The sequence below is a fragment of the Xiphias gladius genome, chromosome 22 (assembly GCF_016859285.1).
Source record: "Xiphias gladius isolate SHS-SW01 ecotype Sanya breed wild chromosome 22, ASM1685928v1, whole genome shotgun sequence".
NCBI classification, from domain to species: Eukaryota; Metazoa; Chordata; class Actinopteri; order Istiophoriformes; family Xiphiidae; genus Xiphias; species Xiphias gladius.
The window spans coordinates 22,896,960-22,949,913 of record NC_053421.1 but is presented as its reverse complement, the minus strand read 5'-3'; the positions used below and the strand labels follow the sequence as shown (position 1 = coordinate 22,949,913).

At 40.6% G+C, this 52,954-nt stretch overlaps 4 protein-coding genes across 10 annotated transcripts; 2 read left to right on the top strand and 2 right to left on the bottom strand.

Annotated features, from left to right (window-relative positions):
- Positions 1 to 2,261: 2,261 nt before the first annotated feature.
- On the top strand, positions 2,262 to 6,988 carry LOC120783587 (signal-regulatory protein beta-1-like). 2 transcript variants are annotated; one of them, XM_040116652.1, is made up of 6 exons: positions 2,262 to 2,482; positions 3,358 to 3,672; positions 4,730 to 5,161; positions 6,194 to 6,280; positions 6,375 to 6,413; positions 6,592 to 6,988. In XM_040116652.1, exons 1-5 carry the CDS (start codon positions 2,428 to 2,430, stop codon positions 6,401 to 6,403), a joined length of 918 nt encoding a protein of 305 aa, XP_039972586.1. In that variant the 5' UTR covers positions 2,262 to 2,427; the 3' UTR covers positions 6,404 to 6,413; positions 6,592 to 6,988. The 2 variants fall into 2 exon arrangements, with proteins under 2 accessions (XP_039972586.1, XP_039972585.1); XM_040116651.1 differs by having other exon boundaries at positions 6,372 to 6,413.
- Positions 6,989 to 7,306: 318 nt separating this feature from the next.
- Positions 7,307 to 10,625, bottom strand: LOC120783586 (free fatty acid receptor 2). 2 transcript variants are annotated; one of them, XM_040116649.1, is made up of 2 exons: positions 10,567 to 10,625; positions 7,307 to 9,944 (listed from the first exon to the last, which is right to left on the bottom strand). In XM_040116649.1, exon 2 carries the CDS (start codon positions 9,699 to 9,701, stop codon positions 8,688 to 8,690), a length of 1,014 nt encoding a protein of 337 aa, XP_039972583.1. In that variant the 5' UTR covers positions 9,702 to 9,944; positions 10,567 to 10,625; the 3' UTR covers positions 7,307 to 8,687. The 2 variants fall into 2 exon arrangements, with proteins under 2 accessions (XP_039972583.1, XP_039972584.1); XM_040116650.1 differs by having other exon boundaries at positions 7,307 to 9,947; positions 10,567 to 10,607.
- An 11,334-nt stretch (positions 10,626 to 21,959) lies between these two features.
- Positions 21,960 to 47,097, top strand: si:dkeyp-97a10.2. 4 transcript variants are annotated; one of them, XM_040117991.1, is made up of 6 exons: positions 21,960 to 22,024; positions 40,734 to 40,793; positions 42,422 to 42,787; positions 44,312 to 44,551; positions 46,084 to 46,180; positions 46,500 to 47,097. In XM_040117991.1, the coding sequence occupies exons 2-6, from the start codon at positions 40,742 to 40,744 to the stop codon at positions 46,558 to 46,560; spliced, it is 816 nt and encodes a 271-aa protein (XP_039973925.1). In that variant the 5' UTR covers positions 21,960 to 22,024; positions 40,734 to 40,741; the 3' UTR covers positions 46,561 to 47,097. The 4 variants fall into 4 exon arrangements, with proteins under 4 accessions (XP_039973925.1, XP_039973924.1, XP_039973923.1 ...); XM_040117990.1 differs by lacking the exon at positions 21,960 to 22,024 and adding an exon at positions 39,957 to 40,227 and having other exon boundaries at positions 40,737 to 40,793; XM_040117989.1 differs by lacking the exon at positions 21,960 to 22,024 and adding an exon at positions 39,957 to 40,227.
- Positions 24,601 to 37,753, bottom strand: si:dkeyp-97a10.3 (dual specificity protein kinase splA). 2 transcript variants are annotated; one of them, XM_040117987.1, is made up of 9 exons: positions 37,639 to 37,753; positions 37,354 to 37,411; positions 33,973 to 34,323; positions 32,523 to 32,789; positions 30,837 to 31,124; positions 30,340 to 30,453; positions 30,085 to 30,146; positions 27,953 to 29,923; positions 24,601 to 27,498 (listed from the first exon to the last, which is right to left on the bottom strand). In XM_040117987.1, exons 2-9 carry the CDS (start codon positions 37,391 to 37,393, stop codon positions 27,469 to 27,471), a joined length of 3,123 nt encoding a protein of 1,040 aa, XP_039973921.1. In that variant the 5' UTR covers positions 37,394 to 37,411; positions 37,639 to 37,753; the 3' UTR covers positions 24,601 to 27,468. The 2 variants fall into 2 exon arrangements, with proteins under 2 accessions (XP_039973921.1, XP_039973922.1); XM_040117988.1 differs by lacking the exon at positions 37,354 to 37,411 and having other exon boundaries at positions 37,639 to 37,747.
- Positions 47,098 to 52,954: the final 5,857 nt, after the last annotated feature.

Genomic DNA, 52,954 nt, shown 5'->3' with positions numbered 1-52,954 from the left:
CACACACACACACACACACACAACCCACATTTAGTTTCCTTCATTCTTCCTGTCCTCCATTTCTGTTTGTGTGGAGATGACCTGTAAAGAAGTTCTCCCCTCCCAACCCTTAGTACTCCAGGTTTGCCCACTCTGCCATCGCTGATATAAACGGTGTGCTTGTATGTGTGTGAGTGTGTGTGTGTGTGTGTGTATGAGTTAGTGTACCAGTGCATCTATGTGCAAGTATGTATCGAGCTCCGCAAAGATCACGAGTAATTCAAGGAGCTTCTCATGCGAGCAATTTAGTGGTATGTTTGCATCTGTATTGTCTGATCTGCACAGGGCAGGCATGTTTGGTTTTTTCATAACACAGACCTGGAATTACAGGCGTTTGTTTCATTTGTCAAGATCTCATCAATGTGAAAACACAAGACAGAAAAAAAAAACAATGAAAGGAACAAAACATTTGTCTTCCACACTGACAGATGTTCAGTGTTGTGAAGCGATGATTGTACTTCTTTTTTATTTGTTTTACTTGCTACTTGTCTTCTTTGACTTTTTTTTTTTTTCGGAGTGTGTCTCCTTTTTTTTTTTCAAAATCCATCTAGTGGAGTTTAAAATGATATCAAATGGAGGGAGACAAAAAAATAAAAATCAGTTTTGTTTTTAACAGAACTCACCTTGTGTGCTTTGTTGCTGGAAGTGGGACTCGCTGTTGGCCCCTGTGGTTAGAAAGCAGGTGAGGTCAGGCGAGTTGCTTCAGCTTGCTTTTTCCATCTGCTGAGTAAAAAGTCTCTGCTTTTGTTGTGTAGGCAGGTTTGTCTCACAGTTGTTTTTTCTCTATTAAAATGTCTGAATGTTTGGTTTGATGAGACACTGTCAGAATAAATTTCTTATATCAAATTACAAATGACATCAATGTTAATAGTGGGTGATAAATTCATAATAGAATTGCTCTGTAGTCATAACCAATCATTATTATGCAAATGAGTCATTCTTAACAAGTTTATCAGGGTCCGTTTTGGTTAAAACAGGCTGTTGTCATGTTTTTAGTGTTAATTTCTAGCTGAGGTGTAGCTACAAATTAGAGACCTTATACACAGGAGGACTCTCTCCACTTGACAAACATCTGTGTCTGCTCATTTCCAAATTCAACACACCTGCACATATTTAGTCATTAATTATCAAACAAACTGATAATGGCTTTGGGGAGCTAATCTATTATAATAATTTATTTTAATAACAAAATGTCTAGGGTGACTTTATTTAACTGTCAAGTTGTATTCTATTCCAATTTCTGAGAAATAACGTATAAAATAACAATAGTTTCTGCATAATATTTTTAACAAAAGTTTCAATCGCGCCATAAAAAAGAAGGAAATATGAAATAGGAGTGTTACATATTTTATAGTACATGTTCTGTATAGACACTTTGGGTGTCCTAGGGATTCAATACCACTTGACTTTGCGTTAGCCCATGCAGGTACTTTAAATGTGTTAAGTGGGTCGTTTCACCAGATATGTAGATATAACTTTCTGAGTGACGCTCTCTTATTTGGAATAGTTATCTGTTGCAAAAAAATATAACTTTATTGATTTGACCTGGCCAAGTCAGGTCACATCTGTCGTTCTCAAAATAAGAAAAAAACAGAACAGGATTACAGAGTGGATTCTCTGTAGTTTTCAATTTAGTGACAAGTTTTAGTTTTTTTTTTTTCCTCAAATTGAACTCACAGTTTTAAACTTGTGTTTTCTTGTTTTGACAACGATGACTACACCCACCGTCATCTAAATGCGTTATACTGTAGCTTATTAGGTCACTAAGGAAATTCATGTGTGCAGCTATTACTCAGAAAAACTCCAGAAGCCAAAATAAAACAGTTTCGGAATATGTCAACACATTCAGCGACATGCTGCAAAATAAGAAGAAAGAATGTGTTACTTCTGAGTTCTTTTTTAATGTTCATCACTTTTACTTGTATCAAGGTTTATTTGTGTTTTTCAGTAACACTCAGATAACTGTCTGTAAATATAAACTTCAAGTGGCCTAAGGCTTTTTGCAAAAACATTACATTCATTCCTCGGGTAATAAGTAATTCCTTGTAATTGAAACAGAGCTTCAGAACTACTATGGAGGGAATCTGAAACGTGAAGAAAAGCTGCGGGGTGTTTACTGTTGCACTGTGGTTTCAGTCAGCATGCAGAAGGAGTGCCTCTTTGTTTGCCAAGGCACTGACATATGTAGTTTTTTCACCCCAACAGCCTCTGAGATTCAGGTTTCTGTTGAAGCATGACCTATTAATGGGCCATAACCTGTAACTATAGAGTGCAACGAGAAAAAAAAAAGCTGACACCATCTGATTTTTAAGGACAGCAAGCTTCAAACTTAAGAGAGACTGAGAAATTATTTCACCACTCAAACTTGAAGTGTGGAGCAATAGCAGCATGGCAAAACTGCCTCACCTGTGTTTTCTTCTTTTGTTGGCAGGTCAAGCCTCAGGTCAGTGTGAATACAAGTCAGTCATGATAGAAAATATCTTTTCGTTGTATAAACTGTCACCCAAAATTCAATTATTAGTATTTAATGATATCTGTGAAGCCTATCTTCTCCGTCATTTCTATGAGTATTCAATTCAAATGTTTCAATATTACATTTTGGAATTAAATAACATTTGTCCAAATATATATATTCACATTGTGACTCCTTAAAATGTACCACCTGTGACAATAATCAGTGTTTCTGCAATGAGTCACAACAGTAAGTGAGTACAACAGTACTGCAAAGGATGAAAAGATGATTGAAGAAGTCTTGCCTCTGCTCTTCTTTTAATGAAGTAAAGTAAAAGTAGAAGGTAGAGAGATGCAACCGGTTTTTGGACTATCACTTTTGGGTTTGCTGATCTTCTCTGTCATCTGCACTCAAACTCTGAGCGACTGAGTGTTTTGCGTATCTTATCTGCAGGATTTCATCATCACAGTTAATAACCACTTCATCACACTTAGCTATATTAAGCAGTCGCTACAATCAACCGGCTATTCTAAGGCTGTTGAAATTCGAGTATAAAAGGGAGACTTGGTTGAAAAAAAAAAGAGTTTTAGAAAAACAACGCTTGCCATTAGGTGAAGTTGATCACATTGGGCGCCATTCAATATGTGTTATGTGCATTGCAAAACTGGACTAAATTTAGTCCAATTTTTTTCTTCTGGCTGTTAGATTTTTCTGTCTGATCATCTTTGTCTGGCAATCTTTGCTCCCAGCTGTCACCTAGGTATACTAAACACACATTTAAAGCATTTGTAGTTGACCTGCAGGTCTGTTCTGCACTTTTTAAAAGTTCCCTGTGTGACACATTGTATTAATGTCTCTGTCTTTAGCCCTGACAGCGACCCCAGAGGGACTGATGGTTAGACAGTATCCTCCCTCTCTCAGTGTGATGCGAGGTGAAACGGCAACCCTGTCCTGTCATTTCAAAGTTGGGTCCCTCAAGTATGGGGTTCAGTGGTTCAAAGTGAAGCCGGAAAAACAGCTCATCCCAAAGTCATCCAGGCTGATTGCTGTGGAAAAGAATCAAACCTCCACCCTGGAGATTACTGGGGTAGCACTGGAGGATTCTGGGTGGTATTACTGCCAGGTGAACGTCCTGCAGAAAGACCCAGAGTGGGGAAACGGCACTGAGCTGATCGTCTTGGGTGAGAATCAAATAGGTGGTTTCAGAAATGAACATATCTTTAGTTCATGAGCGCTGCCGTGCTTTGGTGATGTTGCCACGCTAGTAACTATATCTCCGTTGTATCTTTCGTGCACCGCAGCCACAGTGTTTAGAGCGGGGCAGTTCGGTAAAAGCGCCGGTGTGGACCACGCATCACCATAAAAAGAACGGCCGGGCCCAGTCTGAAAAAATTCGAGTCATGTGAAATGCCCTCAGAGTTCATCTTTTTGCCTGAGTAGTTTCATGACAGAGCTAGAAATAATCACCACAGCACCATGCGCAGGGCCTTGTATCGATCTTGCCCAGGGAATTGAAACTCACCAGAAAACAAGGCAGGGAGGGATGGCTAAATCATTATGTGGAAATCCTCCATGCGGAAGAGAAGCCTCCTTTTGAATTTCTGTGGATGCACTGTTGCCTTCACCAAATAACAATTGATATTGCAAGCTCCATTCCTTTTTTATTCTTGTTTAATTTTTTTATTCAGGAGTTACTCTGTTTAATATCTATTTTAAAGTATATGATATATGTATAAATTATTTTATATTAATACCTTATTTTATTCGTTGTAGTTTAAGTATCTTGTAACTGTCTTAAATGATATACAGTGCAAATGGAAATCATAGATAGTAGCAGTAGCAGTAGTCATGGAAGTGGAAGGAGAAATAGTTGTAGTGATACTAATAGCAGGTTGATTCAGAGTAGTAATTTAGTGGAAGTCACTTATGTTATGCACGGTTTTTTGCTTCTCATTATGAAATTTCTTTTCACGTCTCAGAACGTTCTATCGATGCATTGATTTTGTGCAGCAGGCTTACAGACTGGATTTTTACCCATGCCATCTTTTAGCCTTTTCTTTTTATTCCTCCTCATTTAGATGGCTGCATTATGACTAATACCACCACACTACCCTTTTCATATTTCTGTCCTATTTTCCCTCGCTGTATATGATTATTTAGTGCTGCAATGGCAAGATTTTACAATGTGAATCTCATCTGATGTGTCTACTTTGTTCCTTACCCCTTCTCCACGACTAGCGCCACCCCCTGCTCCCAAAATTTACCTTCAGATTCCCCCAGACCCACAGACTGGTCAGTGGGCTCTCCTCTGTCTCACCGGGGGATTCCACCCCAGCAAGCTCACCCTCACCTGGACCTACCAGAGCACAGCAGCCAATATCGATAACCTGTCAGTCACCAATTGCACCCTTCCTGCCGTCAACCCTCACATGAATCTGTCGCAACACCTTGCCGATGGAGCCTTGCTGTCCTCCGATTGGTTGGTGAACTCCAAGCTGCCGCAGCAGCCGGAGTGTTTCCAGTTGATGGACAACCACAGCCAGGAAGTGTACCTCTTCAGTGTGTTTTTTCTCCCACTGAAACAGTCTTTGGCCACAGGGATAACCTTCACCTGTGATGTGCAGGACCACCCTGCCATGACCACTGCTCTGACTGCCTCCTTCACTTGGGGTAAATAAAAGGAGAATCAATTCGGAGCCACTGGTTGTAGAATAATTTTTTTTTTTTCCTGTTTAATTCCCATTTGGAAGTTTTCTATTAGTGCTATTCTAAATGTTCCTCAACATAAGAAAAAAACGTTGTTATGCCCATCACTTTAAATTATTTGTACTTTGTTGCTGAGAAATCTTTTGTCAGTTTGATATGACTGACGGTTGTAAATCTTGCAATTTCAACTTTTTATAATGAGAGAAGAAGACTGTCAGAGGTATGAATCACTGCTGTGGCAAATTTAGAACACAGGTCCTTGCAATTTGGGAAAAAAACTAACAAAACAAAAAAAAAAATCCGCACTTTTTTTGACCCAAAATCGTAAAAGTAGCCTGATTTGAACTGCTGAAGGCATTATCAGATTTCTACAGAGCATACCCTTTTGTCTCGGCGTGCCGTTAACCTGCAGGCATAAAAAGAAGGCCTCTGGAGAGTGTCACTACAGATGACCCCTTTCACATTACACATAGACATCTGAACCATTGTTAATATGAAAACATTGAGAGAGCAGATTTTGCATTAATCTACAGGCTTGTATCTTTGATCAAAAAACCAGATATTTCACTTGCTCAAATCTCACACTGACGATTCATGCCCACATTTTCATGCCTCGGAAGTGCTCCAACTCTTAGTCACCTAACCTTATCTATGCAGAAAATGAACTGGGTCCCCAAAACAACCTCCTACCACATTTCCAGTCTAAATAAATAGCACAGTCTGCACTGACACAGAGTTCAGACACGACAGGTCCTCATATACCACAAGTGTTTGCTCAGTGTTTGGCCTACTTGACTGTTAATGTGGGTCAGACATCAACCATTCCAAGGCAACAGATTTCCTGCAATATTACATACTTGAACAAATTAATGATTTTTCCAATCAATGTTTAAACACCTCTCGTCCCAGGGAGGGGGTGACTGTCCATCAACCAAAGTGAGTTCAACCTTGCTGATTTCAGTGTTGTCCTTTTTTTTTTTTTGCTCCATTTTCCAGATGCCTCCCCTAACGAGCTGATGGTACACTTGAATATTCTCAAGATGTGTTTCCTTTCTGCGATGACCGTTGTGTTTTTCTTGGAAGGTGATTGAATAAACCTCCTAGCCAGAATTACAGGAAATTCTTAAAAAACAAACAAACCTATATTTAATTTATGTGTTCTTGCTCCTGACAGCAGTCAAACATTTCAGCGTGAAGGGAAAATGATGTCTGCCATGTGAGTACAATATTCTGCTCTGCCTTTGGCAAACACATCACGTACACACACACACACACACACACACACACACGCGCTCACACTGGGCTGTTTTTTCTTATTGCCTTATCCCAGTAACCTATCACACATTGTTAGCAAAAAGTCAACACTGACGCAGCAACCATTTATTGTCTTCCAGGAATCACAAAATGAAATAGGAGAGAAAACAAAAACAGGTCCGCTGGATGTTCGGTGCGGCTCATCTCAGCAAACCAACTTTTGACAAACAACATCACAAAGAATTCAAGTCCAGAGTCATGACAGCAAACGAGAGTTAATTCTGAATTAACAGTTAATTCTGCACTATGAAAATATGTGTATCCCCCTTTCTCTCATATTTGAAAGTGTCTCCCAGCTTCAAGCCACATGCTGTGCATTCTGTTTTGCTTGTATATAATGTGTATATAAACATTGATGCATCGCTGATTCCTTTCTTCACATCAAAGCTATTTATCTCTGTAACCCGTTACCGCTGTGACGTGCTGAGTAGCGTGTTTTTGGATTTTCTCATTGTGTCAGTGGCTGGTAGCCCGCACATCTTAGTCATTCACTCCGGTCTGTGTGTCAAAATGAATGATTCATGCATGATCCACCCGTCGAACAGATACAGTGATCAGCTCAACCTCCGCGCAGGCCTAATCCTCACAAAACAGGATTACAGTCAATGCCAACGCTTGCTTGTGTGATAGCATTGTTTATGTTTGCAGTGTGTGGGGTGAGATCTTGATTCACGTGTTGGAAAGAAGTTCATTGTAAATTTAGGCCTGCCTACACTGCCAAGAGCACCATATACTGCTAGTAATAATGACCATTAAATTGAGAGCAAGATGATGTATCTGCAGTACAGCCAGATTGGTGATGTCAATTGCAATAAATTTGCTATTGCTCATACCTAATCCTTATTTTTTTATTCTCAACTACTTTTATACATGTCATTATACTGTATATAAAAAAGGTGTACAACATTACTGGTTATCTGGGGGTCATGTCTAAGTTCGTATGATGCAGTGGATATTTACATGCAATATTTACATTCATCACTCACTCTTACAAAAGAGAAATAAGTCCTTATCTGTCTTCTTTAATGCACAAACACAAGGAAACACAGTCACCTTGTACCGGACTACTGCTCATGCAAAACCATCTAATAGTCATAAATTATGTAAATGAATCAATACATGATATGTTTTTGCATGGTTTGTCTTTACATCTCTTCTCTCATGCACACTCACTCATGTATGGACAAAGAAGCACAAAAGAAAAACCTGACTTACATCTTAACAAAAGGGTCGATGAATTTGATTATGTAAAATATATTTGTTTATAAGATTTGAAAATAGTGTGTTTATATTTTGTCTTATGTAATTACAACCCCTGTCATATAGCTTTAAGACATATTACATGAACTCATACATATATTCACACAATAATGCCCATTTAGTACCACATATGGTTTAAACATGGCCATGTATGGCGTTCGACAAAATGCTTCTAAACAAAATATAGCATATATTTAATATTATGTAAACTAGAATCTGCATGAGAATGTCCATAATCATGTAAGAAAAAGTATAAAATTCTCAAATATATTGTCTGTTCACATAAAAAACAAACTGTATAATGGCTGCATATACGTTCTTTTTTAGCATTGTACAAAGCCCTGTCATTTTCAACATGCTTGAATCTTCTTTCAGATCCCGCACTAAAGGTCTCTGTTTTTACCAGAACACCTGACACATAATGAACATGTTGTTAAAAACAGATGACACACCCCGTTCACGCTTGAGGCTGGTAGGAGACCTTTATCTCTTTTTGCCTGGAGATGACGTCAAAAAAAAGCTGTTGCTTAGATATTCATTTTGTTGGCGTCTCTACCGCAGTGCAGCACAATACCTGACTGCATAAATGGAGATCTTATGAAATCTTGCTGCTGTGTAAGAAATATTTTTCATTTGAATGTGACAGTTCAAAGTGGCCTGTCCCTGTGGCTTTACACATCACACTGCATAAAAATTGCTGTGGCCAGCTCAGACAGACAGAAGGTGTCCTCTCTTGTCTCGTTTCCACATAGGAAGTTAATCAAAGAGTCAAACACAGACACGCCGGTCTGTATACAGTATGTCAAGTAATTTTCTCACGTTCAAAAACACAAACATCGCATTAATTTCCTGCTTCCAGGGATGAAGAAATAACAAATTAGCGAAGGCAGCTGCCCTGAGCTCCCTTTCAGTCAGCTCAGATAGCATTGATCTCCTCTTGTGTGTGTTCCTTATCTTTTGCAGTCTTGTTATTTCCCCCCAACAATCCCTGTAGCATGTGACAGGACATGCACCTGTTTAAGCGACGTTTAACCCCTTCTATCACACTACCCACAGTCCCTCTTACAGCAGAGGAGGAGAAGTAGAAAATAAGCGGGTCCAGACAGGCATTAAAGGTGCTGCACAGCAGGGCCTTGTCTCTCCAGTCGGGACTTTTCCATGTAATAAAACCCACAATGTGTGAGACGTTGTAGGGGCCAAAACATAAAGCGAACACCAACAGTGTTCCTAAAGCCATGCCAATGGCCCGGAGGCGCCGGCGCCTGTCAATGTGCTGCAGCTTGGACAAAATCCTGATGAAGTTGATGTAGCAGAAACTGCATATCAGGAAAGGGATGCAGAATAGTACCAGACAGAGCTCCAGACGCACAGGCAGGAGGACATTCAACTGAACCTCCGAGAAGTTCTCATAACACACGTTGCTACCATTGCTAGAGCTATTTGTGGCATTTTGGCCTGAGGTGTTATTCTGGGACATTTCAGAGCGGATAAAGGGCACGATGAACACAATGCTCAGGTGGAAAATGGAAAAAAACCAGAAGAAGATGCTGGCAGCAACAGCATACATAGGTCGCCGCCTCAAGGAGTGCTGGATGGGGAAAGCCACGCCCAGGTAACGCTCCATGCTGACCGCAGTGAGGAATAAGGTGCTGTTGTAGATGGTCATGTAGAAGATGAAGCCAGACAGCGGGCATAGGGCGTAGGGCATGTCCCACATCATGTTATTCATCACTTCCTGCATCTTAAAGGGCAGGAAGAGGAGAAAGAGGAGGTCAGAGATGGTCAGGTTGAGGAGCAGGATGTCAATCGGTGTGGGTTTTTGCCTCACTTTCTTGCAGAAAGTGTAGAAAGCAAGGCTGTTGGCCGGGAAGCCCAGCACAAAGGTGATGATGTAGACAGACAGACACAGCCCACTGTGACACTCCTGCATGTTGGCCCCAGTGTAAGTTAGTCAGCCAGTCAGGGATCGACGTATCACATTATGTCCTTGACTCCGGAAGATGGGTTGGGTGGTTTGGGGAGGGAGGGGGGGGGGCGTACACTTCAGCACAGGGAGGTTTGATCTGTCAGGCAGTCAGAACCACAGGAGATGAAGGTTTCTTATGGGGTCGGCGTAGTTTTCCTGTCTCCACCAGTAAACCAACGGTCATCGTTTCCTCGAGGGCTATGAGCTCTGCTGATAAGAGAGAATAGAAAGAGATTACCACACTGCACAGCACAGTATTTCGACCTATTGTCCATTTGACACTAGGTTTAAGAGTGGACTGCTATACTTTTTATACATCAAATTTGAGCCTACAAGCTGAAAGACCACAGCAAAAGAAGAGAGATAAACTGTAGTTCTTTTTTTCATATTCCTCCCTGATTTCTCTCCATATCGTAGCTTCAGCATTTGTGTAGCCAAATTGTCTCTTAATGAGGAACCAGTGTTTTGGTCTGGCACATGGTTTTGTATACAAACCATAATACTGTCTTATTGCTTCCTCCGTGTTGTAAATACAGTAGAATGATTCCCCTCTTCTCACTCTATGCACAAATACTGGACATGTTGTGAAAAAGATTACGCTCATAAACATAATGACTTAACTACACCAGGGAAATATGTGTCTCAGAGATTTAGCTGGTATGGCTTCACAACACTTTTGTCATCAAAAACAATATCTTTATCTAATTCCTGCAGCTTCATTTTAAAGGAAATACAAAATTAAGATGGATGGAAATTCGTACAATCTTTAAAACAAATACTAAGAAAACATTTTTTCAAGGAGTTATTTTAAGAGAAGCTATCTTCTTACCCTTTGTGTAATGAGCTGCGTTTCTTAGAAGTGCTCATGTGTGACCAAAGCTCAACTCTTATAGACAAAGCAGAGGGAATTTTTTTTACTTCAGAGGAATGTGATGAAACCAAAGAAGTGACACCACATTAAGCAACTTGAGGACTTCCTCCTTATCTGCAGTGGTGAGCTGTCAGTTCACACATTTTCTTTACACCTCAACAAGCTTCCTGTTTTAATATTTTTGAAAAAAACTAACTGCGGCTTACCTTATTCTTCTGCTGTGTTTCTTTGGACATAGACGTGGTGATTGCTCAACTGTTTTATTTGATCTCCTCTTTCACCAGCCGTCAGCTCCTACCTTCTGTCACCTGGCACGTCCCCCTATTTACATGATAATCTAAACCTCCAGCGCAGATAATAGAAATTATTAGGGAGATACTACTGCAATTTATCACCCATGCTCGCCAAACATGGTTTCCGTGGTAACAACTGGCCTTTTTGCAGTATGAGTGGTGCAGACGGTCTTTGCAAGCCTGTGTAATCGTAGGGTTATTAAATCACATTTAGTTATACATGCTCACTGCTTCTCCAAGGACCCTCTTTATTATGAGAGGGAGGGAAAAGGCATCTGACAAAAGAGATGACCTGTTGTCACAGTGGTTCCTCCCTCCGCAACATGTGGTGAGGGCAGCAGGGCCAGCTATATGGTTGTCCAAACAGAGGCTTGATGTGTGGATAGCCAAACACTGCACACAATAATAAAAAACCACGAGGGCTATTCATAGAAGACGTTCGAAGCTCCCCATTGTGAGATATTTCTGTATTCTGCAGCCCACCGCAGCAGAAAAACCTAAGAGGTCGGTGGCCCCTTTCGGACTAACCGGGTTAATATCTCAACAGCCGCTTCAGGTTTCTCTTGAACAGGTAGAGCATGAAGCACAAGTAGTTGTTGTTAATTTCGCAAAGTAAGAGAAACAGGCTTTTGAAGTAATGATGACTCAGAGGTGTACAAAGAGTCCTTTTGATGTCACTTAATGTATGTAAATCACTCTGAAGCACTTTCACTCGAGCTTAGTCCTTAAACGCTTTATTCCCATGTGTAAGTTTTGGGTATTTTGTTTCCATGTGACCTAACTCCTTATTAGATATTGTTCCCCTTTACCATGTCTGTCACTTCTTGCCCCCGCTATTGATCTCATTTAAAAACCTTCTTTCAATTTCTTACATACTTCTGCACCCCAGAGAGGCCACCAAAGAGAAAATGTTTGAGTTTCAGGCACTGTGCTCCTGTCTGAAATCATCACATTTGTATTCCACACATAAATTTCACACCATGACATTGTATTATGCAAGCTGGAGTGTTCCTCTTTGAGAGCTGATTATACAGAATGACATCAAGGAATTTCTAAGTCACTGTTTGAGCACAAACTTCCATGTCGGGCTTGATGAAATTTCATCACTGGAGGACAACCCGCTTTAGCAATTAGCCAGAGACAATTCACCCTCTTGGCAAGAAACAAAGGAGCAAATCTAAAGAGAAATGTAGACAGGGTCCTATTTTGCACTTTCACATTACATATTGTACTTTTTCTTATCTTCTAAAAGTATATCAGAGGCGGAATAATATTTTTCACATTAGTCTATTACAGTTGTCCCCACTGACATAGCGCTGAATGCTTAATATAAATCAGGAAATGTTGGCTCATTGTACATTTCTTCATTTAGTTAATAGCTTTCACTGCAAGGATTATTGATATCATTATAAGCAGGAAGAGGTGGAGCAGGACTGTAACCAAGATTTTTGAAATACTGAAGATCCCCTATACTCAAAGTTGGGTTTCTCGTATTGTTCAGTTACTGTTCCGTAAAATTTAAACTGTTCAGCTGTATTTTCTGTACATTTTGTTCCTCAACGTGAAGGACTTGTAGTTTTGAATCCACACCGCAAGACATACAATTCTGGTGGGGAAATACGGAATGCTTTTCTTATTTTGTCATTCGCATAAAAGTAGTTAAATGTAATTCATAACATGTAAATATAAATTGTAGTAACAGGTAAAGTAAAGTAACAGGGGACTGTCCTCCCAAGAAGAATGACAGCATCGGTCTCAGCAAATGCTCCAAACAATGCATGTTTATGTGCAACTGACAAAGCCCTCTAGCATCCGTAGTAATTATGACTGAGGCAACAAAGGATTTCACTCTTTGACTTTACTCTATTTTTACTCTTTAGATTAGGAATTTTTAATAAATGGAGGTTTTATATTGGTAAAACTTACCCAGAGCCCAAGCAGGTTTTATTTTTGTCACGTCATCCCAATGTAAAGTCTAAGGGTCGAGCAGGCGAGGCCAGCGGGGGAAGCACATGTGCACGCGGAAGCAAACCTGGAAGCTAGAAAATGTTCTTGGCTTATGTGCCAGGCGAGCAAATTGCATTCAAGTGAGGGGGCGTCATTTTTAAGTCAGGTATCCAGTTCTTATCATACATCCACGGTTTGGGTGCATGGATGTGTCAACAATATGTGATAATTATTGTAATCATGTAAACAAAGCTCCCCAAACCTTAACAAAGTAGTCTTTTTAATGCAAAAGCACAATGTTTTTCTAACTTTGATTAAGTACTTATTTTAAACAAAATCATTATCTTCCCCTAAACCTAACCAAGTCTCTTTTGTGCCTAAACTTATTCAAACCTTCACCGTAGTGTTCTCATAACAAAAAACTGATTAATTTTTCAACAGTTTAGGAAAGACCAGGTACTTGTTGTGCTGTCATGGTATGGAAAAAAACACAAAAAATTTTTTGTTTATTTTGGAGGACTTGTTGAGTAAATGTGCTGCACATTTTTTTTTAGCGGAGATATTGTAAAATGCTGTAAAGCACTTGTAGCAGCAATAGCAGAAGTAATAGCAGAAGCAGGCCACTGCAGGGGCCATTGATGGTTGGGGAAATAAACATAGCTTATTCATTCTTTTAGGGGTGTTGTGTGTGATTCTAAATGCACAAAATAGACAAAGCTGGGGGTTCCAGGCAGGTGCTGCAGGTATGTGTGTAAAAGGGAAATAAGGGATTTTCCCAGCAGCACTGGACAGTTTAAGTTGTGTGAAAACAGGTTGTGAATTGCAGCAGCACACTCACAATCCTGAGGTGATTCTCAGAACTTGTGATGCTTGGAATGTAATCATCTATGACAGAGCCGTTGCAACACGATGATATTTGTGACAAAGCACACAAATCACAACAAGGACATGGCTGAGACGTGCAGTGTAGAAGTACAGAGAAAGAAGAGTAGCAGTCTGTCTGGTTACTGAAGCAGCAGGAATAAAATCACACATTATATAAGCGAGGAGTACAAGGATTTATTGGTTTGCCAGGGTAACAGGCTCGAAATATCAAAAACCAAATGACGGCGATTTCTCCCTCCACAGCAAAATATCAGCAAAAGCATCAGTATTTGCTTTTGTTTTTCAACTGTTTTCAACTAAATTAATAATTTATTTTACCAAAAAAAATATAATTTATGGGCCTCACTGAGTTTTTTTTTTTTAATCTTAAGTATTCCATAGGTTAAATAGAGAGGGTGAGTAATAATGCTTAGTGGAGCTGCTAATTATAAAGGAATTACATTAGTGAGGATTTTAAATGAGTTTTCTAGGGTCCCATGGAGTCTCTGAATATTTCACCAAGAATAAAATGTAGGGAAAACAGCAAATCACCTTTTTGTAATTTAATAACAAACTAATAGTATTTATTAATTGAAAAATATTGGATATGAAAATTAATGTCAGCCTTCAGAAACCCGCTTGATGCTCAGTATGAGCCACCTTGGCATGATGCTGTCCAGAAAAATAAACTTACAATCACTGTTTGCCTCTGCAATTTGCTCAGTGAGTAAGGCCGCTTTGAAATTCACTTGACATGGCTGTTATGAGCAATGCGTCAGAGCGCTTGTGTTTTGAAAGAGCACAAACATGGGCAGAGTAGACAAGAGCTGGGGAGGACGCTGGAGATGACTGAGTGGTGGAATAAAGAAGACGTGACTCTGCGCATTACCTTTTTCATTTACTGTAAATGGTGCAAATACAAATAAACTGTCAACTTCCTAAAATCTAATAAGAAAGAGGAAGTAACTAAAAAAAAAAAAAGGTTTCTATAGAGGTAACTGACAACATATGCAACACCTTATACATCCCTTTTTTGAAGTGACAAACACAGAACCTCAATGTATTTCATCATCTGCTTCACTCTTCTGCTGTCCTGTTAAAGATACACTCTGAGCTCTTAGCTGGGATATTTCCTTTATGAGTTTGTCTTTTCCTTTTTCGTCAACAGTACTTGAGTAATTGCACTGCCACATGTTATAAAGAATATTTAGCTAGTCTCATCTCACCGTTGCATTCCACTGATCTGAGGTCCTATAGGCTGTAGAAATTACAGTACGTTGTTAACAATCAGCTGCGCGTATATCACACTATTTTCAGATCCCTGCCTCAAACTGTTAATTCCTCCAGTTTCACAGATTATCTGACCATCATCTCTCAGTGACACACTCAGCTGCTCCTTCAGTGAATTTGCTTTGGTCCAGATCAGAAGAGACTTAGCGTTGTCTCACACCGGAGTGTGCCCAGCCTCAACAGGTTAGGTGCAACACATAAAGAGTGGTTGCTAGTGAAATCCGCCACCATCTTGCCTCTGTAAGACATCAGTGTATTTGAAATAAACAGTTAATTGTGTTACATCAAGTAGATATCTCAACAATGAAGAGATTGCGGCTTTGTGCTTTACGGACTTGAGCGTCCCAGAAGCCTCCTTGCTAATCCCTCTGTTAATACCCACAGCATGAACCTATAAGCTTCCTTATATTTGTGGCCGGGGAAAAAAATAACAACATAATTCTCTCATCCTGACAGAAGAGTTCAGTGGCTGCTAAGCCACCATATTGTTATTTGAAGAGTGACTCTGCTTCCAATATAGCTGGACTAATTTTATTCCCAGTGATACATTCATAAAATAAAGCTAGCTGTGTTGAAAAGATAATCTTGTACATTTGACTGGTTTGCCTTATCAAGTGTGACCTGAGTCCAAAGAGCGACTGTTGGAGGATGGAAATCTGTGAGAGAAAGACACGACACTGTAAAAGCCAGGGAAGCAAAATAGATTTCCAGCCACTGGCTCTCCACCCATACCAACTAATCAGTTTTATAATGATCACATCAATTCCGTTTACACATAAATACCAAATGGAAATTCTCCTGTAGTCCTATTTCAAAGTGCTGTGCAGATTACTCTCATTGCCTGCTTTTGCAATTAATATTTCAGCCAACAACATGTGGTGATAAACTCCTTTGTGTAAGTCTTGTAAACATAGAAACCAAGATTAAGTTACAGTGTAACTTTAGAGCTCATGATTGGTGCGCACCTTTTTCAAACTTCTCCCATTACCGGGAACTAGGCCAAGTCACACACCTGTACAATGGACCCAGTACCGGGTGTTTATTGGGGTGGTATTGCTGGGAGCTCACAAAGTGGCTGTAAAAGCAACGCTGATATCGAGGCTGCTGGATGTATGGATGTGCTTTGAAAGTGGTCAGAGATCAGCGTCGCGTGCAGCGCTAATGTTTGAGGTTTCTAAGCAATAATGCTCTCCCGTCAGCAGCCCGTCATTATGAGCCTGAAAATGATGAATATGCACAAGAGGAAAAGGCTTGCTGCTTGTTTACAGGGCTTGTTGAACTGCTCTCCACGCTCACCGATCTATTATCTCGTCTTTATTTGGAACCTGGCCTCCATTATTTGACTGCTTTTTATTTACAGTACAATTAGATCCTTGATTACCAATATTTTGTAGGGATGTGACTGGCAAAGTAAAAAAAAAAACCCTTCTTTATCTCTCATTCCAATTGCCATCAAACTGATATTAGTATATTTATTATATGAATATAAAGTAATGAAACCGCTTCGCTATTTATTGATTTAAAGATAAAATAACATAAACTGTGCCATGGCCCTCTCCTGCTCCAAGCCTCGTCTGAATGGTCACACTCCACTCACCTAACATACCTGCTGCTGCTGTGAGAGAGCAGGGACGACAATTACGCACTGTAAAAGCCCAAAATGCTAATAGAGCAGGAACGGGAGGGTGAAAGAACTCACTGAGAAAGGAACACTGTAGGCGAATTACCTGATTATGCTAAGCGAATTATTTAAACAGCATCTGTAAATGAATGATTCTGTCCCAAGCTTTTTGAGCCATATAAGCGGTTGATCATCATAACTGTTATCAATATAAGCAGTTTCCACTGTATATTCCCATCAACCTGTTCATGTGAGATTTAATGAACATTTAATTTTCACAAAAAGACACCGGACCGAATACATGTATCAGCCAGGACTTCAAATTCCTTACAGACACTGACCGTCTTGGCTATAGCGTTGCTTTCTAGGCACATTAAATTATTGACAGTCACTAACCTCAGATAAAACATAAAACTTCACATTTGGGATTTTATTTTGTTATTGGTATTACACCTGAAAACGCAACTCTTCCCCATTACCATTACTGGGGATCTGTCGATATGTGGCTCAACTGCTACTTAGCTGCTAACGCTAGGTAACATTTCCCCGCAGAATTCTATGGTTGTGCCCAGCTGTAACCATTGACATGAAATTCATACAAAATGTGCTAGAACTCTTCACATAAGAGGACTTGAAAAGCAGCCATTCACACAGCCATGTGTTGCCTGTGGCTATCAGCTGAAGAGCTTCTTAATTTAGCAGGGTAAGTTTGCAGATATGCAAACATTAGTAATTTAGCTATCTAAAAACAGTGAAATAACATGCAAAAAAGGCAAGCCATGGGACCCTGCGATAAGTGAAAATCAATCAATAAGTGATCATCTGATTGATCAATCGACCACAAAGTCAAAGTGGACCTGCATCTTAGACATATATATTTGACATATCACAAGGAATAATCTTGACATACCTCAATTTTCCAATCCAAAACGGCAGTCTTCTTGTCAATTGACGCATGAGCACAACAGGGCTACGCAGCAGGTGGGAATGTTGAGCATGTTGAGCTCGAGTTCAAGCTCACCCCATTCCTAATTTTTTGTTCTGGCTTTCACACAAAACCTCTCTCAATTAATCAGGTATGATTCAAGGTCTGGAAAACAATATTCCCACTAAATACTCTAGCGAGTTCAGTGCCATTAAAGCGAGTTAAGTTTCATTGCACAGCTGCAGAGAGCGATAGATATACTGAGCTGAACTCATGGAAGGCCTAGATGTTAAAAAGCTGCTGATCCTCAGACCAGGAGCTTGGATCAGTGAGATAAAAATGTCTTGAGAGATCAAAAAGCGTAGCACTTAAAATGCATCTCATTACAGCAGCAAAAGAGAGTTGAATCAATGGTTTTGTCAAACAGCAGGTGATTGGCAAGATAAAAAGGAGCCCCGGATTGGAGCGGAGCCATGAGACGGAGGCATCACACTCATTCTTGGAGGTCGATGAGACTTGAAAGTCAGTACTCTTCTGATTAGACTGTGAAATTGCTCAATAATGTACAGAATACATCTCTCTAATATCTTAACAGTGTTGTAGGATAGAGAGCGGGAAAGCAACTGTGCCTCCATTTTTAGGTGAAATGAAATTTTAATGATTTCCATGGGGAACATTTGCTAACATTTGTGAACATTTAGATGAGAAGTCAGCCGCTGTTGACCTCACACCAATACTCTTCTGTAAAATAAATACTACTAACAGTAATTGCTCTTGCAGATTTCTTTTCTTACAGGAAATTACAAAGAGGTGAGTGGATTGAATAACAAAATCTTAAGTAGAAAATAATTTGGTATATAATTAAAATTAAGGAACGCCTTCTTCAGCGTCCTTTTGTTGTAAGCGGCTCCACATTAAAAGGGTCCAATAAAGTTAAAACAATCAGCATCACAATATGTTTCACTTTATTTGAACACAAATTTAGCCATAAATAATTTCAAAAATATATTCAAACATTCATGGGGGGAGAACATAGTGTCATGCTGATGACACCAAATGGTTGAATAGACTGTGTACCTTCTGTTAGTGCAGTATTAAGCTTGTTGTCCTCGTTAAACTGCACAAGCGTGAAAATTTGTCCTGTATCAAAGTGCTTTAAGTTGAATTTTTTATTTGTCAGAAAAAACATGAATAATTTAGAAGTTACCTTCACTTTAAGTTGTTCATTGCTCTTAAAACCAGCAACAATAATAATAATAATAAACGGTGAGGATATGATTCGTATAAAATTATAAACAGAAATGTCAGATTACATACAAGCATCATTCCCTGTGAATCTCTTGTGCATATTACAGAATTCACATACCCTGAATGGCTATTGCTGAAAAAATATCAATTATAAAAAAATAGGGCTTGATTTTAGGAAAATCTTAAGGATTATTACTTTAAAGCCTCTGAAAACTTGGTCTCAAGTGTTACATATTTCACTGCAACATTAAATATTCAGGACAAAATGAGCAACAATCAAGTTGTAATAACAGGTATTAAAACATCCTTTGTTTATTGATTCAGTGTTTAACACCGAAAAACTGTGCTGAAGCTGACCTGCTTCATCAGGACTGCGTGCGTGTGGTTTGATCAGATTTGACTGACGGTTTGGCAACCTCATCTGACAACCACATATTGATTCAAATGTTTCTAAACTCAGCATCACATTTTTCCACCTGAGGCCCCCCCCCACCTCAAAATGGTGAGAAGACAAAAGCACAAATACAGAAATCTCTCATGTGAAAACTGTTTCAACTTAAACGGAAAGTTGTGTGTTCATACGGGACCCCCAATGGTGATAGTAAGAAGCTAATAGAGAAAATAGGCTCCTAGAGCCTTTGATGTAAAAATATAGTAGTACCGGCTATACTAATTACATACGCAATTTCATGTCTTATAGCAATTGCATAGTGCCTATTAAAACTTTAGGCTTTTAGGATTCTGTATATAATGTGAATTTTTAAAACCTTACCACTGCAGAATATAAAGATGAATAAAAAATAATGTATATTACAGTGTTTCCAGCTCTGAATTGCTATTGCTTACTCAGCTTATTCTTTGAAGGCATGTTAAATGCTAATAGGACAAACTGCACTTCTTCAGGTCAGCAAAAATGTCATTTCCTAAAGACCTTCAAAGTCCCTTAGAAAATGTTGTCCTTATCAAAATGTGTTCAAAAATATATGAAGGTGATAGCGATTTTATATAAGTGAACCCCGCCAAAAACTGTTGTAAATGTCACTGTTAACTACCCCAAAGGCCTGCTTAACATGGGGTCACATGGCACAGCGGTGGCATTTGGAAGGGCAGAGATATTCCAAGACTCTCAGGGCAACATTTTGCACCATAAAGAGGAGTAAAAAAAAAAAATAAGCAGGAACATGTAGGTACTCATAAGGTCTGCAACCATTTTTTATTTTCATTATCAAATGCTTTGTCTGATTAATTGGTTAGTTTTAAATGGCCAAAATAATAGCAAGAGCACAACACAGGTTAGTTGAGTCTAAATTGAAGTTTACAAATGACTTACTAATTAATAACTTGACAAATGAAAATGAAAACCAACAAAGGCTCGGTAGTTTTTTTTTTATGTATGGAGCAGTGAATGGAATCACCCAGAACTGGACTCCACACCCACTTAGTTTGATTTTGGGGCCAGTTCTTTTGATTTGATCTTTTGACTTGATCTGTGACTGGGTAGTAGACCAAGGCACCATTGATGTCCATTCAACAGATGTGCTCATGGTGACCTCGATGATGATGACAATGACAGCAGTGACTAAATGAATGATTGTGGCGCTAGATGTCAGCCCCAATATTCACATGTCTGCTTAGTTTCTGTTACATTTTGTTATCAACATTATGTCTACTTAGATCATTTCTTTTTTAATTTTTTTTTAATGTTATTTGTTTTTTGTTGGTAACACTTTATTTTAACTTTCCTTTTTTAGCATTCACAAGCAGCATATAAACACAATAAACAATAAATGGTATATAACACACTATGATATAGTTGTACGCAGACTTCATCTGTGTAACCTCTATAATTGGTTTTTAAACTGTTGATGAGGATTGACAGTGCGACACTGCGAACATATTTAATGGTATTTGATTACACATGAACTAATCCTTACAGCATGTCATAAAACATTTATATACTGTTATACACGTGCACAAATCGTTCACAGGTTGGTCCAAAACCATTTAGAAATTTGTTCAAAAACATGTTGTGTTTCAAGTTTCAGTTTAATTTGAAAAAGGTTATATAATACAGCTCATATATTTAATCAAGTCAACAAATTTGACTTGATTTGATACTGCAATCAGAAATGTTTAATGAGCTGCTAAAACGGAGACAAATGTATTACAGTCGACTAGTCTGTCAATCAAAACAATTCTCAAGTTCCACTGTGGGCATAAAAGATATACAGTATTTAGAATATAAAAGTAGTCAGGCTGAGCTACTGAGTCCAAATAAGTATAGGGCGACACATCCATATCAAATAACATACATTCACACACTGGGCCCACATAACGTACGTTAACAAGGATGCAGCGATGTAAACAAGAGCCTGACCATTACTACCGGCTGAAAGAGGGATATCTGTACTAGCATGGATGGTGGCTGAAAATACATACAGTGCATAGTGCAGCAGGAGCACTTAGTGTGTTCAGCAGGCTCCACAGTTTATAGTAGTCCGCAGCACATGAGTTCGCAGAGCAGCAGATCACAGCTGTGCAGTTACACAGTAGTTCAGCTTTACAACACCCTGCCTTCAGTACATACCCTGTATATTTGTCATTACTCTTTGATAAGCAAATCTAAAGGATGTTTCTGTATTAGTTGGGCTATCATAAACCCCTACAGAGGGAAAGGTTCTCCAGATTTACCCTAATTCCTTCATGGACTATAATGAAGAATTTTTATTTATTTATTTTTATTCTTTTTATTCTCTGCTCTGCTTTTCAGTCACAAGAAAGTAGGCTGGAGCAGAAACCAGTCAAGCAGTGAATGAAATCTATCCAGCCGGAGTCATGCAAATATAAGTCGAGCTAATAACAGAGTCTAGCCTCTGTGCTGCGGGGTATTTAAAGCTCCACTGAAAGCCTTATGGTAAAAGGTATGTGGCGCTTCATTCCAGACATGGCATGGCCAGGACAGGAAGCCGCCTGCTTGTTTAATCATACTGTATGTACAGAACTCTACTTGACCCCGACAAGGTGGGTGGGGTAGGCTAAAATTATATAGAAAGCAAACACTCTCACTTCTCTCTTTTTCACCATCCCCTCCCAGAATTATCCGCACAACTTGCTGGACACTACACAGAAAGACACACCCAGTTTCCCGAAACTCCCGTGAGCAGTTTGTCATGCACCGTGGCTGCAGCTTTGCTCCTGGAATCATCTGATCTTGGTCACCTCCAGGTGGTATGTTGTGATATGTGAACCGCTTGTCTACTTTACAGTCTGTGGGTTGTTTAACTGGCCTGTATTGATGTTTGGTGTAGTGTATAGCCCGAACAAGGCTCTGTAACATACTGCAGTGTGTTTTGCATGCATTTCCTAGCCTTAAAGCCGCCCTCCGTAACTTATGAAAGAAGAAGTGACACATTTTTCTTCTATTGAATGAAAAGTTGAACTTGACAGCAATTAAGAACCCTCTTTTTCAAGGTATCACACCCATGGGCTTTGCTGCAACAGCCTTTCATTGTCTGGTATGATAGACAATAATGTGTAACTGACTTTACTGAATTACTGCACTAACTTTAAGTCTACTTTCTACTTGTGCTGCTGTTAAATAATTTTAGCATTTACCTTTGGCCGGTAAGTGTTACTTGTGGCCATAGTTGCTGCTATTCAGTTACACTTTATCACTTCAAATGAAGGTCTAACAGAACTGTAGCATCCAGCAACTTTTTTTTTCACAGAGGAATCTTCACAGTGACTACCCTAATTCCTCCTAGAGGTGTTATATGCTTACAATATGTTAAGCCTTCATAAGAGTCATAAAACTAACTTCTTCATGTCACAAGAAAACAAGTAGAAAGACAGAACTGAAGTAGAAAGAAAGTGAACCAAAAAGCACGGAAAAGCACTAAATGGAATGGATTTTATTTGTTGAAACTCACTGTGTATTTTAAGTGACTCTCTCATCTTCTCTGTTTTGTGCAATTATCTTCCTTTTTTTCTGCTGACGTCCGATTTTTGCTGGAACACATGGCTTAATAATGGAAATTCAAAGAAACTGCGCTTTCTTTGAACATCTAAAAGAGGATCTCTGTGCGATGTCATCTGGTAGCGTCTGTGGTTTCGGCCTGTGAACCGCGAACCTTTGTTTCCTGGAAAAGTACATGGTAGATGTTAAATTCAGTGACCTCACAGTTCTCGTGATGTCTTTTTTTATTTCAGTCCTATTTTCACTACAGTCCACTATGCTAAGCAGCTATGATGCGGCTAAAAATACTTTTGTGGTTAATCTAAAATGCGCGATCATTTCCAAATTTTGCTTCTTGACCACTGAAAACATCTGTGAATGTGTACCTACAATCAATGACAAATTGATTTTTCATCGTTGTTATTTTAATGCCACAAATTAAATCTATTGGAATGGCTTTAAAACATTAAATTTCCACAAGAACTCTGATTTCATATATCAGTAAAAGAACCTGCCTTTATTTGAATGAGAAAAGCATGGTGAAAATATGAAACACAACATGATATGCTCAATTGAATCAACAAAAGATTTTGATAAAACCCAAAACTCTTTGAAGTCATTGTGTTTTATATGTATCCCTTAAGGCAGCAGTTCACCTTTAAGCATCTATAAACAAGCATGTGACAACTGAGGATTTCCTTGTAGCTGCACAGTATTTGGTTTATTATACCTTGTTTTTTTTTGTTTTTTTTTTCTTATCTGTGCTGGACTATAGACAAGAAAAACTTTGCCTGTGGCTTCTTTTTTAATTTCTGCACCCACCATCAAAGTTGCACAGATGGTGAGGGCCTTGAGGGGGAACAAATGGTGGAAAATGATCAACAGATCACATGGCTCCCCCTTGTGGGATGAGGAGGCACGGAGTCCCTGGCTGCCACAGAGCAGTTTCAGCTTATGATTTACATTTTAGACACTCCCATCTAGAGCGATTTACAGTTAGTGAACTGTTGGGGATTCACTGCCCTGCTCAAGGACATTTTGACTGGATAGATGGCTGTGGCACAGACTGAGGCTATAAATCCAGGGTCATGCTGTCACACCCAAAAATGTTTCGTTTTTTTTGTTCAGCTGCCCTGGTGTGTAAAGTTTAATCATAAATTTGTTTCATTTCATACCCCTTTGAGACTCATATTCATGTGCCATTTCACTAAAGGGGGGGTAGTGCACCGTGGCCGGGGGCTCAGTGTCTTGCTCAAGGACACTTTGACGGGGATGGACGCATGGATCTCAAAAGGACTTACCAGTTGATTTTAGTGATGATATGGTCTTATGAGGACTACCATGCGTCATAAGACCATATCATCACCATATCATCACCATACCATGCCTCTTTTTCCCTGGTGGTGGAGGAAAATGTGGACATCACTGCAGTGAGCTAAAGTGGCATGAAAGATGGTGATCTGATCTTTTGATGATGATCTTTTATTCAACTGGACATATTTGTTAATTGGACTAAATTCCGCCTGGGCCTTATGACACCTCCTACGTTATTTCAATATGCATAGAATGCCATCAAATCTATAAAAAAAATATGTGTGCCTGCTGAGCTGGACTGAATTTAAATTAAAAATCAGTTTGGATTATACTGGCTATAATGTTGTGATATGAAGTTTTTCTGTGCAAATCTACTGCAGTCTCCTGAGTAAAATCAACACCTCCACATTTGAGTCAGGAAAGCTCGCTGATGCAATTTGACAAACACCCAAACGAGCATTCATCAATACAAAGAAAAATGACCTATTTGCATACACAGCACTTGAGTGATGTTTGCCTTTAATTTATGCTTCCAAAGGGATACGTAAACAATTACAATTACTTGTGGCAGTCACAGTAAATCAGACTACTAAAACAACACGAGCAGATTTCCAAGCAAATTGGCCAAGGGAAGGTGGCCACATCAGTGTTTGAGGTTTACTGTGTTGTGTGTTTCTACAAAGAGTGTCTTGTCATTTCAGCTGTGTAGCCCATAAAGAACACACTTCACTCCAAAGACAAAGTATAGTGTACAAGGTGGTGCATTTGTAAAACTGCTCCAAACTTTTCGTAAATCACAGCTTTCACCTGGAACTGGTAGGCAATGCCCTAACCTTTTCTAGTGCAGATACTCAATTGCACTCCATCTCCACTCATTACAATGCTAGGCTACCATCAAGTGTCCCCAATAGTGAGCAGCAGGACTGTTCATCAGAGGTGACGTACAAGTGGGAGCGGGGGATTGGGAGACTGATGGAGCTGTGATCTAAACACACGCTCTGCCCCTCCACAACAAGCCGTAGGAACAGATTTATCTGAGGAGAATCAACAAACAGCACCAGGTGTACACAAGCGCCATGCATAATTAGCACTATAGACACAGTGAGCAGAAATATGCTAAGACTGCAAACAGCACTGTGATTCAGAGGAACACCTGAATAAATAGGTTATTTTGTGGTCTGAGTTACTGTCAACATGTGCCGGTAGGTATTTTGCACGGAAAACCTAAAGGTCATCATGTTTGGAAGAATGTGTTCATTTTGAAAGTAAAATAACGTCCTGATTGTGCCTTCTGCTTTGAAAAGCCTAGACAAGTTTCTTCCTCTGTGATGGAAATAACAAGACAATGTGCCATGATTTTTTTCAAAAGTAGACTTCGCCCAGCTTAAGTGCAAACACACGTAACAAAGTAATAGTTCTTTATTATTACTGATAAAATAAGATCTAGGAACGATTCATAAAGCCCAAACAATGTAAAAATCCTTCCTGAGAAGCAAAGATAAATAATGTGCTTTTGGCATTTCACATGGATATTCAACATCTGTATCAATTATTTACAAGCATTAATTTTTCAAAAGCGGCACAATTTTTTAAGGCAGTAAAGTAAATCTCATGTTCCAGATGTCTGGTTTGAGCCACCAGATGTGCTGTGAATTTGTTCATGTTTGTTTTGTTCATTATCCTCTCTTTTTTTTTTTTTTTAAATTGTCAACAAGTCCCACAAGACAAAAACCAGCCATGCATTAGTCCGTCTCTCAATACTTCCGACTTTCCTACCCTGTTTGCTCTCAGCGCCAGGTCTTTATTTCTACTGAAGACCTAAATCTTCAGAAAAAGGTCATAAATATATAGTTATGTTTTCAAAAAGGGCTAAATAATTTCCTGAAACAGTTGAGCACTGCAGCTTTTACCAAATGTGACTCACACAGCATTAAAAAGTGCACTTGTTGGGGACTATTTTAAGCGGGAGATTAATACACATTTGGTGCCCTAGTGAGTAGTTATAGTAGCATGATGATGAATGTGTGATTAGCTCAAACAAAACTGCAGCAACCACGTTTATCGTAATGATGGACAGTGTCACCCTGTGCTAACAGTGTGGCTGATTAATTTGGCTACACAGACTATACTTATTAGTAGGATCAGTTCATGGTTTGTTTTAGACTTGTCGTGGGATTTGTTGACAAGAGGAAAAATTATATCAGCAGTCTTGTCCTTGAAAGTCCAGATGAATTTGGTCACACTTAGTGATAAGTAATGATATTGTAATAAATTGCTGCAACCTAAATAATCAATTTCCACAAGTACACCCCTGAGTTTAAAAAAACACAAACATTATAATCAATAAATACATAATCTGTAAAAGTAATAATGACATCCCATCATTTTTAAGTGCTGTCCATGACCCAGTACAGACAGTAAATTGCAACATTGTGCTTTTTCAGCAGAGAGCGTGGAAGCTCAGGTCTTTGTGCAGACCTCATTCATGCACGGGTGTGATTATTTTCCAAGTCATTTAAGTCACATAAAAGCATTTAATTAATACCCATCCATTTGTGGGATCCCCGTTATAGTTAGCTGAGCATTACTTCTGAGCGCCACTGAGGCGAATCCCCTTAATTGAGAAGTGAAGTAAGAGGCATCTGTAAACAGAAGGCGAAAAATAAAGAGTTTCATGTTGATTAAGACCTCCCCTACAGCTAATTTCTTCTTTCATAATTGTCACGGTTCCCAGGGTGTGAGTCCATCTTGTGCAGGGTCCCCTTCTCATTTACATTAGTCTGTCCATTGTTACCATTAGATCTCCATAAGATACTGTATTCATAGAAAGCCCCTCAAGCGCATTTTGTCAAGGTGGTGTTTTGATGATGAATGGATGAGTGGATGGGAGCTTTGGATCACTGAGCTTGTCTTCTCTTAGCAGGCTCTTGGCAAAGTCTGATGCTTGACCAGTGATTCAGAAATCAAAATAGTACAATACATGTGTGTGTGTGCGTGTGCGCGTGTGTGTGTGTGTGTGTGTGTGTGTGTGTCTGGAGAAAGGGGTTGTTGATGGGGGAACATTTTATATGAAAATCCTTCAGTATCATTTAGCGTATTTAATTTAATAAATTTTTTGAAAAAAGTGGCAGATCAAGCCTGTAGCTTAGGGATAATTTGTCATTTCTTTTTAAGAAAGCAGGACTGTATTCAAAAAAGTTACATCCCCATGGGAGACATGTTCATTTCTTTTACAAAAAAAACTGACTTTAATACTGCGATACCAGGGTATGACAGCTTTTTTGAGTGCAGAACCTTGTGCAGTCAATCTTGGGTGGTGGTATATTGGATTATGTCTGTCAGCTGTTTGTTTGTGTCCATGGATGTGGGACAGTTGTAGAGTGTAGTCTGTTGACATCTGTCATCATCTTGGTCTCCCTCTATGAGCTTGTTGCTGGAAAGACACAACAACCCTTTCATTGCCAATATGTCATGCAGAAGAAGAAGCAGAAGCTCTGACACACGTTACTTTTTAAAAACTGCCACATTGTCACAAACACTCAAGACAAAATTCATTTTTATGGCAACGAGAAGAAGACTCAAAGCAAAAAAAAAACAAAAAAAAAGTTAAAGGCTGTCAAAACAAGCAATGCATAATGCATACTGCAGACAAAAGCAAGAACTGTTGAGGAGACAGTACACAGGGTAGTGGTAATATAACACAGTGCAAAGTAAACAGGAAAAAGGCCATGATGATATGACATGACATAATATAAGTGCATATCATATAGAGAACCATGAAAAAAAAAAAATAAAAAAAAAAAAAAAAAAAAAAAATAAATATATATATATAAACATATGGCATCCGTTGGCCACAGTTTCAAACTCTCTTGCTGTGTTTCACTCACCTGTCGTTGGTTGGTGAAGTGGGCAGGGTGCCCATTGCCACGGGCATGGGCACGGGAATGGGCATGGGCATGGGCATGGGCATGGGCATGGGCATGGGCATGGGCATGGGCATGCCTGTGTGCACTGACATGCATGTGTCCATTTCCAGGATGGTGATGACGGTTGGCAGACATGGTGGCAGGATGGCGCTGCACATTGGGCCGCTGTTGTACTTGTAAGTTTCGTTGAGCCACTGGTATGTTGACTGGAGGCCTGGGGGGCTGAGGACCTCTAGTTGGGGATTTGTGCTGAGTGTGTTCCTTGGGGAGGGTCTGGAACCGTGCGAGGGGTATAACAGGAGGAGGAGTTGGTGGATGCTGAGCCCCAGCAGCAGGAGCTCGAGCCTGTGGACCGGGATGACGCAGGGCAGCCCAGGTCTGTTGTTTCTGATTCTGAAATGTTTGAGCTCTCTCAGTGTGGGCTTTAACTGCAGCCTGGGTTAGGTTACTGGGATTAGGCTGGGCCGAAGGGTACAGGATTGGAGCAGTGCCTCCTTGGCGAGGGTGATTGGCACCATGTATGACAGGCTGTGTCTGCATGGCCAGGCCTTGTGGTGGTGTTTGGATTGTTGCTGTTCTATGTTGCTGGGCCATGTGTGCCTGTGAAAGGTGATTAGGGTCAGCCAAAGCTCTTGTATCTGCACCCTGTGGTGCAGTCAGTCCTTGTTGTGTTGTGAGTCCGTGTGACATGGCAGAGTGTCCTACAGTAACCTGCTGGCTCATGAGAGGCAGTGCCTGGGGGTTATTGCTGTGTGTGGCTTCCTGCCTGGGGGCAGTCTGGCTACCAGGCAGACCTCTGATGTCTCGCTGATCATTCTCCCTTTGTGTGCGGGGGCTTCTCTGTGTGTGGTGTGTAGCCTGAAGCTGCGTTACACTGCGAGTGTTCTGGCCTCGAGGATCGGTTGAACGGCTCCGCGTCTGTCTGTCCACTGATGGTGCATCTTGTCTGGTCGGAACTCTGCTCCGTGAAGTGGTTTGGGGCTGAGATCTGTTTGGCGTTCTTGCGTCTCTTATGGGAGGATGGGTAGTGTAGTCTGTAGTGTCGGAGTTGAACTCAGGTGATAGCTGTCTTCTTTGAAGCATATCGCTGGGATACGAAGGTGTCCCTCGGAGGCGATCCCATGGCATCTGTTGACGGGAGGAGCTGGGAGTGGCATCGTGTCTTTCTGAGTTTCTATCAGACCGTCTATGATGCGCTGTGTCTGGCTGGTAGGTCTGTGTGTCTGCATTTTGCTGGGAAATGTTAAAATGTGTGTAACCAGTTGGTATAAGTCCAGGCTGAGCTTGATTACCTGCGTCTATGGGAAGATTCAGTTGGGGGTCACTAGGATACGACTGCCCACTTTGCATTCTGGGATTTGACTGCCCTGTATGGGAGAGGTTCTGTTGGGTTTGTAAAGCGTTATTATTAGCTGTGTTGGAAGGAGAAAATGAATGGTCTTGCTGAGTCTGTTGGCCGTTGGTTGAGTATGAGTTAAGATTGACATGAATGGTAGGCATTTGTGCGTTGTTATGCTGGGCAGTTTGTGGCAGTGTGTTGAGGCTGACGTGGACAGCTGGTGGCTGGTTGCCGCCCTGGGCAGTGCCAGCCTGTATGAGAATGTTAGAATTTTGCTGCTGTGTGTTTGGGAGTGTGTTTGCATTCTGAGCATCAGTGTGTGTGAAAGCCGGGTTGTCAATGCCATTGTGTGGGTATGAATTAGTGTTCTGAATAGCATTGTGTAGGAGTCCATTTGTGTGAGTACGACCATTGTGTTGGTGTGTGTCAGTGTTATGCAGGCCATTCAGCGGCAGTGTCTGTGGGTTGCCACGGCTTTCGTGCAGGGCTGTGTATAAGCGTTCAGGGTGGAGTGTGTGTGTGTTCACGTGATAGTGGGGGGGCTGGGGACCTTGGCCCAATTCCCTTGCACCATTAGGTTGTGGATCTGGAGGCTTAATGGGAGCAGATGAAAAATGAGGGAGGATGAGAGGAGACAGCAAAAGAAAGAGGGAATAAGGGGGTTAATTTGTGAAAAGCCCTTAAGCACCATCACATGGACAAGATAAAGACAAAATCAATAGTGAATCATATGTAAACTGTTATAGTGGCTTACTATAGGCCTTGGATTTGGGTTGGTCTTCTGAACAACCACAGTATCTCTTTGTCTCAACTGTTCTGTAGTAATAGAAATACCAACGAAATAAGACATTACTGCAAGAAAATGTGCCTGAGCTACTTTGGAAAGTTTAAACAGACATATAGATCATCAAAAACACTTTTACAGCCTTTAAGTGTTTGACTCAACATAATATACAATGAAAAGAAAAGTAGACAAACAAAATGTCCGTGATTGCAAAAACAGACTTACCCCTCTTCCTTCGCTCAAGAAAAACAATGAGCACAATGAGGAGCACGATGATTATGATCAGCAGCAAACCTCCAATCACAATCCCCACCACTTCCCCTACATTTAGGCATGTGTCTGAAATAGAAAGAATTGTGTCAAAGGGGGATAATTAATAAAGATAATGAGTGTGGAGCTCAGACAGACAAGAGGAGGAAAAGAAGAAAAAAAAGGATAGAGGAGAGAAGGGGAGAATTCTAAAAAAGGATGATAAAGTATAGCAGAGAGAGAGACAGGGAGTGAAAGAAATGAAAATAAAGGGAGGAGAGAGTGTGGGTGTGTGTGAGAGTGTGTGAGTGTGTGTGAAAGTCCCTGAATGACTTTGACCACATTCCCACCAGATCAATCTCCCAGGATACTTTCTGTCCCTCTCCTGTCGTGAAGACAGATAAAGGGACAGAGTCCAAAACTAACTGTCATCATTATCAGTCACAGAGAGGTCAGCATCCACCATAACTCACCTACGATGGCCAAGACTGTCCCCTGCTCCGTCGTGCCTCCGGTGATGCTGTTTCTAGCCGTGCAGACGTACCGGCCGCTCTCATTGGTTGAGAAAGTCTGAAGGCTGAGGACCCCGCTGTCTGGCTGGCCCGATGCAACAGTCTGTCCGTCACGTTGCCATGAGAAGAGGGCAGGGGGCAGCGAGTCAGACACGCAGGTGAGACGCACCGTCTGTCCCAGCAACACATCCCCTTCCCCGACACACTCTTTTGGGGTGTCCTTGGTCAGCACAGGGGTGTCAGGGCCATCTGGTTTGGTGACGATCAGAGGACATCATTATCACCATCAAAAACATTTGGTTCTCAAGTACAACACGGAAAATTTGGATTCTAAAAAAGCTGACTCTAATACACACATTATACACATGAACAGCCTTCAACACAGTTTGGTGTAAGAGTAGAATTTACATACCACCCTTTTAAAAAAGACTTATTTTAAGCTATATATGGCTATATAAAGTAAAACAGGTCACTAAAAGGAATAGTTCAACATTTGGGAAAGACACTTATTCGCTGACTACGGCACCTGGAGTTTCCGCTGGTTGCCTGGCAACAAGTCAATGTGCTCACCCAAAAAAAATAGTCCAGCACATGACCCTGTGTAAAACCACAACCTGCTATATTTACGCTTCAGTTTTTGGACCGATTAATCATACAAAATATCACATAATCACTTCTGAGCTTTACAGTTGCATTAAGAAGGCTCTTGTTACCTCTGGATAAAACCAGGCTAGCTGTTCCCCCTGTTTCCAGTCTTTAGGCTAAAATAAGCGAACCAGCTGCTGGCTCCAGCTTCACATTTAACAGACCAGGTAACCAAGTAAGCATATTTCCCAAAACGTCGAGCTTTATCGGTAAACAAAATATTACTGATCGTCATTTAATTCATTTAAAATTTATTTTATTATTAAATCATTTATCAAGCTAAAAACACCAAATATTTGTTTGTTATTTCTTTTTTCTGTCTCATATTGTATTTTAAATGTCTTTGAGTATTGGACGGCTGATTAGACCAAACGTGCTATTTCAAGATGTTGCCTTAGCCTCTGGCAAAGCGTGAGGGGCATTTTTTTTTACTATTTTCTGATCATTAGTAGACTGAAAATATCCAGAGATTAATCAATAATGAAAATAATCAGTTGCACCTCTAGTTTTTTTACTTTTAATCAGAAAGCAGGATGGCAACAGCCTCTGTGATAGCAATATCACGTATTCAGTCTATTGTTAAATTCTAGTGATGAATACGTCTGTGGCCACAGGTAGCCGTGACTTAAAATTAAGGTGACTTCCATTGGCTGAAGTGCAGATTTTTTGGCATGCGTAACCCCGGTGGATTTTACCAACACCCATGATATGATGTGTTTTTTATTTGGGTAACAAAACCTGTGTTAGATATTAGAGAACCGGAACATGGAGGGCGGCCATTGTAGTATGGAATATTACTGTAAGACGGTCACATTAGAATTAGAATTAATAATGTGATTAAGACAGAAGCAGCACAATAAGCTTATGGAAGAATGTCCTGTACAATCTGATTGCAATTCAGCTCACTGTATGCAGTGCAATATGGATAAGCAGATAAGCCACTGCTATTTGCAGAGGCTACAGCAGATTAGCTGCCACTTGTCTTGATCATTGTAAACTCACAGTAGACAGTGAGGCTTTGTGTGGCAGTTTGGGCGCTGACAAAGTTTCTGACGGTACATGTGTACCTCCCGGCATCACCCCGTCTGGCTGGGTTGATGACAAGAGAGCCACCCGAGATGCTGATTCTGGAGTTGGCAGTGATGGCTGCGCCTCCTTTGCCCCACTGGACCGTAATCTCTGTCCCAGCAGTCCATGTACACCTCAGGGACACATTTCTCCCCTCCACCGCCACTGACGGAACGACCAGACTCACGCCGGCCACTGCATCTACAGGAAGAATCAAAAATAAAAGATTTCTCCAAACAGCCACAAAAGCAGAAATCCCCAGAAAAGGTTTCTAAAGGCATAATTACTGTTGGTATAGAGCATGAGAGTATGAGAGAGCACACTTCAAAATGTTGGACTGACAGACCAATATAGGGCAGTTTTATTATTCTGTTGAGGATAATTTGTTGTAATCAAAGCAAGTGAGAGCTGAGAAGGGACAGGAATCAGATAGAAGCACAGATGGTGAATAAGGGGGCAGACGGTATGAGTGGTAGCCGAGATCCCTCTTGGCGGGCAGCCTTAGTTAAATAATTGGAGAGGGAGAAGAGGGGGCGTAAGGACGGAGGAGGAGGCTGTGACTAAGACAGAACCGCAGCAGCGACAGCAAACAAACGAAAACATTTGAGCAACTACCAAATAGCTCTAATCACTGGCATTTTTGCAGACTCTCCTCTTGCCTGTGACTCAGCAGTAGCATTTTATATTTTTGGGTTTTAACTGCCTCTCATTTGCAGAATAAGTTAAAGTGAGTAAGTGGGAGGTTGAGAGTCGTGCTCAAGGACTCGGCTGTTTCATGACATAAGCTGGCTTGTGAGCTCGTGAGTTTGGAGGATGTGACCTTTCAGCCACAACAGATGTAATGTTTGGTCTCCCTGCCACCCCACTTCCAGCACTTGCCACTTTGGTGGTAACAGCGATGAGGAAGACTGTACGTCATCCCTCTAGCGTGGGAGGGTGACTGAAAATAAAGAGACACTTAGCAGTTCAGGCTCCATTACAGTACTGAATGTAAATGAATGCAAATTCTGTATGTACTCTATGTAAATGTAACGCTACATTTAGACTGCTACAATATCAAACATCTAAGAGCATGAGCGCCGCATATCAAATGAGTTTTGATTAGCATAAAGCCTTGAGCTACTAGCTTCATCCCCTCCTCCTTTTTCATTAATTTTACCTTGCCTACTATGGGTCAGTAATTTCATTATACCTCCCAGACTAATTCTCTTACTCCCAAAATCCTCCCCTCTCCTCTTTTTACTCCCGTCTGTTCCTCCTTAACATTATCACTTCCCTCAAAACCTCCCTCTCCTGAACACTCCACCAGCACTCCCACCTTCCCTTCCATCCCCATCCTCTTATTTCTTAAGCGAACTCTTCGGCCCACTTTTTCATCTCTTACCAAACACACTCAGCTGTATTGATCTGGAGTTAGGAGTCAGGCCTGTGGTAGCAGAGGGGATCACGTTCACCGTGTAGTTCCCTGCATCTCGGAGCTGGGCCCCTCCGATTCGGAGCTGGGTGGCAGTGATGGTGACCCTGCCCTCGAACTGGGACACTGGATTAACTACTGCAGCTCCCCCAGCCCACAGACCCAGAGTGACTTCTCCTTGGTATTTCCATGTCATGGACAGGATCTGAGGCACCGTCAGCACTGTAAACACTATCTCAGTACCGGTTTGAACCAGCACCGGGTCTCTCTGGAACTGGATCTGTACCTGGTCCTGAGCCAGCACATTGGCAGAGAGGAGGACTAAAAGATAATAAAAGGAGAATTAGTGGCAGAAAATACATATACTCAAGAACTACACTTAATTAACAATCAATTAAGTACGTTACTTGAGTGTTTCCATTTAATGCTACTTTATACTACTACTGCACTGCATTTCAGATGGAATTACTGTTCAATTACAGGGTCCATTGTTCTACAGAATGAGCACTTTTACACTGGCACTTTCAATTCATTTTACTGATAATACGTCTACTATTACTGAAGGAAATGAATACTGCTTTCACCACAGCAGAGAACAAAATCTATAGATACACTTAGACTGGGCTCAAAAGGTAAAAACCCATTAGTAAGGTACACACTCTTTCCCTTCGTTGTATATTTCACACCATGTTTTTTGGATTGTAAGTGATCCCAAGCTAAACATCTATTTTGTTTCTGTTTTTTTGTTTTTTGGCCTGACTTAACGTAAGCCTAGTTTCTCTTCTAAATAATCTGAGGGCCATAGACAATTTTTTCAAAAACATTGTAAAGAACTAATTATTTTACACATTCAGGCAATTAACCGTTGTATGCTGTTTGTCCATTTGTATTCTGTGAAATGAGTGAGGACAGGAAAAAAAAAAAAAAAAAAAATCTGTTTTTTGTATGTGGCTGCCAATCTTCCCTCTTGTTTGTGTTGGTATTACAGATTCGGGCAAGAAAACCAGGGCTGAATTTTCAGTGCCTTTTCATGGCATATAAAGCTACCATGCAAGAACGCTCTGGCCAATGAAATACAGTAAATCAAATCAATTTGGTCCTGATCAGTCGCGCTGGACTGCCTTTACATTATTTTCACAGGGGAGCAGAGTATAAAATGACGAGAGCCAACAGCAATATGGATTGCGTTCAGGTTCCCACAGTGAGGTCTTAAAAAGATTTGAAAAAAAGTGCTTCAGTGCTCGATTAAAAACATCGGTGGCTTTGTCACTTTGTCAGCAGAAACAGAAAGAGAAAGAGTTATGAGTCAGAAGTGAGGAACACCCATGAGTGAAACAGCACATTGTCAATGCCTTCATGTGGAGTTGAACTGAACACAATGCCAACTCAAATAAGCAGTAAATATGACTGGAAGAATCAGAATTTAATAGGTTACCATTGATTTATATCTATATCACTAATATAAAACTATGTAATTTTTTTAGTTGCAGATGACCAATGGAAGGGAGCCCAGAAATCATGCCAACAACTGCTGTAAAAGCGAACTGAAGATAAAGCTGTAAACCCCAGACATTACCTGGCAGCAAGAAAACTTTTTATACTTCCCATTGCTGCTAAGTGGTTCATTCTAACAATCCATTTTTTCCAAGCTAACAGGTGTTTCTGGAAATGTAGAATAAGACGCTTCTTTTTCAGAGACACATCCACCAAACTGCAGGCGTTTAGAACAGAAAAGCTTGTACACAGTGTGCAGGTTTAATCACTTTTGTGTAATATCAATTGCCAATAGACAGCCACAAAATGAATATTTAATTATATGAAAATGTTGCTGATTAGTACTTTAATTATTATCTTTCATGCATGAACAACAACCCTGAACAAATTAAAATATCATTTACATTCTTGGTGCTAATTTTCTTTGCTCATCTTGCCGCAACAGAACAAACATCAAAAGTAGATCATTGCTGCTTGATCTTTTTCATTTTTATGCATCCAACACTATTATACCAGCATAGGGAGAAATTTTGGATGGGAAAATTGGTACCACAGTAATACATACACTACTCATTTGGCCACATTTTACAACATCTTCAGGAACATATTCTGCAGTGTACTGAAAGAGTCAGGCTGGCATTATTCTATAATTTGGTTATCGTCTGAAAATACCACAAATGCCACGACCAAAACCATCAATCTATTAGCCTGTTTCTCAGCATTTTCCCACTTAACTACCCTGTTTGAGGCACTCAGCCCCAAGCTCAATTGTTCCTACTTAACTTGTAAATCATAAAACCTGCTCACAAATATGTAGTTTCAATTTAAAAAATAAATAAATAAAAGGGGGGGTTCTGTAATTCCCTAAAACAGCTGGGCACTACAAAAAGGAATAAAAATAGTGCCTTCGTTGGGGATTTACAGCTGCGGATTAATACCCTTGGTGTTCTTCTGAGTATTTGCGGCGGCAGAGTCCCAGAGTCCTGTATGTGGGATTGATTCAAAATAAACTAAAGTGCTCGCTCGTGTTTTTAACAGAGGATGAAGCTATATCAGAAAAGATCAGAAAGATCGATTCATTGAAGGTTTTGATCTTTTATTGGGATCGTTAACAATAGAAGATTTATTTTAATAAAAGGCTCAACTACGAGAGAAATGAGAAATATTTGTTATATTTTTGTACAAATATATAAAGTCTTCTCTTTTTTTGTTTATTTAATTGTACTGGTGAGGTTAGGCTATGGGAATTTTGTTATTAAATTCCAGCTCACCTGTACTTAATAATATATTATTTTTAAGTCATATTTTCATAAACATCAACCAAGTAACAGTATTGGTAGCGAGCCTATTATTCAGGAATGAACAACAGCCAGGTAGCCTCCCATTATTGTATTCAAAAGCTGTGGCATCGCCCATCCCTAGCAACGAAATACCAAAAAATGGCAACAAAAAAAACAACACAACACTAGAAACAATGATCTCCCTGTCACTCTGAGTCAGCCTGAAAGCTCAAGTGTCGGAGCCTGGGAGGGGTCCGCGAAGGCATCGCGTCACTCAGTAGTCAGAGCACAGACGGGAATGCAGCCGGGCCGGTTTAGGAGCAGTTCAGTCGGGCCGTCTGCTTGAAATGCAATTGTTTTACAAAACGTGCCCGGAATACCACAGCCTCCCTTCCCCGTCCCCGTCCCCCCGTCCCCCCCGTCCCGTGTCCCCCCCCCCCCCCCCCACACACACACACACAAGCACAGACTCTGCCGACACTCGTTGGAGACTTTTCGTGGGCTGTTTGAGAGCATTTTGAACGTTGCCGTCGGAACGGGAGGAGGAGAGGGAACCGTCAGTGCAAATTGTTTTTACCTGCCAGCGACAGACTGATAAGAAGCCAAGGTTGTCTCATGTCGTCAGTCAGGCCGCTCTGCAAAGAGATTAAACTCTTTAATTTACAAAATTACTTTAGCTATGAAGTCTGATAAATAAATCTAATTGTTTTTTTGTTTTTTAACAGTCTTTGTCCAATAAACGCTGCACGTAAGCCTCGCTATTAACACACTGCTATATACACCGTCCAGTTCAGTTTGTACCTGACTAAAAACGATTTTTCTCCTGAGCCTCGATAAGAGGAGTCAGCAGCACAAGACTCACCAAAGCATTTTCCCCCTGCCCTCATGTTCATTTTAGTGCTGATGTTAAGCTCCGTCTCGGCTTGTTCGCCTACTAAGGTGTCCACTTCCTGTTTCCTCGCGTCTACCTGTCAAGGACGCACCTGTTCTCTTAAAAGGGCCCGCAGCCATTTATCTGCAAGCCGGCGGCGGGAAGTAGCGAGGTACCGTTCTTGAGGAAAAAAACAAAACTTCGTGCTGTACATTTATGAGGGAAATACTGTCATTTGTATTCCACTATGGCTCTTTGACAGCTGTACTAGTAACGAAGATTTAACATGAAGAAAATGATGAAATTATCAAAAAAAACAGTGCATGTAGATTAAATCCACTTACTGTATATGAAGTAATTCAAATTAATTTCCCCTTGACCACCTACAACAGTAAAACGTTAGTAATGTAGTAGCTTTAAGTGTGTTTCAATGACAATACTAATGCACTTTAACTTTATTTTTCATATAAATGATTATTGATATTGTTGCATTAACACGTAAACAGTATTTGCTGCTACTACTACTTTACATTGAGTTGCTATTTTCATCAATGCGCATCATCAGTAGTGGAGCAAAACTGAAAAATGCTCGAGCGAAGCACGAGTAGCTCAAATTATATTTAAGTACAGTACTTTAATAAATGTGCCTTGTTTCTTTCCACTACTGTGTTGAATGATAACAGTAAGAATCAAGGAGCTCATACAAAAAATGAACATTACAGTATTAGATATTTTTACAGTCCACATATGACAAAAAGCATGTTCATAAATGTAATGGGTTTTAAACTCATCTTCCTATGTTATACTTTTTTTTTTAAATGGTTTTTTAGATTAATGAAATTTGCATTGATGAGACAGTGAGATACACTGATAGCAGTTGTGCAGAAACCACATCCCTTTTCAGAGACTATAATCGTTTTCTCAAAATGGTGATTGTTGCCCTTTTGTCACCCATGATTTAAGGTCATTCTTATTAACATTCCTTACCATTTTACATGGAAGCGATGATCTGATGAAGTGGTTGATAAAATTATACGGAGGTAATAACATCTCTATGCATTCACTTCTTTCCTTAATTCATTCACTGCAATGATATGGATTAATGTGAGGCAAAACCAAACACTAATTAGTTTGCATATGGAACCAGAAGCATATGTTGATATCTGAAAAAAAGAGGCTGATTTGAGGGCAAAGTGTTGATTTTTTTTTTTTCCCCCAGCCGATGTATCAGTGCCACCCACTGGTTAACTCCAGCAACGAGCGCCTCTCTCTAGACAAAGAACTCAGTGGGAGCCGCAGCTGTTATTCCCATGATTATTCATAACCCCTCTGCAAATACAAATGGATTTATAATCAGTTTTAAATCGTTCGTTATATCTGTGCCCCAGGATGCATTTGCTAAAGTGAAAAACTGCAGAACTAAGCCTGAAATAAGTGATGTCATTATATTTCACTGCTCTTGTAGTGTAAAAGAGGTCTGTAGCTGACTAAACAAACTCATCTCAAGGCCTATTTAATAGCTGTTCTGGAGCTTTTGATCATAACACATCATCTTGTTTGATGGAAGATTTTTTCTTCAGTGTTGTTGCCACCAGCTAAGGATTAAAGTCTGATTTATATGTGCAAGAAAAGGCCAGAATATGACCTTAATTCCAATATGACTCCACTAAATCAGCAGCCAATTCACTTGTTAATGAGGCAGACTTTGAATTTAAGGGTTTTCTCTCCAATTTCACATAGACTAACTGAACTCTCCCAGGGGAATGAGAATAAAAATTGTTGGCACTCCCCTTTATTTACTTGGAGGTTTCTCTCAGTTGCATGTGAGGGACAATTATTGAAAATAATAATAATAGAGTAATGCATGTATAACCTCCTTTTTTACGTTCCAAAGGCAAGACAATGTGTTGTGTCTGCAGGGCAAATAGTGTTTTTGCTGGATAAGAAGCCGGCAGTACAAAGCCTTTTTCATAGGACTGAGTTCCAACATTGTTATTGGTTTCCCTTCAAAAGAATACCATCGCATTTTATCTCTGTTTACAAACAATACAACGACAGTGGTGTGAAAATCCAAAATCAGACATGTTGTATTGTCATGGGAGCATTGGCTTGGACACGGGTCAGAGAAAGGATGGGGGTGGGCCGGGAGTACGGAGGGGGGCTTTTACAATGGAAAGTTCGCTTATTTCAAACACAAAGCAGAGAGAACCCTGTACTGTAGGGGAAGGAGAGGGGGAGTTGTGGGGGTGGGGAGGAAACTGCTTGAAAATAAGGTGACGCCTATGTGACTCAGCGACTGGACCTCCCTATCAGAGGAAAAGGCCCAGAGAGAGGAGAAGAAGGTCCAAAAACATTGAGCGCTTTACTCCTGTTTAATGTTGTTTGCAGCAACAGCTCTCGATCTGGAACTGTCCTCTTTGACTAGATTATTTCTCACAGTGCAGTGGCAACGGCTTTGAAGATCTTGTTTTATTCTGGGCCATAAATTGACTTGCTGAGTGATTTGCACTGCACCTTAACCTCTGAGAAAGTGAACACAGGGTGGAGGAACTCTGTATTGTTTGTCTCACCTTTGGAAAGGTAGGTGAATCCTATTCTAAGTTGTTTTGATGTGGATAACAAGGTAAACAACAAGGTGAATTCCGGGTTATATTTAATGCAAGCAGTTTGGGTTGTGTTCCTGCACTGCTATCAGTGTTTCCTCTCTGTGTGTGTTTTTTTTTTTTTTTTTTTTTTTGTAGCAGCTGTGCTTGAGGGGATTCATTTTAGTTTTGGCAGCAGACCCATCCTCATTTTGTTCCAGCTTCTGGCTCTAGTGCAGTCTGCAATGCCAATACTGTTGTTCTTTGGATACTTCACAAATAAATTAAGAAAAAAAGAATACCCTTACCATTTGGATTGCATTTTTAATAGAGGGACATGCTGCTATAATTGTTTTTTGCGCGCATTTTAATTTCACATTTTTGTCGGAGGCTGTGTTATTATTCTTGCTGTGGAGGCACCCCTGCTGCCTGAGTACAGAGGAAGTGGTGTGCTGTTGCTGAGGTCATGGACAAATTCCTCTTTCTGTTCTCTGTCTACATCAGCAGGTGTTATGGATCTACAGTATTTCCTGTGCTGGAGAGTTGCCCTGCTGCTTCTCTTGAGTAAGGCTTTTTGTTGTAGGTACCATCCTAATGATTTCTAGTAAAAAAAAATAATAATAATATTTTTTTTTTTAAACAAAAAAACTGCATGTCGTCTGCCTTAACACAATAGTGAGGTGCCCATGTGAACAGTGAATCAGATTTTGCTTGCTGTAATCTTTCCTGCTGCGCTTTCAATATAATGGGGGCAAAAGCCACAGTCCTTTGTTTTGTGCATGAATACATTCTAAAGTTTATCTGTAGGTAATATAAGGTAATAATTCTGCAGTGTGAGTTGGACGAATCAAGTGGATATCGTCTAAAGTTACAGCCTTTTTTTTAGTACAAAAGACCCTCTTTGTGTCACTATCAATTCAATGTAGCGTAAACAAGGAAACTCTGTCCGGAGAAACGCAAAAAAGGGAATTTTATACTAGAAAGCCTGTAACTCTGGAAGATATCCAAATGATTTGTCTAACAAAGGCTGCTGAAGCCTAAGCAAGGACCAACAAGTCATCCAACCTAAACCCCCATGTGGGTCGTTCGTCCATACCCCCGGATACGACCCATAGGAGCATACCAGCGGGCGTACCGGACCTTCGTCATCATGGTATAAAAAGAATGTGATCGCACTTTGGCTAGGTTTAGGCACCAGAACTGCTCGGTTAGGTTTGGGAAAAGATTGTAGTTTGGGTTCAAATGAGAACTTCCTCAACATAAAAAAGGACCTTTTACCTCATGGTTACAATAATAAATACACGCTTAAGGTTGTGGAATTAATGGATATAAGAAAAAATGTTGACTATTAGTTTCACACAGGAAATGAAGAGCGGTCTCTGTGTGAAAGTCCTGCGTTTTGTCGACCCATCAACGTGACTATGGGTCATAATAAGCTGTCTGCACACACGACCTATCGGTTTGTTTTTTTCTTTACAAGAGGACAGTATTGCAAGGACTGTGGGAGGAATGGACCTTATAGTGGTCAGCATGAACAGAAGGAACGATTGCAGCAAGCGAAACCTGTTTCGGTGTACATACGGGTGCCTGACTACTGTTTAAAAGATGGATTTAAAAAATTGTGAAGGCATCCTTTAATTCTCTGACAGCAAAAAAAAAAAAAAACAAAAACAATGCCGCACCTTGACACTAATGCAAAACTACTGTTGCAAACTGCCTTTTGCACTGATGCCCACGCTTGCATTATTGACATCTCCTCCATCCTTTGCTTATCAAGTTAAGGCACATGATTAATACTGCTCGTGGCAAATGCAAACAGGCTTACCAGGTCCACAGCAGTTTTGACACTGATTGTAGGATACTGATGTGGTTTGATGGATATCACATTAGGCATGGCTGCCCGTGCACTATAAATCATTGCTTGACAATGTTTGACAGAAAGCAGACATACATATTCATAAAGCACATGCCAAGGACAGAGATAAAGTATTATGCCATTGTTTGTTTTATTAGCCTCCCGTTCTGACCAAATAATGCAAACCCTCCAGAGGCGAAAAGATCAAAACTGATGAAAATGAAATATTTTGGGTCATCCTGGTCAGCTGGATAGAAAGACATACTGGATGAGGCATGTGAGTTGAAGCACCAGACACTGATGCAATAACAAATCTCTGTCCAATCTCTGCCCTCAGGACCATGCGGGCTCCGGTGTATGTCAGTGCACATCCTCCACGAGCAGCCTGTGCATGTAATCCCAGGCTCCAGTCTGGTTCTGAAAGCCCGGATCGAGCAGGGACCCCTGGAAGAGGTCTCCATGGTCACCTGGGAATCGGAGGCCGAAACGGGAATTGCTCCCGTGAGAGTGACACTGGCCACATGCCCCGGTGAAAGCTTCAAGTGTGCTGGTACGAGGCCAAATGTCCGTGTGAACATGGAGCAGCAGGAGACGACACTTCAGATTAATGGATACAACAGGGCAGACAGCGGTGTGTACGCCGTGACTGTGACGGATCACACAGGAGCCAAGACCACTGCACACTGCATTGTCAGGGAATATGGTACAGTATGATGCACAGCGTGTGAAGGGATTTATTGTTAAGTCCTTAGCTAAGTGCTGAAACAATTAGTCAATTAATAGGTCAGTTAACCGACAAAAAACAAATCAATTTTAATAATTGATTGATCATTTTAAAAGAACTTGAGTGAGTAACCTAGTATGTGTACCGTCACTTTATTACACTATCAATTGATCGTGGTCCCATTCTACAGCTTTCATTACAACAGAAATTACTTTCTGTGTTTCTCTATGTTTTGATGGCTGCTGAAGTTCAAATTCTGATTTACACGGGCTAGAACAGGCCAGAATATGCACTTAATTTCATTTTAACTCCAACAAATCAGCAGCCCGTTATTTGTCTATGAAGCAGACCTTGAATTTAAGGGTTTTTTTTCAGGGATTTCACAGAAACTACCGATCTTATAAATAATAGGTTACAAATAAATATCAAATGGTTTATAATACTAAAAATTATATATATTCTGAAAATTATACAATCGTCTGCATTCCTCTTTACTTGCCTCGGAGCTTGCCCGGGTGTAATGGAATTGCAGATGTTCAAGTTTGTATTTTTTCACTTCATAGTTGACGTTTTAAGAAGGTACTGTCAAATTAGGATTGGCATTTTGTTTGTTTCTTATTTTCTGGCGTTTTATCGACTGAACAATCAGTTAATCGCAAAAATAAGCCCACAGAGTAATGGGCAATGAAAACCATCTAAACAGGCAAGGAGAAAGTCAGAAGGTAGGAAAGGTCAGTGGTGTTGGAATTGTCAACACGTGGCAGCTGAAGAGGGGATATATGAATATAAATACAGTTCTTCTGCAACAATTTGAAAATTTTAAGAGAAGTTTATGTAAAAATTAAGTCTCATGTACCTACATCCCAGAGTAATGATATGAAAGCAGAAATATTTCAAATACTCATCAGCGGACCTTTCTAGAATTAACAACAATTACTAATGTAATAATGAATGTGTTTTAATTTCATGCCCTCGGGGATTGTTTCTTACCAATGGCGAATGTCTCATTTAATAATGAAACACCTGAAATTGAATTTACCTTTAGACTTTGCTTTGACGTTCTCTCTTTTTTTCTGTGCTTCTAGAAGAAGATTTCGGTCTCACTGCAGCTTTCTAGTTTTCTGTCAAAGTTTCTTTGCTTTTACTCTCATCTGTCTGCTGTAACGGTATCAATTCATCAGTTCCACTCTTCTCTACATCTGCTTTCTCAGCTTTCAGGGTCTTCCATCATCCCATTCTCCGACATTATGCCTCGCTCTCTGGTTTCATTATTGTCTCTAAAACCGAACCAGTTTCTCCTGACAGCGTTAAACGTCTCTCATGAATCTTCGTCTTAGACCCTCTTGGACAGCAATGTGCCATTATTCCTATTTTATAACAGATGGATGCCTACAGCTGAACACTTCATATCTCCTCTTCTTTCTATCCAGCTGTACGTTTTTACCTCCATACTGATCACGTATTTTCATATTCATCCCCGCCTCTGTTCCTCTGTCTTTCCAGAGGCAGTGCACCACGTCTCCGTCAGCATCAATGTGTCTCACTCCTCGCTGGTTTGCGGCGAGGCCTGGGGGACAGACCCCCACTTCAGCTGGCTCCACGAGAGAAATGCCATCACCAAGACTGTGGGAAGGGTCTCCAAAGATGGAACGACATTGTTCGTGACCATGACCCCTATTTGTGGCCACTTCACCTGTATGGTGAGAAACAAACTGGGCTACAGCTCTGCCACCTACACCGCAGGTACGATTTTGACACTGTGTTGTTTGTATGTGCTTCTGTGTAGAACTAGTAATATTGTGCCTAGAAATGTATGACCTGTGTACAGATTGCAGAGGTGAAACTGCACAAATTAATATTAACAATGGGGGGGCAGGCTTTTAATATAAAGACTCACTCATTGTGAAATAGTGATTATTACCACCTGACTTTGCAGTTCCATCAGCTTTTAGCATCTGTCAGCTCATTGTTTTGGTCTACGGCTCACAACTTTACTGTTTCGGTTCACTCTCACCAGGCACAGGCAGGTTTTTGTCGGTGAAAATCTCTGATGAACCAACTGTTCGCTATCTGCCTATCACCGAACAGCAGACAGACGAAGTTGTTAACTAGCTGGGGAACGCAGTGGAGAATTTAGCAGCTTAAGAGCCAGATATTTCGGGAGTTGGTGGAGACTGAATATTGGACTTGCGTTCACCAGGTGGCCAGAAACATGTCCACCATAATCAACATTTTTTATGTGATAATATGTCAGTGTTGTGCATACAGCTTGTTGTGACGCTCCAAGTGTCCAAAAATATCAGGTGCACCTTTGTACTTTATGTAAAGAAATTCTTTTTTGCTACTTCTGTGCAACCAAATTCCAGAATAAAATATTGTGCTTTTTACTTCACTACATTTATCTGACAGCTATAGTTATATTACACATTAGGGTTTTATATTCAAAATATATGATCAGCCCTAAAGCAATGCATGCAAATGTTACGGATTTAACTACCCAGCTGTATATGAAGTAGTTAGAATTTACTCCATTTCTACCAGTTACAACATTACAAATGCTGCACACACCTTAATACATTAGTAATAATGACCCGTGAATACGATAAATATAAAAATATAACACTTTGAAAAGGAACATTCTGCATTCACACCTAATGAGTACTCTAAAATTTGACAGATTAAGTACATTTCTGATTAAGACAATACTTCTATATTTTTCCCTAAGTAAAAAGACTTACTTGTAATAGAATACTTTTACATTGTTGTATTACTACTTTTACTTACATAAATACTTAGATTATCAGATTATGGTAATGTTTATTCCTTATTTGTGTAAAATAGTTGATTGGATGAAAAGGTGGCTGTGCCTATTGACATCTTATCTAAAGTCAGCTCGCTGCGTTGTGTCACGAGTATTCAGAAAACGGACTCCTTTATACCATGGCTTGTGTCTGTCCGAGCCATGTCCTGACTGCACTTTGTTGGAGGTGTTTCAGTGATAAAAGGACTTTTCACAGTGCGATCAATAAATCGCTAGCACCACTACTGCTACTGCTGCTAAACTGGCGAGACAAATGCAATTCTACGTATCTGCCAAGAGGGGTGATGATCCAAAGACAGCCAGGGAATTTCAGGATGCCTCCTGTTAGTTCTTGCTCTTCCAGTCAGTTCAGAGACTGCGCACACTTGTTGCAGTGGGCCTTTCTGGCCTTTTAGTGCAGCCATGTCAGATGACCCCCCCCCCATCATCTCATTGTCTTTTTCCTACTTGACAGAACCTTGTGAGACGGAGGGCAGAGGGACGACGGCGGCCGCGGTGTGTCTCGTCCTCATGCTGCTGTTTGGAGGAGTGCTGGCATTTCTGCTCTGGTGGTACGGTAATGCACATAGACAGTGGCAGGCACAGGCACAAATCTCATTTCAGGCCGTGCTCTGATCATGAAAGCCACATTCTGAGAGAAAACACGACACTGGTGGTAGCTGCTTTTAAAAAGGCGACAAAAAACTGAGGGTACCAAATGAAAACAGTGAGAAGCTACACAGCTAGAGTCATCCCACACGATGTGTGACACACATGGAGCACGACAGGCCAGGCTGCGTCTGCTGACAAAATATTAACCATGTTTATTTAAGCCAGTGTACTGTTTGTCAATGCTGTCTGATCTAAATTCAGCGCTTGGTTTCTTTTCAGGCGACGCAGGCACAATAACAGAGGAGAGAGTCTGCATGTACGTTTGGATGACTCCATCTGAAAAAAAGGCCCAGAGCTTCGTGTCTGTTATTCAGAGGTCTAAGAGCGGATAACAGGGAATGGACTATCAGGGAGGAACTTCCTGTCCTGTGAGCAGTATGACCTTACACTGCAGTGGAACAATGTGAAAAGTGAACTGCTCGCCGAAAAATAAATATCTAAAATTGGATATTCAGCAGCACCAGCAGTGTCTATACACTGCCTCCTGCTGGGCTGCACCTGGCACTGTGTATTTAATAGTAAAAGTAATGATCATTTTGTGGGCTTGTATCAACTGGTTGTTGTGTTTAAATGTACTCTATTGCCTTCGTAATAAAATCCCCCTCACAGAATGTGACAGAAACTTGCTAGTTCAAAAATTCCCTTGAATTAATCTGAAAAAAGACAGTTTCAGTTTGAAAAGACAAGGCTTACATTTCTCATGAGGACGGCATTGTGGTCCTTGTTATCTTTTTTCTCATCTGCTGCTACTGCAGATGTTGATTAGTCTCCTGCCCCCGCTATGTGTGTAGGTACGCGGCTAAGCAGCGAGCTCAACACTCACTCAAATAAAGGCTGAAGACAGCAGTTGAAGTCTTCAGTGGAAGTCATTTTTTTTAACAGCGAAAACTGGTTACACATCAGAAAAAGATGAGATCACATGATCGAGAGTTAGACCATATTGTAAAAATGACTATGTGCGGTGACAGGGAAGCTGGATTCACAAAAGTAGCTGTGCAATTAGCCTCATTGCCCCCCATGCTGGGAAAAAACTAATTATCAGGGGTGAAAAACAACATGAAGCTCCCGCAGGAGGTACAATACAGTATTAAATCTGACGAACGCACACACAAAGTCCACGGGAGTAAAGAAAAGGAGCACAATACATAAAGGCTAGCTCAACAGTAAATTTAACAGTTACTTAAATCATTGTAATAGCAAAGTCTCCAATCAGTTCAGACTTCAAAAGAGGTCAAGGGTGAGCTACTAGAATGTAACTTATTAGTATCCTAACCAGTAAATAACAGAGTCGACTATTCGGTGAGCTCTTTACAGTCGACACAAGCCAACGTTGATGCTCACATGCCAGTTGGATTTCCATAACAACAAGCAAGGAGCGGTTATATGCACGCGTGGTGGCTCATTCTGCTCATAAGAGCCACCGATAGTGAAACGACCGGAGCGGTCTGTTCGTGTGCAAGCAGTGGGGTGGGACGCCAGTGAAACCGCTACGGTACTGTGTCTAGTAGTGGTTGCTACTAGCGACAGAATCATCAGCTTCAAAAGTACTAGTACTGAAAACCTTGATTTTAAAAAGGTACCAGTACAACAATGTAGTCGTGTTAGGTCCAGCTGGAAACTGCCTGCAGTCCATAACGCCATCTTTGACGTTGGACCAGACACTATAATGATGTGCAGCACATTTGCTGAGAACTCTTCGGAGAGGAAAAATAAATTGGTTGTTGATGTCTGGCTTAACTGGTGAGGCCACATTCTGCCACAGGAAGTTATTCTCTATCGTAGATGCTGATTTAAATTGGTTACAGAAAAAAATTAAATTATGAAAAAGTTTAATATAGTTAAATATTTGCTCATTTTTTGTTCACTTGACAGAATATCAAAGTGGCTAAACTTTTTAATTTCCCCCAAAAAATGCTCAGAAAAATTGTTGTTGTTCTTCTCTTTCGGTTGCTCCTGTTGGGGCTCGCCACAGTGGATCACCATGATCTGGCATAGGGTTTTACGCCGTACGCCCTTCCTGACACAACCTGGGTTTAGGAGAGCCGGGGGTCGAGCTGCCAACCTGCTCTACTACCTGAGCCACGCCCCCCCCCCCACACACACACACACACCCGGGAAAACTCCTGCAAGAATGAGTGTACGAAAATGAAATTTGGCTGCTAAACATTTTATGTGTTTATGGGTCCCAGTGCAATCTCAACCTTAACTCCCCTGCATTGTCTGTGTTTTTTTGCTGATTTGTCATCAAATGCTTGATCTGTTGTTCTTTCAGTGTGATGTGGTCCCAACCCCGCTGTGTATTCAATTGTGCAATTTTAAGGGTAAACGTATCTTCTAGGATTCCAGTTAACTGGATACATCATCATCTGCTCTAGCGATGTCAACTTTCACAGTGCACGGCATAAGAAGTGAACCCATTAACCCGCAGCATTGTTACGGCTGTGCTCCGCAGAGCTACGTTGGACCACATGGAGGAAATGTGACCAAAGAACAAGAGGTCAAAAGGAAGACGAGTTATATTAAGAATGGGAGGAAAAATCAATTGAACATCTGCCATGAAAGTATAGGCGTGTCTCTGGGAGAGTTAGCCAAGGATCGTTTTTGCTTTCTATGACGATATTTTGAAATGTATCAAAGAAAAGTCCCTCCATTTCCGGCTACAGTGCCTTCAATATTGCCAGACCTTAATACTGATTTAAAAGAAATGGTGAATACAGCTTATAGCTCCCTGAGGCTATATCCTGAGGTGGGAAAGACAATCATGAAATATTATGAAAATGGAATGAAAACTGGGGCGATATGAGTGGAGTACAGATCACTCACTACCGAAGTGATTAAGCCAAAGCCTGATTTAGCTTTGGCTGTACAAAAATTACTAAAAACATTTGAATGAGCCACGCCATGGCACTTGGTGACATCCCACATTATGATGAAACTGCCATTGTTGGCTATTTTGCATCAGTCGCTCATACGCCATCCTGTTACTGTACATACTCAGACCAACAAATCTGTGGCTGAAAAACAGTCCAACAATGTTACTTACTTTTCACGTAAAAACTGCTAAGAACTACAATGCCCAGCTCATTGAGGAAATCACTTGGCCATCCTCGAAAAATGAGGCATATATTCGTGACCGATTTCTTAAGATTTGTCTTCAGTAGGAACAAACTGGCTTGGGGCTGAGTGCCACAAACAGGGTAGGGATGTCCACAAGTACTGAGATGGATTCATTTGGGCCCTTTTATGGCATTTGTTGACAGTAACAAAAAAAACTGAAAATTGCCAGCCTCATCTTTAAATGAAAAACTGAAATGTAAATATTTTGTCTACAATTGAAGTGTGTTTGTTCTCCCAAAAGTTTGGCCAGTAGTTCTCCACGCCGCTGTCGTGGCTTAAAATGATATGTGATGTTAGTTAACTGTATTTTTTTTTTTTTTTTTGAGGAAAAGTGAGTGTGTCCTTCATTATTAATTGTGATTCAAAAATCAAAATTCATCATAATCCACATTATCTGTAAATGATCAAATTAATTATAGATGCACCGCCCAGACTCTGGAGAGACAAGTTTACAGTGATTGAATAGCTGGGAAGGACAAACCATTAATTATAGTCCATCATACGTCACACAGTCCGTAACATAGAAAGGACTGTGGGCAGATCCCTGATAGCTCAATATTATCTCTTCACCATCTCTGCATTCAGTGGCGGACACACACACACACACACACACACACACACACACAAAGCTGATTCAGGTCCCGATTCCTGTTTGTGGGGTGCATTGTACGCTGCACCGATCCACGATACTTCCATGGGAACCATCAGGGGCCAGTCCTCCCTCTGTTTGACCCCCAATTATTCAACGTCTCTCTCTGTACATTCCAGCCATGTTCGTCTTATCACAGCTGGATTTCCTTGCCAGAACTATACGTATCCATGCTTATAGATAAGAGACCAGCGAGGGCCTAACAAAAGGAGAGTGGGTGATCTGGTGTGATTGACCCGCTATTTATGGTCAGAGACAGAGAGTTGGTAATTTCATAAATTTAAGCATGTTGTTATGAGCCTAAGTTCTTTGAGCTATAGGTCGACATTTTGGGAAAGGTGCTTATTCACTTTCTTGCTGAGGGAGAGAATAGCTCATTTATTTTGTAGGAAATGCACTCGCTGGCCTGATTATTTTCAGAGTCAACGGCTTTTTTTGTTTGTGTATTAACGAAAGAAGCAGTATATTTGTTAACGGCAGCGGGGTCACCAGGAAGTGGTCCCCGTGGATGGCAAGCGTACAAAGTGCACAACTGCGGTAGGTTAAGGCTGATACGTTCAATATCAATGTATTTGCGACTTGTATTTGCAACGTATGCGACTTGCCGAATCATAAATTAACATTTCCTCTTCTGTTAATAGCAAACATAATCCAGTCATCATCCCGTTTCCTACAGAAGATAGTTGCTGTTGCAGTTTAGTTGCATAAGAACTTGATTTGAAGGAGACAGAGTTGGAGGAGAAAATCAATACCATTCTTACACTTGTACGGTAAATATGAATCTAGAGCCAGGAGACAGTTTGCTTAGCATGAAGAGTTGGGTTAACAGCCAACTGCTGTTGGCCAAAAAAAAAAAAAAATGTTTACGATTTTACACTTTGGTTTTGGTACCGATTTAACAAACCAGATATAATAAGTTAATCAGCAAGCTTTAGAGTTGCTGGCAGGAAGAAAGATTTAATTACCGTAGGACAGAGTCAGGCTAGCTGTTTCCCCTTGTTTGCATTCTTTGTGCTAAGCTAAGCTAAACAGGTGCCAGTGTTGCCAAATCTGACTGACAAAAAGTAGCCTAGTCAAAGACTAGTATCTGCCAATCATAGAGGTGTTTCTAATTGTCATTCAGGAGTGGGTCTCTTGTCCGTTCTTTCCATCTGCCCTTGAATGTGAGCTTAAATGTCACTATAATTAAATGTCTTTTTTCCTCCTACAGGTTTTAGATAATGTTACATTAAAAGTCTTCAGTTATATGAACAAATGTCTTTTACTGGAGAGCTATGACTGAATAATAATTTGAACAAGAAGAAAAAAGGTTCAACCTTGTTATAATACACTGAAATGACATTTGGTTTTTCGATGGTTCTCAGTTATAAGGTCAAGCTCACTGAACTTAGCGTCGTGTCAATACCAAAGAAATCAGTGGAGGGGCAGATTTATTGAAATATAGCTAGCCTAACCTTTTTCGTGAGTGGTTGTACAAAAAGTACCCCAAATTATGACAAACCAGCCTGAAACTATTTTTACCCGCTCAATTAAATACGGGGTGGCCCGGCTGGGTGGAAAACCGCCCAATCAGGCAACACTACCAGCTGCTTGCTGTAGCCATGTATTTACTGGAAAGACTCCAGGCTGGTATAGATCTTCTCATCTAACTCAGCAAGAAAAGCATATGAGCATTTTTCAAATCTTGGCTCAAATTTTTAAAAAAGAAGTTCTAATCAAAGTGCATCAAAATCGATCTGGTCAAGTTCATCAGTTCATCAACCGTAATAATTTTCTCTCAGCAGAAAGATTGTGGCATAATTAAAATCAATGCTGGCTGCCGACTGTACCCAACGGACGCCAAGTCCCGTGCTGGGATGGCCTCGTGCGGCTGGTGGGGCCTCTTTCTCAGGCTGACGTCTGTGATAATTCCCTGTGCCACCAGGTCATTTGTCATCTACGGGACAGGGGAGATTGTGGTGTGGAGACTGTGAGTCGAGTTGTTCTCCCTGTGCATCACCCGCCCTCCCGACAGAAGCAATGGTAGAGGTTAGAGGTGAAATCAAAAACGTCACATTCAAGATGCAGCACTGGGATATAGACGTCCCGTGATGTTAAAAACGGTAAAATTACTTGTGGCACGAGGCCTTATCTTTTCCATACGACGACATCTACATGCCCACACTTCTTCTCTTTTCTTTTTTTTTGGCCCTTGTTTCTAGTTCAGCCCTCCTCCCAGAACACACACACACACACACACACACACACACACACACACACACACACACACACACGCTTTACATCCTCCCGTACCTATTCTATGTGAGCCCTGACTGAGTGCACAGCACCTCATCCTTTCCTCAACAGGCCAGACCTTTTTTTTTGTTGGTGAACTGCTCCCACCCCTGGTGAGAGGTGGAGTTGCAGGGGATGTTCATCCAGGCCAGTGATGGGTGTAAAAACAGCAAGAAAGAAAAATTATTAACCTTATTTTACAAGGGGAACAATCATGACACTGGAGTCACAGGATTGGTTAGCTCTGAAGTTTTCTTTTTTTTTTTTTTTAATACCAACTCTTTACTGGGGAAGTGTTCACTTCACTACTGGGATGAAACATCCCTCATTTCTCAGGGACTTAAAAGTCCTACTATTTTAATTAGCATGCCTGTGTGAAGAGGGGTTTTTTTTGTACTTGTGTGACTGACTCTTCTCCAAACTTGTGATTTTGTTCTCAATACATCTCTTGTAAAAAAGAAAGCTTGATCTCAGTGAGACTTCCTGAATAGATAAAAAGGATATCTAGCGCTTATGCAATCATCAGACTGTGTCTACTGGATCCCAGAAAAAGTGGCCTCACTGCCAGCCCTATGATGAAGCCTCTTCCGTGAATTTCCGCACCCTGGAAATTAAGTGATCTGCTGCAGGTTTG

What these genes read in the sequence shown, in the direction of transcription:
- LOC120783587 (XM_040116651.1), top strand. Translation starts at nt 2,428, where the DNA reads ATGGCAAAACTGCCTCACCTGTGTTTTCTTCTTTTGTTGGCAGGTCAA. An exon ending in GTTGGCAGGTCAAGCCTCAG is followed by an intron (nt 2,483 to 3,357) that starts GTCAGTGTGAAT and finishes CTCTGTCTTTAG; the next exon opens with CCCTGACAGCGACCCCAGAG. An exon ending in CGTTGTGTTTTTCTTGGAAG is followed by an intron (nt 6,281 to 6,371) that starts GTGATTGAATAA and finishes TGCTCCTGACAG; the next exon opens with CAGTCAAACATTTCAGCGTG.
- LOC120783586 (XM_040116649.1), bottom strand. Translation starts at nt 9,701, where the DNA reads ATGCAGGAGTGTCACAGTGGGCTGTGTCTGTCTGTCTACATCATCACC.
- si:dkeyp-97a10.3 (XM_040117987.1), bottom strand. Translation starts at nt 37,393, where the DNA reads ATGAGACAACCTTGGCTTCTTATCAGTCTGTCGCTGGCAG. An exon ending in TATCAGTCTGTCGCTGGCAG is followed by an intron (nt 34,324 to 37,353) that starts GTAAAAACAATT and finishes ATTATCTTTTAG; the next exon opens with TCCTCCTCTCTGCCAATGTG. An exon ending in TCTTGAGCGAAGGAAGAGGG is followed by an intron (nt 30,147 to 30,339) that starts GTAAGTCTGTTT and finishes CTATTACTACAG; the next exon opens with AACAGTTGAGACAAAGAGAT.
- si:dkeyp-97a10.2 (XM_040117991.1), top strand. Translation starts at nt 40,742, where the DNA reads ATGGATCTACAGTATTTCCTGTGCTGGAGAGTTGCCCTGCTGCTTCTC. An exon ending in CTGCATTGTCAGGGAATATG is followed by an intron (nt 42,788 to 44,311) that starts GTACAGTATGAT and finishes CTGTCTTTCCAG; the next exon opens with AGGCAGTGCACCACGTCTCC. An exon ending in CTCTGCCACCTACACCGCAG is followed by an intron (nt 44,552 to 46,083) that starts GTACGATTTTGA and finishes CCTACTTGACAG; the next exon opens with AACCTTGTGAGACGGAGGGC.